Source organism: Gossypium raimondii, chromosome 4, assembly GCF_025698545.1.
Source record: "Gossypium raimondii isolate GPD5lz chromosome 4, ASM2569854v1, whole genome shotgun sequence".
Classification (NCBI taxonomy): Eukaryota; Viridiplantae; Streptophyta; class Magnoliopsida; order Malvales; family Malvaceae; genus Gossypium; species Gossypium raimondii.
Window position 1 is genome coordinate 33,129,233 of NC_068568.1, and position 72,089 is coordinate 33,201,321.

Here is a 72,089-nt window from a genome sequence, read left to right on the forward strand (position 1 = left end):
CTCAAAAATTCAGTAACTCATGCTCCAATTAACAATCCATTCATTCCAAATTAATTATGCCAAAAGCTTAACACACATTTTTCCAAAAGCTAATTGCAATAATCCTCTTGTAAAATAAAATTACTTTTTGTAAATCCAACCAAATAAGATACGATTAAGTCATTAAAAACACTATTCAAAACTTCAATTTAACATATAATCGGGAAAATTTACCAATAGCCTTTAAAATCACTCACCTCCACACTTTGTTTTTCAAACAAAAATGTGTTCAAGTAGGTAAGTTTGAGTCTCAAATCCAATTAGTATCATCCTCATCTTGGTGTGAAGCTTTAACAGAGACAAAATGTGCATTACAAACTAACATTTACATCAAAAAATTCAGAATTTCATAAACTATACGGATCTAAATCGTTTCTCTAATCTACCTTACCAAAATTGTACAATTAAGCCGAAACATAAAATTCATCAACTAAACGGCCTTCTCAGCACCACAAACCACTTCTAAACTTCATTCTTAGTCCATTAGCATAAAACCTAAGTGTTAATTTCATCTATTAAATTGTTTTAAAATTTTCCAGAAAATCAACTTATCTTCTTGATTAAAAACAAATTTATCAAAATTGATCAACTAAACGAGTTTGATCTCTTGTTTTATGATTAAAAGCCTCTTAATAAACATATTTTGAGCTTAGACATCCATTAAAACCTGGATTCCAACTCAAAATCATGGATTCACCATTGTTGAGTTTCATGTTCAAGAAAGAAGAAATCAAAACTTGAAAATCCATTAAAACAGTCCGTGACACTAGCCCATCCTTCATTAGGGCATAGCTGATAGCTCGATTGATTACACGTTGGCGTATTGTGACCTCTTGGTGATGACTCTACTACTTGAGTCCACTATGTGCTTTACTGGGCATCCTTTCCTAACGATATCTCACATCAAATTTCATTATAAACTACACACCCACGCATACTTCAAAAGTCTTAAAGGGTGGATAACATAGAGTACAGAGCTCGTCATTTGTCAGGCCTTATACTTAACCTACCTCACCTAACCCTCCGACCTTTTTCTTAATTTTTTGACTCGTCCCTAAATTTTATCGGGACTCATCAATCATTTGGTAGTCTTATACAAATCTTACAAATTTCAAGAAACTAATCAAGTGTTTTCCTTTTGTTCTCAACTATCTTAGTTCACATTCAATTAATCCCTAACCATCTTTTCCTCATATCGTAACCGGCTCAAGGTCAACATTACTAGGTGCACTTATTGTTGACATAAGCTTCTTACTTCAAGGTTCGTTCTCTTATAATGGAATCTGCCCAAACTATGCACGCCAACCAAAAGCTCCTAAGGGCGAACCTTTCTTTAACAACTTACTTATTATTCACTTCGTGCTAACCTAATGTTCAACAAATCCAAGGGTGTCACAAGCGCACCCAAATGGTTCTGACCTTTAGGCTAGCTTTAACACCATTCACTTTTAACTCATCTTATCCAACCCATTCTCTAAATAGTATTTGGATACTAAGATTCCTCCAAGCGGGATGTTACAGGGTAATTTTCTTCTTCCTTTTTAATGGATTTCGTATATCAATGTGTACCTTGACATGCATATCTCCTTTTCCACCATGCATTAATAATTTGGTGTCATACTCCTGAAATTGCCCAATAAAATTCCTAAAATGCAATCCATTCATGGATTTGCACCAAAAAATCCACAAAGAATAAATGGACACATAATGGATCCTCATTCTTTTCTAACCAAAAAATCAAAAGATGATTTTTAAAAGTCCATGGAGACCCAACCATGACCTAATCCAAATCAACCTCATAGAAACATTTGAAAAGATGGCACTTCTCCCCAAGATCTGAAATGGCCACTCCCCTAAGTGGATGTTATAGATTTGTCATGGTATTTTGCATTGCCTGAAACTGGTCAACAGTAGCTGTTAGAAAAGATCCAACTGGACTAAGTCTGTTATTAGCCTCGATCTCCTCCTCCTCCTCCCCACTAATCTCCCATGCCTCGTCCTCATCATCATCAATCTGCAACCCAGCCAATTTAGTTTGCATCTATCACTAACAGTCCCACTCTAAAGAATCCAAAGCAAAATCTAAAAAAAAAAAAACAATACTAAATAGTATTGACAAAAGACACTAAAGAGAAAACAAAACAATGAACAACAAAAGAATCGTGCTACATGAGCAAATCTAAAGAAAAAGGAAAACATGCCACAAGAGCAGACAGAAAGCGTGCCACAAGAGTAGACTAAAAAAAACTTGTATTTGTTGGTTGTGCTTTTTTTAAAAAACAAAAAAAAATAATAAAGCAATCACTGTTAATCATAATTTAACTAATTAAAATTATTATAGATATAGAATGTTAAATAAAGGAAAACTTCCTATAAATCTCTACATCTTATCATAAATATCTGCATCTTGGCCTCAAATGAATAAATCTAAACTTTGATACAAAGAACTATTATTTTTAGTAAAACTATATTGATAACGTATTATAAAATAAATAATAAAAGAGTAAAGAACAAGAGAAAATAGAAGAACATAGAGAAGTGCATGTTTTATTCATCAATAGAGATATTTACAATGATTTTCCAAAGTCTATATTTATAAGCAAATATAAAAGAATAAAATTTTATTTCTAACGGACATTAGGGTCCTAAAGTACAAAAAGTCTTATCATAGACATTCACTTTATTATAATAAAATTTTTATAACATCTTTAAATTTATTATATATAGAAATAAAATTTCACACAATCTAATATAATATTTATGTTTAAAAATAATTTTAAAATATTCTTTTTAATCCAGTTTAATATCAATTATCATATTCTCAAAATTTAAAATCATATATTATTATGTTTTAATTTTGTAACCATTTTATTCATCAGACAGTACAAAATTTATAAAAAAAATAATTAAATGACTTACAATCAAGAAAACTAGTGATATATATATATATATAGTGAAATGTTAATAATGCATATGGCAATCATTTCATACATTCATGATGCCCTGAAATTTTATGTACTGAGCTAGCTGCATGCTATGATGAGCGACCTTCCAGTATACCTTCTTCTATAGATTCATCTCTATTATTCTGGTTAGAATTGTGATTTTCTTCAACGTTGTTGATTTGTGGAGGATGAGCAATATCACCAGAATTGCTAAAGATGTATCTTTGGATGAGCCTTCGTAAGATATGGATTTTTGAGCTAAGCAAGGCTAAAAGTACAATGATGGAAATAATGATAAAGAGGCCAGCAAAACTCCTTGAAGTAAGACTGGGGCTAGCTGAAGAGACTGCCCCAGTCTCGTCTTGATCTATGGATACCATGCCAAAGTACTTTTTCTCCAATGAATTCATGTATTTTCGTTGAGTGAAATTCAGGATTGCCCTTGAGAAATTAGCAACCATTGGCGAACCTATTGGTAATGCCTGAAATTATTATATAATATTAAGATACGACTTTAAAATAAAAGATTCCATCATTATAGTATGCTGCATGCATATATTTTAGATTGGAAAGTTGCATATATGCTTTAGATCTGGATATACTTTCAAGGAGGATAGAAGCTTGATTATCAAATATTAACTTGATAGCTTTGATAACAATTATATAATCATAACTAGATAGATGTTTAGAAAGAGAAAAGGTAACTTACAAATCCTAACCCATCTGTTCTATAGGTGGGCCCAACCATGAGATAGCCTGTAGTATATTGAGCAAGAAATAGTTTAATGTAGGGAATTTCATCAAAGATGGCTGAAACTCCCTCATTTTCAGATCCCTTTGACAATGCTTCTTGGTAGTCATCAACAGAACAATATGGCTTGAGCATAGACTCCTGAAACCCTAATTGATTTATTAGGAAGCCTTTTACAAATGAATGATTCTGGTAACCAACATAAGATTTTCTCAGTTCTTTAATACTCGGGATTGTTGGCTGTAATTGATTGACTGTCAAGATTGAAGATAAATTTGCTGTGTAACTCTGCATCAAAATTAAGGCCAAAAATATCCATACCACCAACACCAATCTTGAGCCGTTGGTTACTACCATATCTCCTGTTACCCCAAAAAATCAGGTTAATCAAGTCTATGAAATGATTGAATAAACATGGAAATATAGGGGGGGAAAAGAGCCAGAAAGAGAAGTAAGAAAGGTAGTATACTTTGAGGAATAGCCACAGATTGGCATGGAAACATCAAAATTGTGCTGAGTTGCTTTCTTGCTGATCCATTAAATTCTGTATTTTCACGACGCTCTAAAACTCGAACAACAATCCCTATGAAAATGCAGATGGCGATGATTACCAACCATAGATCCCAACTTAAAGGCTTCAAGAATATTCACATATCTTTTGGCCCATTGTGTTGGACTTTTATAAGCATGGCCACCCCGGTTTCCAAATACGGTAATGTAAAATCAACACAATTTGTCCTACTTCCCACAATCGAGATGTCTCCCACAGCAGCGTGGATTTCCTATAACTCCCAACAACAATAAGAATCATCATAAAGAGATTGCACTTTAAACAAATGAGATTTGGAAAAATAAAATTAAGGGGAATAGAACAAACCTGGTACTTAACTTGGCAACACAAATCATCATAAGTTCCATCAATGTTTACAAATTCATAACTAGTGGTGGAAGGTAAGGCCAAGTCCCACACTTTTCTGAAAACCTCTATAGAGAACCCTGGTAATTCATCATCATTGCTCTTATTCCCTGACTGTATGTTCACAAACTCAGTGAACCCTTTCTTACTTGGAACCCCTATTCTCCACTTTGCTCTCGTTGGTTCCTCTGCCTGAAGTATTCTCGGGGTGTTCCTAGAAGTTGAATTATTATTTTTAGATGTTCCTTGACCATTAGTCCAATAGCCAATCACTCTATTTCTTTTTCCAGTTATATTAAAAATTTCAAAGACCGAAGGTTGGAACTGCCTATTCACCAAGTCTAAAATCCCACTGATCCCTCTAAAACTAGGGTTCAAGATTCCTATTAACCAAGTTCTGTCATTCATCTCCTTCAAGAAGCCAGAATTCACATTGCCTATTCTTTCCACTGTCATACCAAATCCCCAAACTATATCATAAAGCCACAAACCTAAAAGATTTAGCTTAGTTGCAGCCTTGTTCTGCTTCATGCTGGATATCCTTTTATATCTTGTTCTGAAGTTCTTAAGAGCTGTCGTCTTGGGAATATAAGGCCTTAAGCCTATTACACCCTTCATTGAACCAATAGCTATAGGATCCATGGTATCTACAAAGTTGGATAAACCATCTGTCACGGGCCATGCAAATCCTTTGCCCATCATTCCTTCCTTGTTTGCAGCTACAAAAAGACGAGACGCAAGATTTGAAGACATGTGCACCACAAATACCTCACTTTGCGAGCTCATTAGCACTTCAAGCCTTTCTAAAATTTGAAAATCTTCTGGAAAGGTGGGGATTGCAATCTTGTGTGATAGTTGAATGTCCTTGTTCACTAATGCATCGGTTAGATAGGGGATGATGGCATTACTGAATTCCATGTCTTCATATATAAGTGTAACTTTGTTCCATTCAAACATTTCCAAAGTGGAAACTGTAGCTTCTGCTAGGCGAGAGAAGTCAGGCATGGTTGTTCTGATAAGCAAAGGACTATAAGAAGGAGAAAGGTTGTCTCCAAGTTGGATTGCAAATAAGGCTTCAGCTGATGTCTGTGGTAGATATCCAACTGCATTTTGAATATAATTGTAAGTTTAAATGGCATAAATTGGAGAGAAAGGATTTATAAAGGGTTCTTTTAGGGGGAAATCCACCTTAACCTTTGTATAAATTGAATTCCATTTTCATTTCCATCCTTTAACCAACACTAGTGAAGTAGACCTTTACTTGAGGGTAAAGTTGAGATTTAAAAAACAAAGTTTCTTAAGCTTGAGTTTTATCATGTGAATTTTCTTTTGGATTTCTTATGAGTTTAAATCCTACATGTGCCTAAGTCTGATTTTATTCCAATCTACCAGCCAATTGAGCTTTAATTACTTAGGTATTTGTTGTTTGTGATTGTATTATACTTGTGATTGACGAGTAATTATGCTTACAAACTCATTAGAAAAACTATGTATTGACCATATGATCTAATAATTATTCACCCAACCAATGTTCATTTTTCCCATAAAATTATATCTAAATATGGGAAAACACTTCTAAGAAACAGGAATTATTTTAAGTGAATATATATATATATATATATTCCATTAAATTCATGTCAGGTAATTAGGTTACTTTTAAAAAAATTCTCTCAATTTATCTAACACTACCCTATCTTTTTTTTCACTTCACCTAAAGAAAATGAAACTTTCCATCTTACAAAAGCTTTTGTGGTGATTCACATAGTGGAGGACATCCGTTAAACACCCTAAGGCTTTGTTTGTTTGAGTGGAAAGATAAAAAATTGACGGGTAAAAAATTAGAAATATAAAAAATATAATCTTTCTTCCCATAAGTATGCTTGGTAGGAGAGATGGAAAAATGAAAAGTAAATACATTTTCTTTCATTCCTTTGCTTGGTAGAGTTGAAAAATGAAAGGAAAAAACAAAACATTTAGAAAATGCATAATTTTAAACTAGCATACATATTTATCTCTGTAATACCTAAATTTTACCCGGCCCAAAATAATAAAAAGTCCATTATTTTACATGTCCGGAACAAAAAGAGAGCCCAGAATACATGGCCCAATTTAAAACAATGGAGGCCCAAATTTCAATGGCCCAAAACGGATGAAACCCTAGGGTTTCTGATCTTCAACACCGCCGCAACCGAGCCAAGCCGAATCCTCCGAATTTTCCTCGATTTTCACCTGCATAAAAATAGAAACAAACAATATATGGACAAAGAAATCAAAGATTTGAAAATCAAATCAAAAGGAAACAGATATTGTTTCTCTTTTTTTATTTTTTCATTCGGCTATAAAGGGAGATTAAATACATTGTAATGGGGGGATTTTTTTTTCGAAATCAATAAAAAGGCTCTATTTTTATCACAAACAGAGGCATAAGCGAATAAAGGTTGATACTTGCGTTTTTATTTTATTTTTTTCGATTATATCTATTTATTGTATTATTTATATAAATAATATAAATATAAAAGGAAGGAAAAACCTGTTTTAGAGCCCTAGCCACCGTGGATGGCCGAGGAAGTAAATCACCGAGGATTGACGACCGAAAGCCGAAAGGTTTCTCTGCTTTTAGGGGCTCTTTCGTTTTCGTTTCGCAAGATTTAAGCCCGGATTCGGGCATAAGGGTGTTGAAAAGGTTAAAAGGCAGATTTTCCCTTTTCCCGGCCACCGTCGACGATGGTGGTGCGTGGCAAAACCAATGGCCGGTGCGGTGGTCGGAAACCGTCCGATGATCGGCCTATCACCTGAGGACAGGAAGGTTGAGAGTGTTTTTAAAAAAGGTTTTTTCGTTTTTTTTTTAATGTTTTTGAAGTGAAAATTTTGACTTAAATTTGGCTTAAATAGGCCAATCAAAACGGCGCCGTTTTGGAGGGGAGGATCCGCGCGTCGACCCGACCCGGACCCAGGATCCGCGTGTTTTTATGCGGAGGGGCAAATTGCGCTTTTAGCCCCTCCGCCTTTTTATATGTTTTCAATTAAGTACTCTCATTTTTTTAATTTTGGCCTTTAATTTATTTCAAATTCCAATTAGATCCGTGTGAATGGCGCCGTTTTAGAGGAGAAGGGAAAATTGCCCTTCCAGCCCCTCTATGTAATTCGCGCATTCAATTAAGTCCTCCAGGCTTTATTTATTTGCGAATTTACCCCCTTTATTTTTACTAGCAATTCAATTTAGTCCTTTTTATATATTGCTCTTAAAATCAATATTTTGATAATGTTTTTTAACTTCCATAAATAATTATTATTATATATATAGTTTTATGTATATATTTTTACTAAAAAACATAATTTATATTCACATGTTTAATTTATTTAATTTTGATGTTATTTTAATTGTTTTAAACTAGGGTATTTTTTTATTTTATTTCAATCATTGGTCTATTGATTTAGGATTACATGTTTTACTATCTTGCCCATTTATTTGATATTTTGCATGTCATTATTGTATGTATTTGTTTGTATTATTTCCATGTTATCGTAATATTTATTATTGCATGATATATTTAAAGTAGCATATCATTGCATTTTTCTACTCGATTTTTAAAACCAAATTCTTTCAAAATGGATATTCTTTAAATCAAAATAAACTCATTATTGGGAATTCAACACGTTGTGTCCTAACGTATTGGATGTGACGCATTAATTTTTCGAAATGAAGATTTTTTAAAGTAAAGGAAATATTCCAAGTTTGAGATTCTAAAGGAATTGTGCCCTAACGTATTGGGTGTGATTTCTTAAATCTTGGATAAGTGGATGTTCTTTTAAATTAAAGGAAATATTCCGAGTTTGGGATTCTAAAGGGATCGTGCCCTAACGTATTGGGTGTGGTTTCTTAAATCTTGGATGAATGGATGCTATTTTAAAATTTTTATATTCTGACCTAATTCATTTTGGGGGAAATTAGAATGTTGTGTCCTAACGTATTGGGTGTGGCATTTTTGCTTCTCTGAATTGAAAAGGGTCTTAATATGCAACGTTTTAAGTTTTTAAAGATTAATTTTTTAAAATTTTCGACCTTAAGACATTAATTAATTAATTAGATACCAATTTTTGGGCGTAATGGGGGTGCTAATCCTTCCTCATATGTAACTGACTTCCGAACCCGTTTTTTAAAAAAATTCGTAGACCAAAGTCATTTTAGGTGACCCAATCACACCTTAATAAAAGATTGGTAGCGACTCCCAATTTTCATTTTTTTAAAGTCGACAACCTAAAAAAAAATTTTGTTTTTTTTCAAAATGACGGTTTCGACAGCTTGGCGACTCCACTGGGGATTTTTTAAAAAATAAGAGAGTCGAGCCACAAAGTTGATTATTTTTTGTCTTATTGTCGAGAAAATATTTTTTTTTAAAAAAACTCATGACATCCTTTTGCATGCATTATCTTTTTGTTTAAATATTGTTTGCATTATACATTTCATGAGTTGAACAATTTTACCCTTTTGAGTGGGAGTGAGAAGCTATGCCTTCGTGAGGTTTTACCTCCGTGTAGGGTAGTGGATTGCTTCCGGGATACATCCGTACCTATGTCTTCGTGAGATTTTCATCTCCGTGCAGCCATAGGGAAATGTATTCCCCTGAACTGAACTCGGTCCATATGAGCCTATAATGGGTGAGGATTGAGGAATCTGCTGGTTCAGGTACCTTTACTCTAGAAGTCAAACTTCATATAATGAACCTTAGGAATCCACCTTAGGTAGAATCATACTAAACCCTAGTAGATATCCAATTAGGGATCTTTATTATTTCTTGATTATATCTTGTGTTTCTATGTTATACTGACTTTTGATGTTTTATTTGCATGACATGACATTCCATTTCATCATAAAAGGCGTCAATTCAAATTCAGTTGCTAGATAGAAGGCTTAACATGGAAAGCGGGTTTCTTGATAAAGTGGAGGACAATGCGGCTGTTCGAACTTGGTCTGAAACAACGCAGCAAGAAAAGGGTGATAGTTTGGCTGATGGGCATGTATCGGAGTTATGGGACTTTACGCATATCAGTGCAACTCAAAACAATTTGCAAGAATTGAAGGAAATCTGGGGTAAATGGAGTGATGAGGTTAGACAGCTCTTTTATGATAATTATGGGGATTTGCCTTATTTGCTTGATGTGAAGGTAGATAAGCGTTTGTTTCAAGCCCTCGCTCAATTCTGGAATCCTGCTTACAGTTGCTTTACATTCGGGAAGGTCGATTTAGTGCCTACGATAGAGGAGTATATGGCTTTACTCCGTTGTTCAAAGTTTCAAGAGGACAAGGTCTATTCGAGAGCGGTAAATGTGCCAACTTTTTCCAAGAAGCTGATGAGTGTAACTGGAATGAGCGAGCAGTGGGTTGTCGTACGAATTAAGCAAAAGGGGGACAGTAAGTGTGTTCCTTGGAGAGGTTTGAAAGATGCAATCCTCACACACCCAGATGTCAGGAAAAGGTTAGATGTTTTTGCTTTAAGTATATATGGCTTGGTTGTCTTCCCTAAAGCCTTGGGGTATGTAGATGAAACAGTCACTGATTTATTCAACCGGCTCGATAAGAAAGTTACGCCGATTCCAGCAATTTTGGCAGAAACTTTCGGTCATTGAGTGCGTCTTGAAAAACAGTGAAGGTAGATTTATTGGATGTGCAGCTTCTACTCGCGTGGTTTTACAAATCACTTTTGGAAGGTGGATAAAGTGTCGATCGGGTTTTTCTAAAATTATTCACCATTAAAGGAGATAGTCGCTACGCCCGGGAGAGCGACATTTGAAAGAGAAGTGGATAACAATTCTTCAAAATCTTGAGAAGAGGACATTGAGTGGAAAGCTCCTTGGTTACTTCGGATGAGATCCTGTATAGGTGTGGTAGTTTTGATTGGGTTCATTTGCTAGGGGTTTGGGAGCTCTGGATACGCCCCATTATTGGTGCTAAGGCAATATAGGTCAAGGCAATTTATACCTGCAACCCAAGGGATAGCTGATTGTGAATATTCATACAAGGATGATGGTTATAGAAAGAAGGTTCAAGAGATGGCTAGTGCGTAGAAACAAACTCGCCGAATGAAGAGGCTAGCTGTGGGTCCAATGACAACTCCTGAGTATCATCAATGGTGGGCTAGAAGGATAAATGATAATACACCTAAGATAAATCAGGAAGAGGGCCAGTCAATAGAAGAGCATTTGCGAGTCATTCCTTCTGAGTTGGAAATGGTAAGACAAGATTTTGAGAGGAAGAATGCGGACTTGGAGAAAAGGATAGAGCAAATGGAGGCGGAAAAGATGAACTTGAGATTGGACATAGACGTTCAGAAGCTTGAGAATGAGAGGTTGAAGAAAGAGAAAAATAAGGCTGATGAGGAACTGGGCAGTCTAAAGACGGATTATAAAAAGTTACGGTTGTCAATAAGAACTGCTGGGCTGGGAAAGACGTCAGAACAGTGGCGAGTAGAAATCCAGGGAGAAAAGGACAAGGCTGATAAGTGGGAACAGAGATTTCAAGAGATGCAAAGGTGAAATGAGGCATTAGAAAAGAGTTTGTCAGAAAGCCAGAAGGAAAAAGGCGAGTTGAAGGATAGGGTGATTATATTGGAAAGATCTCTTCGTCAGTATCGAAGCCGAAATTCTATGATAGAGTTAAAAGCTAGCTTGAGCAAGATTAAAGAAATGGAGAAAAGAATTGAAGAGTTAGAGATGGAGCTGCAAAATTGTGAAATCCAGATCAAGCACTTGAAAGCGAACGAGAGTCATAATAATGAACAGCTTCACCATTTTCAGAATCAAGTTAGAAGCAGAGATCATCTTATTGAGAAATCTGTAGTCCAGATTCGAGAAGTAGCTGACCATATCTGAGACTTTAGCGATTACAAGTGACACTGAGTGTGAAGTATGAATCGGAGTCAAAACGGGGGCAAGAATTGGCTTTGTTACTTAGAAAGATTAGAGTTCTGGGACTAGGGAAAAGTCGTATTTGTAATTCATTTTATGTAAATGAATTTAATTTCTAGTAAAGTTTTCTTATATGGAATTGAATTCAAATTGACGCCTTTTCTACATTCATGTATTGCATTGTTTCATATGCATTAATAAATACATTAAAGGATTCTAATTAATCTAAATCACTCATCAGCTAATCTGGAAACCAATCAAGCTACCAAACACTGCTACGGTACTCGATCCAAAACTAGAGACATGGACCAAAGGCTAGAACAGTTCCAGAAAGAAATGCAAGAGCAAATGAATGAGCAATTAGAGAAGATTCAACAAAAGATGATGGAAAAAATAATGGAATCTCAAGGGAGTATGATGGCTAAGTTGACTCAGTTATTGGCTGGAGGAGTTGACAAAGGAAAGGGGTTGGTGCTCAACAATGAAGAAGGAGACAATGAGGGACCGGTTTATTCCTCAGGACTTACTTCTCAACAAGCGGGGATATATCCGCGCAAATCTTCCGTTACTATCAAGCCTCATGACGGTACTGAAATACCGATAAACTTCCAAGCTAGAGACAATCCTGCTAATCCTGTTATCCCAGACTTCGATGAGACAATCGAGAAAATGAATGATGAATTGCCAAAACAGCTCGAGGAAAAGTATAAATGGCTGGAGGAAAAACTTAGAGTGATAGAAGGTACTGAGAGTTACCATGGAATTGATGCTAGAGAATTGAGCTTGGTTCCAAGTCTGGTACTTCCTCACAAGTTCAAAACTCCAGAGTTCGAGAAGTATAATGGAACCAGTAGCCCCGAAGCACATATTACTATGTTCTGTAGGAGGATGACTGGATATGTTAATAATGACCAATTGCTGATACATTGCTTCCAGGATAGCCTCACAGGGGCTGCATCCAAATGGTACAATCAACTAAGTCGTACCCAGATTAATTCATGGAGAGATTTAGCACAGGCATTTTTAAAGCAGTACAACCATGTGACTGACATGGTACCTGATAGAATTACTCTGCAGAACATGGAGAAGAAGCCTGGTGAAAGTTTCAGGCAATACGCGCAGAGATGGAGGGAGGTTGCTGTCCAAGTTCAGCCATCTCTTCTAGAGAGAGAAATGATGATGCTTTTTGTTAATACATTGAAGGCCCCATTTATTACGCATCTGTTAGGGAGTGCTTCCAAAAGCTTTTCTGACATAATTATGAACGGAGAAATGATAGAAAATGCTATCAGAAGTGGGAAAATAGAAGCTGGGGAAGGTAGCAGAAGGTCAGCTTCGAAGAGGAAAGAGAACGAGGTTAACAACACAAGTTCATATTCAAAAATGATTACAGTCAATCAATCGGGGAAGACGGCTGTTAACCAGCAGGGATCATCAAAACAGAGATCTGACACAAGACAAAACACAGAGAAGCTTTAATTTACACCAATCCCAATGTCGTATAGGGAGCTATATCAGAATCTATTCAATGCACACGTGGTTGCCCCTCACCACTTAAAACCCCTGCAACCTCCATATCCCAAGTGGTACGATGCGAACGCACAGTGCGATTATCACGCGGGAATTGTGGGGCATTCTATAGAGCATTGTACGGTATTCAAGAAGTTGGTAGAAAGGCTTATAAGCATGGGCGTGGTAAAATTGGATGATTCACCCAATACAGAAAATCCATTACCTGATCACAACGGAGTGAACATGATAGGTGAGAGCATGGGTAGAAAGACCAAGGAAGACATATCAGAAGTGAAAATTCCTTTGAGGTGGATCTGGGAAAATATGGTGAAAAGGGGATTGATCACCCCGAGTTCAGAGAGAAGTGTCGAAGGGGTGGAAAATTATTGTGAGTTCCATCACAAGAAGGGACATAAAATCCAGGAATGTGCAGAATTTAGAACCTTGGTTCAAGACTTGATGGATAACAAGGAGATGGAATTTTATGAAGAAGTTAAGGAGTAGGGGAGCATTTGTACATCAGAGGCTTCGAAGGTTCCAAGAATAGTGCAACCTGTGGTCATTATCTCGCGACCCAAGAAGGATGAGGTGAGAGCACCAGTAATGCCAAAAATCATAATAAAGAAACCTACAACCTTTCCTTACCAAGATAGTAAGAAGGTCCCATGGAACTACGAGTGCAATACGACTGTCCCAGGAAGCGAGGCGGCAAAGAGCCGGTGTGTGAGTACCGATCCAGAGTCTATAATAGGGGAGCAAAAAGGGAAAGTAGTTGAGCCAGTGAAGGAGGAAGAAGTTGTGGAATTCCTTAAATTTTTAAAACATAGCGAGTATAATGTCGTTGAACAGTTGCATAAACAACCAGCCCGCATATCTGTACTGTCCTTACTCTTGAGTCCAAGGATATTTCTGTCAGTAAGCTAGATCGGTTGGTCAATAATATCAGTGCTGATAATTTCATATTTTTCAATGATGATGAAATACCTTCGGGGGGCATGGGATCTACCAAAGCTTTGCATATCACTGCATGATGTAAGGGGCATATTTTGCCAGGAGTATTGATTGACAATGGATCAGCTTTGAACGTTTTACCGTTATTCACACTGAACAGGCTACCTATAGACAGTTTGCACATGAAAACGTGTCAAAATGTAGTGAGGGCATTTGACGGTACAGAAAGGAAGGTCATGGGAAGAATTGAGGTACCCTTACTGATTGGTCCAACAGTTTATGAGGTAGATTTTATCATGATGGACATCAAACCTTCCTATAACTGCTTATTAGGAATACCATGGATACATTCGGCAGGGGCAGTTCCGTCATCATTACATCAGATGTGGAAGTTAGTGTCAGATGGTCGGCTAGTGACAATAAAAGCCGAAGAGGATATAATAGCAACTGTATCCAATGAGATGCCGTATGTGGAAACCAATGATGAGTCAGTTGAATGCTCATTTCGATCTTTGGAGTTTGTAAATGCGGCATTTGTTCCTGAAGGGAGCAAAATTGTGGCTTCAAAATTATCCAAATCCACAGAGATGGGTTTACAATTGTTGGTAGGAAAAGGAGCTTTACCCGAAAGAGGGCTGGAGAGATATCTTCAAGGGAAGACTGAGGTTCCAATGCTGAAAGAAAAGCAAGATCATTTTGGTTTAGGATACAAGCCGGATAGAGGACAAATAAGGAAGGAGATAGAAAAAAGGCAGGAAAGAAGAAGGGCGCGTTTGAAGGGGGAGGAAACTAAGTGGGAGCCAATGATAATTCCCCACATATCCAAAACTTTCATATTCAGAGGGATCATTCATCAGGAAAGAACGAAATCGATTGAGGAAAGCATTGAGGAGACATTGGGAAATATGTACATTAACGCCATTCATGAGCTTGGGAATGAAGAGAGAAGTTGGCTAGACATTCGTCCTTATGAGCCTGGGAGTGTTCTAGACAATTGGACTGCGGAAGAAATACCTAAAGTCTTTAGAGCTGTCTCAGAGTAATATTCAGAACAAACTTGTTGTTTTAGCCTAGAAATAACAATGATTCTTTTGTGAAATAGGCTTATGTTTAGAAATCATTATTTTAATAAAATACATCCTTGCAATTATTTCGAGTAAATATTCTTTCATTCTTTCATACGCCTAAAATATATTCTTTCATTACATAAATAAATTATACATAAATTTATACATTCTTTTGTAACCATAATAGGTCTCGTGTATCAATGACGTGAATGACACTGCTTCTGAGCTCGAGTGCCCTTTTGAACAAGCGTGTGTTTAGAGGGATCGCACGACTTTGAAGGTGATGAAGATGGTGGTTTATCTTTGGATTTGTTGAGGATGGTAGAACAAGAGGAAAAGCAAATCCTGCCTCACAAAGAGTCAGTAGAAGTTGTGAGCCTGGAAGAAGGGAAGGAGGTGAAAATTGGAACCGAAATTCTCGCAAAGACAAGACGAGACCTCATTGAATTAATCCATGAATTCAAGGATGTCTTCGCATGGTCATACCAGGATATGCCTGGATTGAGTGCTGACATTTTAGTGCATCGCTTACCCATAAAAGAAGATTGCAAACCAATACAACAGAAGCTTAGAAGAATGAGACCGGATATAGTGCTCAAAATAAAAGAGGAAGTTAAGAAACAGTTTGATGCTGGTTTTTTGCAGGAGGTCAAATATTCTAAGTGGGTAGCCAATATCGTCCCAGTCCCTAAAAAAGATGGAAAAGTACGAATGTGCGTAGATTACAGGGATTTGAACAAAGCAAGCCCATACGAGAGTTATCGCCACCACGTACCCAGAAAGAAGTTCGAGGTTTCTTGGGAAGACTGAATTACATTGCTCGGTTCATTTCACAATTGACCGAGAAATGTGATCCCATATTTCGCCTTTTGAGGAAACATAATCCTGATGTCTGGAATGAAGAATGTCAAAAAGCCTTTGAAAAGATAAAGCAATACCTATCCAATACCCCAGTTCTGTCACCACCCAGCCCTGATAAACTATTGATTTTGTATTTAACAGTGTTCAACAACTCCATGGGATGCGTGCTAGGTCAACATGATGCGACTGGAAAGAAGGAAAAGGCGATTTACTATCTCAGCAAGAAATTCACTGATTGTGAGATGAGATATTCACCTATCGAAAAATTGTGTTGCGCCCTAATTTGGACGACCAAGAGGTTGAGGCAATACTTACTTTATCATACGACTTGGCTAATCTCAAAATTAGACCCTTTAAAGTATATGATGGAGTCAACAGCATTGAATGAAAGAATGGCTAGATGGCAAATCCTACTCTCTGAGTTTGATATCGTATATGTAAGTCAGAAGGCCGTAAAGGGGAGTGCGATAGCAGATTTCTTGGCTAGCAGAGCTCTGGAAGATTACGAGCCTCTAGATTTTGATTTTCCGAATGAAGATTTGATGTATGTGGCAAATGTTGAAAAAGATCTCCAAGAAAATCATTATTGGAGATTGAACTTTGACGGAGCATCGAATGCGCTAGGCAATGGGATTGGGGCAGTCATGGTGTCTCCGAATGGAGACTATCATCCTTTCACCAGTAAACTAGACTTTGATTGCACTAATAACATGGCTGAGTATGAAGCTTGCATCATGGGTATACGGGCAGCAATAGAGCGGAAAATCAAGACATTAGAGGTATACGGAGACTCAGCATTGGTAATATACCAGCTAAGAGGGGAATGTGAGACAATGGACCCCAAGTTGATCTGTTATCGGAAATTGGTTTTGGAACTGATTGAGGAGTTTGACAATATTACCTTATGTTATCTCCCACGGGAAGAAAATCAGATGGCTGATGCTCTTGCTACTCTAGCTTCCATGATTAAAGTGAATCAGTTAGAGGACATGAAGCCCATTCAAATTAGTATTTATGAGATCCCAGCCCACTGTTACAGCATTGAGGAGGCGGAGAATAATAATCCTCCCTGGTACCGAGATATATTGCAATATGTGAAGAATCACAAATATCCGGATCAGGCAACAGAGAATGATAAGAGGACATTGAGGAGGCTAGCTATTGACTATGTCTTGGATGGGGAGATCCTATACAAAAGGGGAAAGTATCGAGTACTGTTGAGATGCGTGGACGTTGTAGAAGCTAAGGAAATTTTAGAAGAAGTCCATGAGGGTGTTTGTGGAACACACACTAATGGATTCACCATGGCTAGACAGATTATGAGATTCGGGTATTACTGGTCCACTATGGAAGGAGATTGCATCAATCATGCCAAGAAATGCCATAAATGCCAAATTTATGGAGATAAAATGCACGCGCCTCCTTCTCCTCTTCATGTTATGACTTCTCCATGGCCTTTCTCCATGTGGGGTATGGACGTCATTGGACCAATATCACCGAAGGCTTCTAATGGACATCGTTTCATTTTTGTGGTGATTGACTACTTTACTAAGTGGGTAGAGGCAGTCTCATATGCTAATGTCACGAAGTCAGCAGTCAGTAAGTTTCTGAAGAAGGAAATCATATGTCGATATGGAATGCCCGAAAGGATCATATCTGACAATGCGTTGAATCTGAATAACAGCACAATAGCGGAAGTCTGCAATTAGTTCAATATTCGACACCATAATTCATCACCGTATCGCTCGAAAATGAATGGTGCGGTGGAAGCGGCAAACAAAAATATCAAGAAAATCGTAGCGCAAATGGCTGAAACTTACAAAGATTGGCATGAGAAGTTACCTTTCGCTCTTTTTGCTTACCGAACATCTATCAGGACTTCCACTGGGGCAACACCTTTTTCTTTGGTTTATGGAATGGAGGCAGTGTTACCCATTGAGGTTGAAATTCCTTCTCTTCGGGTGTTGGTTGAGTTAAAATTGGATGAAGCCGAATGGATCCAATCTCGGTACGATCAACTGAACCTGATTGAAGAAAAAAAATTGAAAGCCATTCGTCATGACCAAATGTATCAGAAGCGAATGATGCGAGCTTACAATAAGAAGGTTCGTCCCAGAGAATTTCATGAAGGGGATTTGGTTCTGAAAAAGATTCTCCCTTTATAAAAGGATTTTAGAGGGAAATGGATGCCAAACTGGGAAGGACCTTATGTTGTGAAGAAGGCTTTTTCTGGAGGCGCTTTGATTTTGAGTGAAATGGATGGCAAAAATCTTTCGAATCCTGTAAATTCAGACTCGGTTAAGAAATATTTCACTTGAAGAAAGGGAGAAATCAAAGTGAAAACTCGCAAAGGCGCTCGATTTCAAAAAAAAAAGGAGAGGCTAGGGTGAAAACCGAAAAGGGCCTATGAGACCAAAGGGGTTTGAGTTGAAAACCCGAAAAAGGGCGGCTCAAACATTGTCAGATTGGGGCATATGGTGACCTTGCTAAAGTCAACAATAAAGGGATGCACGACGTCTTGGGGGCATTAACAAAGTACTGTAGATCCCCTAAACACATGTTAAATTCAGAATGGTTCTTGGCTTGTATGGAGAAATTCAAGCGGCGATATCCAAAGCACCTAGTCTTCATATTGTTGGTACCAAGTTTGTTGGTTCTTGTAAATAGTTCATTCTTTGTTGTTCTTGAATATTTTTCTTTTCAAGACATTTACTATCAATAAATTCCTGAATTAATTCATCTCTTACTCAGTATTTTTTATTTTTGCGCAAGCATGTTGCATTAGAATAATGATTGATGGACTAATTAACTTTTACAAAAGAGGTTTGGCCTATTACTCTGGGAATTTCTAAATAATTTAGTAACCTAAAACAGGTCTATTGTTTGGAACACCCCAAGGACAAAAGATAAAGAGTCTAAGGAGGAAAAAGTTTAAAATAAGACTCCTTCGGTTGTCTAAATAGCGAATGAGACAGCAAGAAGTTTTGATGGGGTAGGAAGAAATCCCCTATGGATAGAACGCTCCTCATTTGGGCATAAGCATTTGATAGGACACCCTGAGAGTGGTGTAATTGAATTTCATAATCTGTATCCTTGAATTGTGATAGGAGAGGATTGAAGAAAAGTCATATACCGTTGGGTTACCGTGGGAGAACGATGGTATGAATTTTGGCGCCCTAATGGATTAAACTATGAGGTTTACAGTGAGGGCAACCTGGCTAAATGTTTCTTCAGAAAAGCCAGTCAAGTAAGAAAGCGTTGTAGCATGTCAGTCACAAAGCCTTAATAAACTTTGAATAATGACAACCTAAGCGGGATCATTCTCGGAAAAATAAAATTTTGCATTCATCATTCATATATACCTAGTTAGGAGCATTTGACTCATTCTGATCATGACATCCTAATCACTAGGCATATTTAGGTTCATAAAATGAATTATACAGGTCATGTTCCCCAGAGAACAAACTGGTGAAACACCAGATCTTATCTCCCTGAGCAGTAGTGGAGCGGATCGAAGACGGTGAATCTTATCTTTCCAAGATAGTGGGAAGCAGATTTAAGCCACCAAACCTTGTCTCCCTGAGCAGCAGTGGAGAAGGTTGAAGATTGTAGATCTTATCTCCCTAAGCAGTAGTGGAGCAGATCGAAGACGGCGAATCTTATCTTTCCAAGATAGTGGGAAGCAGATTTAAGCCACCAAACCTTGTCTCCTGAAAGAAGTGGAGAAGGTTGAAGATTGTAGATCTTATCTCCCTAAGCGATAGTGGAGCGGATCGAAGACGGCGAATCTTATCTTTCCAAGATAGTGGGAAGCGATTTAAGCCACCAAACCTTGTCTCCTGAGCGTGATCGAGAAGGTTGAAAATTGTAGATCTTATCTCCCTAAGCAGTAGTGGAGCAGATCGAAGACGGCGAATCTTATCTTTCCAAGATAGTGGGAAGCAGATTTAAGCCACCAAAACCTTGTCTCCCTGAGCAGCGGTGGAGATGGTTGAAGATTGTAGATCTTATCTCCCTAAGCAGTAGTGGAGCAGATCGAAGACGGCGAATCTTATCTTTCCAAGATAGTGGGAAGCAGATTTAAGCCACCAAACCTTGTCTCTCTGAGCAGCAGTGGAGAAGGTTGAAGATTGTAGATCTTATCTCCCTAAGCAGTAGTAGAGCAAATCGAAGACATCAAATCTTATCTTTCCAAGATAGTGGGAAGCAGATTTAGCCACCAAGCCTTGTTTCCCTAAGCAGTAGTGGAGCAGGTCGTATCCAATCTTATCTCCCTGAAGTTGCAGTGGAGTAGATTGAAGCACTATTTCCTATACTTCTGAAGATGCAGTAGGAAGGAATAAGGCTACCCGAAGAAGAAGAGTACCAAAGACCAGCATGACCGGGCAAAATTAGGCATCTGTAAAGTCTTTGCTTTGTCACTGTTACACAATAACGAGCAAAGAGGGGCAGCTGTAATACCTAAATTTTACCCGGCCCAAAATAATAAAAAGTTCATTATTTTACATGTCCGGAACAAAAAGAGAGCCCAGAATACATGGCCCAATTTAAAACAATGGAGGCCCAAATTTCAATGGCCCAAAACGGGATGAAACCCTAGGGTTTTTTATCTTTAACAGCGCCGCAACCGAGCCAAGCCGGATCCTCCGGATTTTCCTCGATTTTCACCTGCATAAAAATAGAAACAAACAATATATGGACAAAGAAATCAAAGATTTGAAAATCAAATCAAAAGGAAACAGATATTGTTTCTCTTTTTTTATTTTTTCATTCGGCTATAAAGGGAGATTAAATACATTGTAATGGGGGGATTTTTTTTTCGAAATCAATAAAAAGGCTCTATTTTTATCACAAACAGAGGCATAAGCGAATAAAGGTTGATACTTGCGTTTTTATTTTATTTTTTTCGATTATATCTATTTATTGTATTATTTATATAAATAATATAAATATAAAAGGAAGGAAAACACCTGTTTTAGAGCCCTAGCCACCGTGGATGGCCGAGGAAGTCGTCACCGAGGATTGACGACCGAAAGCCGAAAGGTTTCTCTGCTTTTAGGGGCTCTTTCGTTTTCGTTTCGTAAGATTTAAGCCCGGATTCGGGCATAAGGGTGTTGAAAAGGTTAAAAGGGAGATTTTCCCTTTTCCCGGCCACCGTCGACGGTGGTGCCGGCGCCGAAAATCGGCGGCCGGTGCGGTGGTCGGAAACCGTCCGATGATCGGCCTATCGCTTGAGGACAGGAAGGTTGAGAGTGTTTTTAAAAAAGGTTTTTTTGTTTTTTTTAAATGTTTTTGAAGTGAAAATTTTGACTTAATTTTGGCTTAAATAGGCCAATCAAAACGGCGCCGTTTTGGAGGGGGAGGATCCGCGCGTCAACCCGACCTGGACCCAGGATCCGCGTGTTTTTATGCGGAGTGGCAAATTGCACTTTTAGCCCCTCCACCTTTTTATATGTTTTCAATTAAGTACTCTCATTTTTTTAATTTTGGCCTTTAATTTATTTCAAATTCCAATTAGATCCGTGTGAACGGCGCCGTTTTAGAGGAGAAGGGAAAATTGCCCTTCCAGCCCCTCTATGTAATTCGCGCATTCAATTAAGTCCTCCAGGCTTTATTTATTTGCGAATTTACCCCCTTTATTTTTACTAGCAATTCAATTTAGTCCTTTTTTATATATTGCTCTTAAAATCAATATTTTGATAATGTTTTTTAACTTCCATAAATAATTATTATATATATATATATAGTTTTATGTATATATTTCAACTAAAAACATAATTTATATTCACATGTTTAATTTATTTAATTTTGATGTTATTTTAATTGTTTTAAACTAGGGTATTTTTTTATTTTATTTCAATCATTGGTCTATTGATTTAGGATTACATGTTTTACTATCTTGCCCATTTATTTGATATTTTGCATGCCATTATTGTATTTATTTGTTTGTATTATTTCCATGTTATCGTAATATTTATTATTGCATGATATATTTAAAGTAGCATATCATTGCATTTTTTCTACTCGATTTTTAAAACCAAATTCTTTCAAAATGGATATTCTTTAAATCAAAATAAACTCATTATTGGGAATTCAACACGTTGTGTCCTAACGTATTGGATGTGACGCATTGATTTTTCGAAATGAAGATTTTTTAAAGTAAAAGAAATATTCCGAGTTTGAGATTCTAAAGGAATTGTGCCCTAACGTATTGGGTGTGATTTCTTAAATCTTGGATAAGTGGATGTTCTTTTAAATTAAAGGAAATATTCCGAGTTTGGGATTCTAAAGGGATCGTGCCCTAACGTATTTGGTGTGGTTTCTTAAATCTTGGATGAGTGGATGCTCTTTTAAAATTTTTATATTCTGACCTAATTCATTTTGGGGGAAATTAGAATGTTGTGCCCTAACATATTAGGTGTGGCATTTTTGCTTCTCTGAATTGAAAAGGATCTTAATTTGCAACGTTTTAAGTTTTTAAAGATTAAATTTTTAAAATTTTCGACCTTAAGACATTAATTAATTAATTAGGTACCAATTTTTGGGCGTAATGGGGGTGCTAATCCTTCCTCATACGTAACTGACTTCCGAACCCGTTTTTAAAAAAATTCGTAGATCAAAGTCATTTTAGGTGACCCAATCACACCTTAATAAAAGATTGGTGGCGACTCCCAATTTTCATTTTTTTAAAGTCGACAACCTAAATTTTTTTTTTGTTTTTTTCAAAATGACTGTTTCGACAATCTCATTTTCTCTCCTCTCATCATTCTAACGTGGAAGAATTGATTTTTATACATTAAGATGAAAAATGGACATCCCTCCTATTTTATTTCTTGTCATTTTTCTTTTAAACCAAGTGCACTCAAAATTTATTTTCTTTCTACTTTTCCAATCCCTCCTAGGCTCCTCCCATCCCTCCACTTTTCCTTCCAACCAAGTACACCCTAAGGCGTTACTTGGTGTGCTTGGTAGAGTGGAAAGAAAATTGGAAAGATGAAAAATTGAAGGGGTAGAAAATTAGAAGAATGGAAAACATAAATTTTATTTCCATAAGTGTGCTTGGTAGGATAGATGGAAAAATAGAAAGAAAATTACATTTTCTTTCCATCCATTGCTTTATAAAGTTGAAAAATAAAATGAAAGAAAATAAAACATTTGAAAACTGTATAATTTTTAACAAACATACACATCTCTCTCATTTTCCCTCCTCTCAACATTCCAATTTGGAAGAATTGATTTTTATACATTATGATTGAAAATGAGCATCCCTTCTATTTTCTTTTCTCTCATTTTTCTTTCTAACCAAGCACACTCTAAATTTATTTTCTTTCCACCTTTTTTTTCCCTCTATTTTAACCCCAACCAAGCACATCCTAAGTGAAAGCCTGTAATTGAATAAAATTTCATCCGATTTCTTTGAAAGTTACGACAGTTTAGTCTACTTGCGCTATGACAAATATACGAGAATTATTAAGTCAAGTGTGTCGTCGGATCTTTTCAGAACCATTATAAGGGAATTCTGTCAAGATAGAAAAAAATGATATTGAATGTGAGATAGGACTTAGAGTGGTAAGGAGGAGGATAGGCCATTTAGGATCAGGTTTTTGTACATAGCTAATGTGACTGTGACAGAGACTTTTGTGGGCCTTTGGTAGTGCCTAGTTGGTTAATTAGAGTTTGTCATCAAAGGGATATAATAGTGGATGACTAGGGTGCAAGTATTGGTGGTTGATCAAGATGATGTATATGTGGTTTGTAGTAGTTATTTTTTATTTATATCTTTCCTCTATTAAGCTATTGTTAAAGACAATGACATTTTTATACCAATTTGTAGTAATCTGAATTGTAGTTTTATTTTATATTAGTGTTACATTTTGTCTACTGTCAGTGGAATTTTTAATGGATAAAAATATACTTAAATTTTTCTTTATGAATTCTTCTTTGATTTTTTAAAAATATATATATGAATATCAAATAATTCTTATTTAATATAACCACAAGTCAGAGGAAAACGTAGTTTATTTTAAGCTCGATATATTATTTCGTACTTGAGTTTGATAATTTTTTAATGTAGTATTTATGTTTTTTTGTCCAATTTGATACTTGTATTTGATGAATATATATATATATATATATATATATATATATATTGGTGCCCAAAGGAATCAATGTTAGCTTTTTAGTGTTTAATTCGAGTTCGGAGTTGATTTGATGAAAATTAATTGCTATTTAGGTTTGAACTTTTCATGATTTTGTTAAAATAAATTTAATTTTATTTGTGAATTTGTTTAATTTTATGTTTAACATGTTAAATACAATTTGATGGATATGATTTAATTTGTGTTCTATGATTAATTTGATGAAATTTCATAATTAGCTAAAAATATTAGTAATTAACTTTCATCAAATTAACTCTAAAACTTAAATTAAACATTAAAATATTAATGTTATTATCTTCAAATACCAAAATATATAACTTTTATCGAATACAAATATCACATTCAATAAAAATAACACATACAACACGTTATCAAAATATTAAATTCAGATACTAAATTATGTATTAGAACTTTATTTTAATAAATGTAATTATGTGCGTGTTCTTTTATCATTGTAAATTGGGTAAACAATTTGAGAGAGATGAATGAGACGGGACTCGATTCTCATCAATGACTTTATCGGCTATTTCCGTGTTTACTAATGTATGGGTATACACAATATTTTTATCTGGATTGATTATGATGGAGACTTCGTTTTTTTCTTTGTCAACCGCAAACATTTATGTGATACTGGATTTTTTTTTTTCAATTGTGGCCGATAATGGTTTGAGATGAGGCACTTATACGTGGATTTTCTTTAAATTTATTACAATTTTAAGAATTAAGAATTATGTTGATTTAACGTTGAATATATATATATTTCAATATTATCTAATTATAAATTATAATATTTTATTCTAATTATAATTTTACTTACAACTTTGAAGAAAAAATAGGAATTATGGTTGTTAACAAAATTTTTAATTTAAGTTGAATGGGTATAAGAAATATATAAAGTCATTTGCTTTTATTTTTAAATCAATTCTTATATAATTTTTAAATTTGAAATTTAATCTTTGACATAATTCAATATCTTAACTTTGTAATATTATTAATTAGTCTAATCCTTTCTTTTGATTAAATTATTGACATGATTATTTTTAAAATTGTTAGCGCATTAAAATTTTCCGTTAAATTTAGGTACATTATATTTTTTTGTTACATAGTACCAAATTTTTTAATTTAATATGATGCTACATAAAAATTTGACAGGAAAATTTTATTAATGTTAACCAATAGACTTAAATTTTAAATATAAAAAAATTAAATAGACTAAAATCTTAAAAGTAAAAGTACATAAAATAAATTATTACAAAAACTTAGAACATATATCAAGCTTCAAATTTCACTCTAAAATTAGTCTAAAAAAATTAGTCTAATACTAACTGTAAGTCAAGATACATACTAGTAAAGAAAAAGAAAATTTTAATTGCTCTACCAGATTAGAATTCGTAAGTTGAAATAAACTAAATTATTCAAGTCAAACTTTATTTTTTGGTTAAGCCTATTTAAAAAAATTGACATGGGTTTTTTATTTTTGGATGTGTATTTTCAATTCTGATATTGATTTGTATTCATTAGTTTCGGAAAATAATTTGACATGATAATCTTTTAAATATGTGGTGATCATATAACATATATTTTTAAATTTTTTAATTTGACAAATATTATTCAATTTTCTCAATTTTGTCATTCTTTAAATATGCATGATTTATTTAATTATATAAAAATATCAAAATTTATGTGACACGTTATTATATATTTTTAAAAGTATACAACAGAATAAATTAAATAAAAAGAAATTGCATCATATTCAGAAACATATATTTCAAAAGTTAAGGACTAGATGGATTAATTTGCAAAAAGTATACCGTACATGGACCTTTCTAGAATTTAACTTTCTTTTCCTAAATTAACTGTACCACTTCACGAAAATTCTCACCAAAATCAAAATTTATATACTTCATTACTCTTAAATTTACAACTTTTAAATTATTACAAGAATAACAATATTTATCAGTAAAAAAAAAGTAAATTATTATTGTTGTTATTTAAAATGTGAGATGGGTTAAAAGAATGGAGTCTGCTTAGTAAATATTTGTTTATTTTATTTATTCATAATTATTATTTAAATTTTTTAGTAGTGATGAGTTTAGGTTTCAAACTCAATCCACTTGCTAAGCATTTAGTAATTTATATAAATTTGTTGGTTTCGGCATTTATGATGTTTATATGAAATGAATTTGAAGAGTGAGTTAAACTTCTTGCAATCACTTCAGTTGAGAAGATGGAGAAAATAACTAAAAGTGGGATTAAGCCTCATTCTAGTTTATCATAAAATTAAGGTGAAGTATAAAATGATTACTAATGTATTATTTTGATGATGGATTTTTTAATTTTTTATTTAGTTATTAAACTATTCGAATCAAAATATTTGTCATTGAACGCGTTTAAAATTTGATGGAAGTATTTACATGGGTTTTTTATTGTCTAAAACAAATTTAGCCCTTTAATATTTACAATATATCAATTTGATTCTAAAATAAAATTTCAATAAATTTAGTCCTTTGTTTTTAGTTCAAATTTTAAAAAGAAACCCAATAAATTTAATACTTGATGTTTACAAAATATATCATTTTTGATGTTTTAAGAATTATATAATTTATTCATTTCTTGTCCAATCAGATCAAACCATGTTAATTCTTCGAGTCATCGCCACTCAGATGACCTTTGCCAATGATCTCATCTCAAATTTCTCCACTACCTTGTCAAAGGGAATGACAATACCTTCTTTTTTTAGTATAATTTAATTTAAAATTTTTAATAAAACTTGTAATTATTTTTGTAATTTCCTTCGTTGATCAATCTAAAAAATTAAATTCAATAAATTAAAAGGACTTCCAACTACCATGATTGAATTTGATTTAATTATTTGCATATTTTAAAAAAATATGAAAATAATTTAAATTTAAAAGAAATTAGTATTAATTTACTATTTTTATCAAAAACATCAATTCAATTTTTGATAATTGCATTATACTTTATAGTTTATATTCACCTCTAAAAAGCAAAAATGGAAATTAATATAAGGATTTATGTATATAAATAATATTTGTGGGCTCAAGTTTCATTTTAAAAGAAGCAGTTTCAGTTGGGGCAAAAATGATTTGTTTCTAGTTTCTCCTATTTGACTGCAAAAATATTGCTTGTTCGCAAGGTGCTAACTTTCATTCCTTTTATTTTCCCGTTTTATTGTACATACCACTTTTTTTTTCATTGTTTAGCTTATTATATGATGCATAAGTTTACTTATTTTCTGAAAAAAATATATATTTTAGGGAGATAAAATGTTAGATTTTGTAAATGTTAAAGGTTAAATTTATTAAATTTTTTAATATTTAGAGTCAAATTAATAGAATGTGTAAACTTTAGAAAGCTAAAATTGTTATTAGACCAATAAAAAAAACTCACATTAACACTTTAACGTGAATTGGGTACTTTACCCTAAAAAACTAAAATATCTTTATCCGTGATGGAAAATTATATGACAGAAGGTCCCAAACTTACCTGCTGGCGCTGCAGCAAAGGCACCAAGCGATTCCCATCTTTGCAGAGATAATCTGGTTTCATAATTTGGATGTTTGGCATAAAAATCTGAAAGAGCCATCGACAAGCATATATTCGCTGTTGACACCATTTTTTTGATGAAACGGGGTCAAGTAGGTTTTGAAAATGAAAACGAATGTGGGAGTCGCCACCAATCTTTTTTGATGAGGTGTGATCGGGTCACCTTGTAAAATGGTTGTTTTTAATAAACAATTTGATTTTATTAAAACAACAAGTTTGGTCCACGAAATTTAGAAAACGGGTTCGGGAGTCGGTTACACACGAGGAAGGATTATCACCCTCGATGCGCCCAAAATTGGTGCCTAGTTGATTAATTAGTGTCTTAGTGTCGAAAATTGAAAATTTGAAGAGTTTTTTTAAAAAAAAAGTACGATTGAAATATAAGATTCTCTTATTCCGAAGGAATATCACATCCAGCACGTTAGGACACGATACTCTAAACCATCGAAACCAAGATCACCTTATAGTTTAATGAAACCATGCTTTGAAGTTTTAAGAGGATATTTGGCTATTTAGTCGAACGAGAAATCGAAACCCAGCACGTTAGGGCACAATTTCCCGAATCTTCCAAATGCAAAATATTGCCTTATTTTGAAAGTTAAAAGGATATTTGGCTATTCGGTCGAACGAGAAATCGAAACCCAGCACGTTAGGGCACAATTTCCCGAATCTTCCAAACGCGAAATATTGCCTTATTTTGAGATTTTGCATTTCGAATGAATATTCATGGAATATCTTAAAATAGAATGCGCATTTTGATTACATTTAAAAAGAGTCGTTTAAAAACTTCGAAAGGATCATATGTGGCTAATAACAATATCACAATATACAATTGAAATAATAATGAAATAACATGCATAAAAGAATACACGTAGCATTGATGCTAGCAAATTCCAACATTAACATACACAAGTAAAAATAATGATACCAATGACAACATCACAATAATCATAATAAACACAATAACCATAATAATGAATTTAAATTTTGAAAGCATTTAAAATGGAAAATAAATAATAATGAAATATGATAGTAATAATAATGTCAAGAATACAATGTACAAACCAATGTATATATATAAAAAATGAATAATAAATAAAATAAATAATGGTGTAAATTTGATTTTTTTAAAAAAAAATAATAAATAAATAAGCACAAAAAAATATTAATGGAATTGTTTTGCTCTTTTTTAAAAAAAAATAAAAAAATAAAAATAAAAAAAATAAAAAAATAAAAAGAATTAACAGGCTTAGGACCGAATTGAAATCGGGCTAAAAGTTTGGGACCAAATTCGTAAATGAGTAAAAAGGGGTGATTCGGGGCTAAAATATAAAGCGCTTAAAGGCTAAAGGACTAATCGGGAGATATTCCCCAATCTTAAAACGCACCGTTCTGCTCGGACCAAAGTGGAACAAATGCGAAAGAAGTGGGGTCAAATTGAAAATGCTAAAGAAGGCAAAAAGACCGAATTGAAGCCAAGAATCAAAGTGAAGGGACCTAAAACGTAAATAGCCCATTCGGCCATCAAAACACGCGGATCCTCCGCTAAATGGGTCGGGTATTCGGGTCAGACGTGGAACGACGTCATTTTGGCCATTGTTGCCTGAACCCAAAACGGCGTCGTTTTAAACCCAATATAAATAGCGAAAATCAGAGAAAAAAAAACTTCACTTTCAATTTCAGCAAAAACAGAGAGGGAGTCTCTCAGACTCTCTCAACATCTCATCCGGCTTTTGGGCTTCCGGCTAAAAACCGCCGTGGCTTCCTCCGCAAGCGGTGGTTGGAACCACCGAAGCACCGGGTTTTCAACCCGTTTTAGAGTTTGCTCGAAGGCCCAGCTTTCGTATCCCCCAAAAGACCGAAGGAGAAGGGCTTTCCCCGTTTTCTCACGACACGATTCCGACGGCCACAAAGGGCTCCGACGATGGGTCTAGCGGGTTTTCGGGTATTCCCTTTTCTTTTCTTCTTATTCTAGATTCTTTGTTAAAAACGAGCTTGTAAAAAAGATGAACGAACCAATAAATGAAATAGAAATAAAAAGAAAATAGAAAACAAAGAACCAAAAAGGAAAAACGATTGGATTTTCAACCTCTTAAAATCTTGTTCGGTTTTTGATTCTGATGCGCGTAAAAAAAATACAAGTCGTAGATAAGGGCTCTTATAGCCAAGTTACAAACTCCCTAATGATTATTTTCGTCGTTTACGATTTGTTTCGTTGTTTGCTGTTTCGACTTTTTTTTTGTTTTTTCTTTTTGTCGCTTTTTCTGGCGTGTTGTGGGTGTTTTGGCAGGTGCTGATGTGACGGAGGCTGATGATAGGCGAGTCGAGCGGTGGTGGCGTTGAAGGCGCTGGAACTGGGCAGAGGCATGCAGCGCAGGTGGCACGCGAGGGGTCTCGGGCAGACGGCGCTAGGAGCGGCACGCCCTAGGGTTTTTGCTGAAACCCTTTCAGTTTGTGGGCTAGGTTTTAATTAATTTTGGGCCGTTCGGGCCATTGTAAATTTGGGTTTTTTATTTTCTTATTTGTTTTGTTTCCCTGGTGGGCCAGGCAAATTTTGGGCCTTACAGCTGCCCCTCTTTGCTCATCGTCGTGCAACGGGAATGAAGCAAAGACTTTTAAGAAAGGCCAAAATTGCCCGGTCTCGTCGAGTCTTGACTTCTTGGCTTTGCTCCAATCCACTGCGCTTTGTTGCTTCGATCCACTCTGCTGCAACTCCATGGGGATGAGATTGGTATCTTCAGCCTACTCCACTGCAAGTTCAAAGGGGGTAAGGTTGGTTTCGTCTGCTCCACTATTGCTTAGGGAGATAAGACTTGATGCGATTTGCTCCACTACTGCTTAGGGAGATAAGATCTATGGTTCTATCTGCTCCACTACTGCTTAGGGAGATAAGACTTTATGTGATCTGCTCCACTACTGCTTAGGGAGATAAGGTCTGGTTTCTTTTGTCTGCTCCGCTACTGCTTAGGGAGATAAGACTTGATGTGATCTGCTCCACTACTGCTTAGGGAGATAAGATCTGGTTTCTTTTGTCTGCTCCACTACTGCTTAGGGGGATAAGACTTGATGTGATCTGCCCCACTACTGCTTAGGGAGATAAGATCTGGTTTCTTTTGTCTACTCCGCTACTGTTTAGGGAGATAAGACTTGATGTGATCTGCTCCACTACTGCTTAGGGAGATAAGATCTGGTTTCTTTTTTCTGCTCTGCTACTGCTTAGGGAGATAAGACTTGATGTGATCTGCTCCACTACTGCTTAGGGAGATAAGATCTGGTTTCTTTTGTTCGCTTCGCTCTTGCTTAGGAGATAAGACTTGATGTGATCTGCTCCACTCTTGCTTAGGGAGATAAGATCTGGTTTCTTTTTTCGCTCCGCTCTCGCTTGGGAGATAAGACTTGATGTGATCTGCTCCACTACTGCTTAGGGAGATAAGATCTGGTTTCTTTTGTCTGCTCCACTACTGCTTAGGGGGATAAGACTTGGTTTCTTTCGCTGATCTGTTCTCTGGGGAACATGATCTGTATAATAAACCTAATTATGCCTAAAGATTAGGATAACATGATCAAAATGAATCAAATACTCCTAACTATGCATGTTTATGATGGATATTTGCATGAATGCAGAATGTCATGAATGATCCGTTCATGTTTGAGTTGTTATCGCCTGATTTTCATCAAGGCTCTACTGCTGATGCCTTCTCATTCAGCCGGCGTCCTTACCCGAAAAACCAGAGAAATAGTCACTCTTTAGACCATTCTTTCTTAAATGCCTTTGACTCTCAAGTTTGGTTAGTTCTAAATAACAGTCCTGTTTCAGGTCCTTGTATTATTTAGAAGTTTTCAGAGTAATATGCGAAACTCCCTCTGCTTGAATATTATTAGTCCATTAATCGTTATTTCAATGAAAAATGCTTGAAAGAGATTATCATAATAGACAATGTGAAAACGTGTTGAGAACTCAGCTTGAAATGACTTAGCCAAGATAGCAAAATTTGCTGAGATAAAATGAAAAAGATTATCTCAATAGATAAGATGAAATTTTATTGAAAGTAAAGCTCGAAGTGAATAAGTTGATCAAAATAGCAAGTTTTTCAAAGGTACAAAATGAATAAGATGAAAACAGGTGCCCCAGATATCGTAGCATGAGCTTCTCTGTGCAAACTTTTGGAGGACCCTTTGAACTTGATATGTGCTTAGAAAATTCAGGATGCTTTGTTGATGCCCCAAGCTGTAGTATCTTTCCTCTTATTAACTTGGAGAGGACCAGACTACCGCATGCCTCATCTTTGATCAAAAAAAACAATTGAACTGCCCATTCTTGGGTTTTCAATTCAATACCCCTTTGGTCTCAAGGCGCCCTTTGCGGGTTTTCGCCTTGGCCTCTCCCTTTTTTTTTTTTAGGCAAAGTACCTCTTCACTGAATCCGAATTCACAGGATTGGCCAAGCTTTTGCCATCCATCTCTGTTAAAATTAACGCTCCTCCAGAGAAAGCCTTTTTTACCACATAAGGTCCTTCCCAGTTTGGCATCCACTTTCCTCTGAAGTCCTTTTGTATGGGAATGATCTTCTTCAGTACCAAATCCCCTTCATGAAAGTTCCTAGGATGAACTTTCTTATTGTAAGCTCGTATCATTCGTTTCTGGTACATTTGACCATGACGGATAGCTCTTAACCTATTTTCTTCAATCAAGTTCAGCTGATCGTATCGGGATTGGACCCATTCTGCTTCGTCTAACTCTAGTTCTGATAAAACTCGGAGAGAGGGAATTTCGACCTCAATTGGTAGCACTGCCTCCATTCCATAAACCAAAGAGAAAGGTGTTGCCCTGGTAGAAGTCCTGACGGACGTTCGATAAGCATAGAGGGCGAATGGTAACTTCTCGTGCCAATCTCTATAGGTCTCAGTCATTTTCCCCACAATCTTTTTGATATTTTTATTGGCTGCCTCCACCGCGCCGTTCATCTTCGGACGATATGGCGATGAGTTGTGGTGCTTGATCTTGAATTGACTGCAAACCTCTGTTATCGTGCTATTGTTCGAGTTTAATGCATTATCAGATATGATCCTTTCGGGCATTCCATACCGACATATGATTTCCTTTTTTAAAAACTTGCTAACGGCCGCCTTTGTGACGTTGGCGTAAGAAGTAGCCTCTACCCACTTAGTAAAGTAGTCAATCACTACAAAAATGAAACGATGTCCGTTTGAAGCCTTTGGCGATATCGGCCCAATGACGTCCATGCCCCACATGGAGAAAGGCCATGGGGAAGTCATAACGTGAAGAGGTGAGGGAGGCACATGAATTTTGTCTCCGTAAATCTGGCATTTATGGCACTTCTTAGCATATTTGATGCAGTCTCCTTCCATGGTAGACCAATAATATCCGAATCTCATGATTTGTCTGGCCATTGTGAAACCGTTAGCGTGTGTTCCACAGATACCATCATGGACTTCCTCCAAGATCTGCTTGGCCTCCACAGCGTCTACACATCTTAACAGCACCTGATCCTTTCTTCTTTGGTACAGGATCTCTCCATCTAAGACGTAGTCATTAGCCAGCCTTCTCAACGTTCTCTTGTCATTCTCAGTTGCTTGGCTCGGGTATTCGTGATTTTTCACATATCGCAATATGTCCTGATACCAATGGTTGTCGTCTTTTTCCTCTTCCTCGTCAACGTTACAACAGTGGGCTGGAGCATCATAAATGCTCATTTGGATAGGCTTTACATCCTCTTGTTTATTTACTTTCATCATGGAAGCCAATGTAGCCAAAGCATCGGCCATTTGATTCTCATCTCGCGGGAGATAACAGAAAGTGATACCATCAAATTTCTCAATCAATTCGAGAACCAGCTTTCTGTAACTGATCAATTTGGGATCCCTTGTCTCCCATTCGCCTTTGAGCTGATAGATTACTAGTGCGGAATCTCCATACACCTCTAGTACTTTGATTTTACGTTCAATAGCTGCACGGATGCCCATAATGCACACTTCGTACTCTGCCATGTTATTTGTGCAATCAAAGTCTAATTTGCTGGTGAATGGATGATAATCTCCATTCGGAGATACCAAGACTGCCCCAATTCCATTGCCTACGGCGTTTGAAGCTCCGTCGAAGTTTAATTTCCAAACATCGCCTCTTTGGCTATCATCTTTAGCGGTTGCTACATACATTAGATCCTCATTTGGAAAATCAAAGCTCAAAGGCTCATAATCTTCTAAAGCTCTGCTAGCCAAAAAATCTGCTATTGCGCCCCCTTTTATAGCCTTTTGACTCACATAAACTATGTCAAATTCAGACAGTAAAATTTGCCACCGGGCCATCCTTCCGTTTAGAGCAGTCGATTCCATCATGTATTTCAGAGGGTCCAACTTTGAGATTAACCAAGTCGTATGGTATAACATGTATTGTCTCAATCTCCGCGTAGTCCAGACCAAGGCGCAGCATAATTTTTCAATTGTCGAGTATCTCGTTTCACATTCAGTGAACTTCTTGCTGAGATAGTAGATTGCTCTTTCTTTTCGTCCTGACTCATCATGTTGGCCGAGCACACACTCCATGGAATTTTCAAATACTGTCAAGTATAGTATCAGTGGCTTGTCCGGGCATGGTGGCATTAATACTGGGGCGTTAGACAAGTAATGTTTAACTTTTTCAAAAGTTTTCTGGCACTCCTCGTCCCATACACCTGGATTGTGTTTCGTAAGAAGACGGAAGATGGGGTCACTTTCTCAGTTAACTGTGAAATGAATCGAGCGATGTAATTTAGTCTTCCCAGAAAACCTCGAACTTCTTTTTGAGTACTCGGCGGAGGTAATTCTTGTATGGCTTTAACTTTGTCTGGGTCAATTTCAATTCCCCTCTCGCTGACTAAGAATCCCAGCAGCTTTCCTGATCTAGCCCCGAAAGTACATTTGGCTGGGTTAAGTTTTAGCTGGAATTTTCTTAACCTTAGGAACAATTTTCTCAACACTTGTACATGCTCCTTTTCAGTTCTAGACTTCGCAATCATGTCGTCAACATAGACTTCGATCTCCTTGTGCATCATGTCATGGAATAGGGTTACCATGGCTCTTTGATAGGTTGCCGCGGCATTTTTTAATCCGAATGGCATTACCTTGTAACAAAACGTTCCCCACATAGTTATGAATGTAGTCTTTTCCATGTCTTCAGGATGCATTTTTATCTGGTTGTATCCTGAGAAGCCGTCCATGAAGGAGAAAAGTGAGTATCCAGCCGTGTTGTCCACCAAGGTATCGATATGAGGCAGTGGGAAATTATCTTTTGGGCTGGCTTTGTTCAAGTCTTTGTAGTCTACACACATTCGCACTTTCCTATCTTTCTTAGGAACAGGGACTATATTGGCTACCCATTCTGAATACTTGACCACTTGTAAGAAACCAGCATCAAACTGCTTCTTAACTTCTTCCTTTATTTTTAGCAAGACATCAGGCCTCATCCTTCGAAGCTTTTGTTGAACTGGCTTACACTCTTCCTTTATAGGCAGTCGGTGTACCACGATATCAGTACTCAACCCGGGCATATCTTGATAGGACCATGCGAATACATCTTTAAACTCTTGAAGCAACCCAATGAGGTCTCGCCTTGTTCTCTTGGTAATGCCAGTGCCAATCTTTACATTCCTTCCCTCTTCTAAGCTCACGACTTCTACTGATTCCTTATAGGGTAGGATTTGTTTTTCTTCTTCCTCCACCATTCTTAACAAATCTGGAGATAAAAAGTTGTCTCGGTCATCTTCAAAACCCTGAGGATCATCCATACTCACGTCTTGTTCAAATAGGGACTCTGAGTCAGTAACAGTGTCGCTCATCTCGTTGATATCTGAAGACCTGCTATTGGGACAAAAGGAGGCCCAAATAAAAGAATCTAAGAATACTTGTATGCACAGCATGATTATAAATGGAATGAAAAAGAATGAAAGAATATTTGCTCAAGGTGAGACTGAATGATAAGTTTTCATTGAAATTAGACTTTGACATGTGCCTTTTACAAAAGATTATTGTTACCCCCAGGCTTAAGGCAACAAGTGTTCTGAACATTACTCTGAATTAGTTCTAAATGTTACAGGGATCTCTTCTGATCCGATTATTGACGCTACCAGGTTTGTAAGGGCGAATACCCGATAAATTCCTTTCCACCCTTTCTTCCGCGGATATGGCATTGATGTCCAACCTTCCAAACCTTCCTTCTGTAACCTCATCCTTCTCTTCAAGGTAGACAAATCCCCTTGAAACAAAAGTCCTAGATATATGGGGAAAGGTTATCGGTCCCCACTTGGCTTCTATCCTGCTCAAACGTGCTCTTCTCTTTTCTTGATTTTTCTCCATCTCCTTCCTCCTTTCCCTCGTATTAGGCTTATATCCCAAACCATAACAGTCCTGTTTGTTAACCAAGCTCGGTACTTCGACCCGTCCTTGGAGGTATTTTCCAAGTCCTCTTCCAGGCAACGCTCCCTTTCCCATCGTTAGCTGTAAACTCATTGACGTAGCTTTGGATATCTTAGGCCCTGGAATTTTACTCCCCTCGATGACAAATGTTGCATTTACAAATTCCAATGACCGGAATGAACATTCTATCGCTTCGCTATCGACCTCTATATATGGCGCGTCACTACTAACTGATGCGATGATGTCTTCTTCTGCACCTATAGTTACTAATCGGCCCTCTGTTACCAATTTCAACTTTTGGTGGAGTGACGATGGTACAGCCCCTGCAGAATGGATCCAAGGTCTCCCCAATAGGCAATTGTAAGATGGTTTAATATCCATTACCAAAAAATCCACCTCGTATGTACTCGGACCAATCAATAGAGGTATCTCGATTCTTCCCATCACTTTTCTCTCAGTGCCATCAAATGCACTCACTATATTTTGGCATGACTTCATGTGAGAGCTATCCACAGGCAGCCTGTTTAAAGTGGACAAGGGTAAGACATTCAATGCTGATCCATTGTCAATGAGTACCCCGGGTAGTGTACACCCCTTGCAACGGGCAGTAATGTGCAAGGCCTTGGTAGATCCCATACCACCTGGCAGGATCTCATCATCGTTGAAGAAGATGAAGTTGTCGGCGTTTATATTATTAACCAGGCGATCCATCTTGCTCACAGAGATATCGTTAGCAACATAAGTCTCATTTAGCACTTTTATCAACGCATTATGATGTGTCTCCGAACTTAGAAGTAGCTCGAGCACTGAGATACGTGCCGGTTGCTTATGCAGTTGCTCCACCACGCTGTACTCACTGTGCTTCAAGAATTTTAAAAATTTTCTAGCCTTATTTTTAGTCACGGGTTCGTTAACTTGTGATCCAATTCTGGCTGTCTTTGTTTTGTCTTGCTCAACTGCCACAGCTTTTCCTTTTGTAGGATCCCCTTTTGTATTTGTCGGGTCGTAGCGTTTTCCACTGCGCGTATAGAAACCTACATCATTACCCTCTTCTGAAGCATTTATCGGGTTTTCCTTCCCCGGGATCATCACATTGCAATTATAATTCCAAGGAACCTTTTTGCTATCCTGGTAAGGAAAGGCTACAGGCTTTTGGATTACGACCTTTGGCGCCAGTTGTATTCCTGATCCTGTGTTTCTTGGCCTTGAAATAATCACCACCGGGCGGTTTTGAGCTTTTCCCGCGGGTCCTTCCTCCGAGGCATAGACTTCTCCTTCTTCTAGTCCTTTGATCTCTTCATAAAATTCTAGCTCTTTATTGTCCATCAGATTTTATACTACGGCCCTGAATTCAGTTCAATTTTGAATGTCATGGCCCTCTTTAGCATGGAACTCGCAATATCTCTCTATTCCTTCGGGCCTTTGCTTTGATTCTTGCTTGATTAGGCCTCGATTCATCATTTGCCTCCAAACCCATTTCAGTGGGGTATTTACCTTCGCAATGTCATCTTTGATTCTCTTTCCCCCATTCTCAATTATTGCATTCACCCCTCTATCAGAAAGATTGGGCAACGGATTCCCTGCTACGTTTGGTCCTGATGGGTCATCAAGCTTTACGATCCCCATCTTAATGAATCTTTCCACCGCCTTCTTAAACGCAGTGCAGTTCTCAATCGAGTGCCCCAGTATCCCCGCATAGTATTCACACTGGGCATTCATGTCATACCATTTGGGGTATGGAGGTTGCATGGGCTCTAGATAATGTGGAGACACTATGTGCGCATCGAATAGCTTCTGATACAATTCCCCGTAGGTTATTGGAATGGGCGTGAATTGAAATCTCTCTGTGTTAGTCCTTGTGTTGGGCCTTGTGTTGGGCTCCTGCCTTAAGGGGACCTGGTAACTGGTAGTTATCATTTTGGGGGGCCTACGATAATCGGTTTTGAATGGCTCTTGCTATATGTGCTTACATTATTCACTTCGCCATCCTTTTTCCTTGGGGCTGATCTTTTGAAGTTTTCCCCTGCGTCTATTTTACCGCTCCTTATTGCGTTTTCAATCATTTCACCGGACATTACCATATCCGAGAAGCTCTTGGTAGCACTCCCCAACATGTGGCTGATGAATGGGGCCTTCAACGTGTTAATAAAAAGCATAGTGACCTCTTTTTCCAAAAGGGGTGGCTGGACTTGCGTTGCCACTTCCCTCCATCGTTGGGCATATTGCCTAAAACTCTTGTTTTGTTTCTTTTCCATGTTCTGTAACGTAATTCGATCAGGTGTTATGTCTGTCACATGGCCATATTGCTTCATGAAAGCTTCGCCAAATCTCTCCATGAACTGACTTTAGCACGACTCAGCTGGTTGTACCACCTGGTTGCGGACCCGATCAAACTGTCCTGGAAGCAATGGATTAACAGTTGATCATTGTTGACATATCCTGTCATTCTTCGACAGAACATAGTTATATGAGCTCCAGGACAACTAGTCCCGTTGTATTTTTCAAATTCCGGCATCTTGAATTTCGGAGGGAGTACCAGATCAGGAACCAAACATAAATAATTGGCGTCAACTCTACATTGGTAGTCGATGTTCTCCATGGCTCTGAATTTTTCCTCTAGCCATCTACACCGCTCTTCTAGTTGTTTTGGCAGGTCCGTTTTTGATTTCTCCATCTCTGCTATGTCATCGAGATCGGGGACCACAGGGTTGGTAGGGTTGTCCCCGGGGTTAGAACCCGAACCCACTTGAAAATGCACTGGTACTGAGGTGCCAGCTCGATATTGAGGTCCAGGTGCTCCTTGTGGGCCCATGCTTGTTGCGCTTGGGTGTTTGTCGGGGTAAAACCTGGAGGATAAACAGGATCCTCCTGATCACTTCCTGAATTAATCATAGGGCTCTTTCCTTTATCGGCCAACAATTGTGCCAGCTGGCTCATAATCCTTTGGGATTCCAATGCGTCTCGCTGAATTTTATCCAATTGTTCCTGCATCTTATCTTGCATTTCCTTTTGCATTTGTTCTAGCCTTTCTAACCTCTGATCCATTGCTTTTGTTTGACGTCGAGTGCCGTAGTGATATTTGGTTGGTGGATTTTTGTTGGTTTCCAGGGTAGCTGTGACAATTTTGATTAATTAGGTTTCATTTTAAGACTTTAATGCATATAATGAGATGTAATGTAGATGCATGAATGCAAAAAGAGGCATTGATTCTAATCCAATTTCATTAGAAAAACTCGACTAGAAAGCAAATTCCTTTACATGAAATGGATTACATATATGGCCTCGCCTTTATACCCAAAGCCTTAACCTTCCTAATGAGCCAAGCTAAATCTTGTCCTCGGCTCGATTCTGATTCATACTTTAAGCTCAGTACATCAGCCTGAACTGCTAGGGTTTGTAAATGATCAGCTACTTCTCGTACTTGGGTCACGGCTTCGCCCATAATGTAGTCCCTTTCCCTAATTTGATTTTGAGAGTAATGGAATTTCTCTTGCCACTGCTCGCTACTCCTTTCAAGAAGCTCCATTCGCAGTTCAGAGTTTTGTAAAGCATCTTCAAGCTCTCCTATCCTTCCATTCAATTCATCAATCTTTTTCAAACTTGCTTTTAGTTCGATCACAGAATTGCGACTGCGGTACAAATGAAGTGACTTTTCCAGTTCTTCCACCCGAGCTTTTAATCCCGCTTTCTCATTTTGACATTCTGATAAGCTTTTCTCCAAAACGCTTTCTCGAGCTCGGGCATCTTGGAATTCTTTCTCCCACTTGTCGGCCTTGGTTCTTTCTTCTTTAATCTCCTGGCGCCACTGCTCCGATGTTTTACCTAAACCGGCAGTCCTCATTGATAACCGTAGTTTCTTATAATCCGTTTTCAGACTGTCCAAATCCTCCTCGGCCTTGTTCTTCCCTTTCCTTAACTTCTCGGCTTCCAATTTATGGATATCGACGTCCAGCCCCAAACGCATCTTCTCCTCTTCTAGCTGCTCTATTTTCTTTCCCTATTCTGAACTCCTTTTCTCAAAGTCCTGCTTGATGATCTCTAATTCTGACGGAACCACTTGCAGATGCTCTTCTAGCGATTGCACGCAGCCCTCTTTCGGACCAGGGATATTGTCATTAACCCTTTTACTCCACCATCCGCAGTATTCAGGAGTTGTCATGGCCCCTACGGTAAAATTTTTCATCCGGTGAACTTGCTTCCATGCGTTAGATATTTCTCGAATTTTTCTCTTATAGTTATCATCCTTATAAGAGAATTCACATTGCGCCAGCCCATACGTCGCTGGTATGAATTGTCTCAATCCGTATTGCCTTAATACCAGCAAAGGGGTATATCCGATAGCTCCCCAAATTCCAAGTAGAGGGATCCAGTCGAAGTCCCCGCATCGATACAAGATCTCGTTAAGAATCATCCATGGGGCCCTCCATTCAACGTCTTCTTCTTGAAGATTTTGAAGGATCATCATCCATTTCTCCTCTGTGATGTCGTCTCTTCTTGGCGTAGTTGCTAATTCCTTTAACGGGGAGTAGTTTTCTGAGAAAACCCGATAAGAGACCTTTTCCACCTTCCAAAAATGACTATGGAACCACACCAATAGCAAATGCGCGCACCCGATGAACCTTCCCTCACCCGCTCTTCGACATGCATTTAGGGACCTGAAGGTTTCCGCCAAAATCGCTGGGACCGGTTGTCAAGCCTATCAAACAAATCTGAAACCGCCTCATCCACATGGCCTAATGCTTTAGGGAAGACAACAAGACCATAAATGCACAATGCAAAAATATCAACCTTCTTCTTTACATCCGGATGTGCCAAAATCAAATCTCGCAAGTTCCTCCAAGGTATGCATTTACTGTCCCCCTTTTGCTTAATCCGGGCTATGACCCATTGCTCGCTCATTCCTGTGATGCACATTAATTTCTTCAAGAAAGTCGGGACATTAGCCGATCTCGAATAGACTTTGTCAACTTGGAATTTCGGACACCGTAGCAAGGTCGTATATTCCTCTATCGTAGGTACCAAATCTACTTTCCCAAACGTGAAACAACTATAGGCCAGATTCCAGTACTGCGTAAGGGCTCGAAATAAGCACTTGTCTATCTTCACATCAAGTAAATAAGATAGATCACCGTAGTTGCTGTAAAAGAGTTGCTTAATCTCATTATCCCACTGATTCCATATCTCCTTTAATTCTTGCACACCATCCTAAGCCACACTAATGCAAGTGAAATCCCATAATTCTGATACGTATCCTTCCGCGAGGCTATCACCTTTTTCTTGCTGAACCTTTTCGGACCAAACTCGAACGGCCGCATTGTCTTCCACTTTACCAAGAAACTCCCTTTCCATGTTGAACTTTTCTATTTAGATATCGAATGTTAACCAACACCTCTTTAGAAATGAAATGTCATGCAATCCAAGCAAAATAGGATAAGTTAGTATCGCATATCAAACTAAATTTTAAAGCATGAAAGAAAAGAATAATGAGACAAATAAATTGCTTATTCAAGTAACTACTAGGGTTTGGTATGGATCTAACAAGGGTAAGCTCCTAAGGCTCATTATATGAGGTTCGGTTCTAGAGTAAAGGTACCTAAACTGATAGATTCCTCGATCCTCACCCATTATAGGCTCATACGGACCGAGTTCAGTTCAGGGGGACACATTTCCTTATGGCTACACGGAGATGAAAATCTCACGAAGACATAAGTACGGATGTATCCCGGAAGCGATCCACTATCCTACACGGAGGCGAAAACCTCACGAAGGACTAGTTTCTCACTCCCACTTAAAGGTGTGACCCACGGTCATGTAATGCAATGCAGCAGTATATCAAGCTTAAACTACCATAACAAAATCACAATGAGAAAAATCGAAATAAAGATGAATGAAGTGCAATGAAAGGATCGTAAATTTAAATCAAATCTTCAATTTTCGATGAAAAGACAAAAATTAATCAACTCGTGGCTTGACTCTCGTGTTACTTCCCCAGCGGAATCGCCAAGCTGTTGACACCATTTTTTTTATGAAACGGGGTCAACTTGGTTTTGAAAATGAAAACGAATGTGGGAGTCGCCACCAATCTTTTTTGATGAGGTGTGATCGGGTCACCTTGTAAAATGGTTGTTTTTAATAAACAATTTGATTTTATTAAAACAACAAGTTTGGTCCACGAAATTCAGAAAACAGGTTCGGGAGTCGGTTACACACGAGGAAGGATTAGCACCCTCGATGCGCCCAAAATTGGTGCCTAGTTGATTAATTAGTGTCTTAGTGTCGAAAATTGAAAATTTGAAGAGTTTTTTTAAAAAAAAAGTACGATTGAAATATAAGATTCTCTTATTCCGAAGGAATATCACATCCAGCACGTTAGAACACGATACTCTAAACCATCGAAACCAAGATCACCTTATAGTTTAATGAAACCATGCTTTGAAGTTTTAAGAGGATATTTGGCTATTTAGTCGAACGAGAAATCGAAACCCAGCACGTTAGGGCACAATTTCCCGAATCTTCCAAATGCAAAATATTGCCTTATTTTGAAAGTTAAAAGGATATTTGGCTATTCGGTCGAACGAGAAATTGAAACCCAGCACGTTAGGGCACAATTTCCCGAATCTTCCAAACGCGAAATATTGCCTTATTTTGAGATTTTGCATTTCGAATGAATATTCATGGAATATCTTAAAATAGAATGCGCATTTTGATTACATTTAAAAAGAGTCATTTAAAAACTTCGAAAGGATCATATGTGGCTAATAACAATATCGCAATATACAATCGAAATAATAATGAAATAACATGCATAAAAGAATACACGTAGCATTGATGCTAGCAAATTCCAACATTAACATACACAAGTAAAAATAATGATACCAATGACAACATCACAATAATCATAATAAACACAATAACCATAATAATGAATTTAAATTTTGAAAGCATTTAAAATGGAAAATAAATAATAATGAAATATGATAGTAATAATAATGTCAAGAATACAATGTACAAACCAATGTATATATATAAAAAATGAATAATAAATAAAATAAATAATGGTGTAAATTTGATTTTTTTAAAAATAATAAATAAATAAGCACAAAAAAATATTAATGGAACTGTTTTGCTCTTTTTTTTAAAAAAATAAAAAATAAAAATAAAAAAAATAAAAAGAATTAACAGGCTTAGGACCGAATTGAAATCGAGCTAAAAGTTTGGGACCAAATTCGTAAATGAGTAAAAAGGGGTGATTCGGGGCTAAAATATAAAGTGCTTAAAGGCTAAAGGACTAATCGGGAGATATTCCCCAATCTTAAAACGCACCGTTCTGCTCGGACCAAAGTGGAACAAATGCGAAAGAAGTGGGGTCAAATTGAAAATGCTAAAGAAGGCAAAAAGACCGAATTGAAGCCAAGAATCAAAGTGAAGGGACCTAAAACGTAAATAGCCCATTCGGCCATCAAAACACGCGGATCCTCCGCTAAATGGGTCGGGTATTCGGGTCAGACGTGGAACGACGTCGTTTTGGCCATTGTTGCCTGAACCCAAAACGGCGTCGTTTTAAACCCAATATAAATAGCGAAAATCAGAGAAAAAAAACTTCACTTTCAATTTCAGCAAAAACAGAGAGGGAGTCTCTCAGACTCTCTCAACATCTCATCCGGCTCTTGGGCTTCCGGCCAAAAACCGCCGTGGCTTCCTCCGCAAGCGGTGGTTGGAACCACCGAAGCACCGGGTTTTCAACCCGTTTTAGAGTTCGCTCGAAGGCCCAGCTTTCGTATCCCCCAAAAGACCGAAGGAGAAGGGCTTTCCCCGTTTTCTAGCGACACGATTCCGACGGCCATAAAGGGCTCCGGCGATGGGTCTAGCGGTTTTCGGTATTCCTTTTCTTTTCTTCTTATTCTAGATTCTTTGTTAAAACGAGCTTGTAAAAAGATGAACGAACCAATAAATGAAATAGAAATAAAAGAAAATGAAAACAAAGAACCAAAAAGGAAAACGATTGGATTTTCAACCTCTTAAAATCTTGTTCGGTTTTGATTCGATCTGCGTAAAAAAATACAAGTCGTAGATAAGGGCTCTTATAGCCAAGTTACAAACTCCCTAATGATTATTTTCGTCATTTTGCGATTTGTTTCGTTGTTTGCTGTTTCGACTTTTTTTTTCTTTTTTCTTTTTGTCGCTTTTTCTGGCATGTTGTGGGTGTTTTGGCAGGTGCTGATGTGACGGAGGCTGATGATAGGCGAGTCGAGCGGTGGTGGCGTTGAAGGCGCTGGAACTGGACAGAGGCGTGCAGCGCAGGTGGCACGCGAGGGGTCTCGGGCAGACGGCGCTAGGAGCGGCACGCTCTAGGGTTTTTGCTGAAACCCTTTCAGTTTGTGGGCTAGGTTTTAATTAATTTTGGGCCGTTCGGGCCATTGTAAATTTGGGTTTTTTATTTTCTTATTTGTTTTGTTTCCCTGGTGGGCCGGGCAAATTTTGGGCCTTACATTCGCCATAGTACCCATGTTTGAGTTCACATCAACAACTACACCGATATTATACACTAACCTGGTTGAATCCCTGGTTCCGTATAGTCCACTACTGCTAGCAGTTTCTAATTTTTTGGTGAAGCCAATCAAAACATATGAAAAGAGAAGGAAGGGAAAAAAGGAAAAGCAGTGCTTGGAATATTTTGGCATCGAGACAGACTACACAGTACTTTCGGAGGGGCTGGTTAAGAGTTTCTTACTGATTGTTAGTTTGATTGAAGTTATATAGACAATGTTTAGGACTGCATGTTTGACTCGCAATTAGAGTTGGTTTTGGTGTACGAAACGAAGAAGAAGAAACGAGTTGTGAAAAGTCTTCGTTTGAATGTACCAGGCTGTTTCTACCTACAATTCAATTAGAATAATTTTATGATTATAGTGTCATAAACAATTAACTATCATGAATCGCATTTTCCACTAATTAAAATTTAGGTTCTTACTCTAGCAATTGTATTATGTAAGTTGTTCATTGGCTTAGATGCTTTTATTGTTAGCCAAATAAAGAAGTTTGTATTTATGGAGGAATATAAAAATATTTTAATTGTACTTTAAGCTAGAGCTGGTAAGATAAGAGTACTTGTGTCAATTCGAACTTGTAAAAATTTGAATACGAGAAAACTTAAACTAGTAACTATATAAACCCGATAAAATTCGAGCTTGAAAGAATTCGAATATGAGAAAAATCCAAACCTGAGCATATCTAAGCTTGAAATAATCCAAGTGCGAGACAAACCCAGGCCTAGGGTCGAGATAGATCAATCTAAAACCTAAAAAAAGTTTGAGTTTATAACGAAACAAATAATAATTAATATAATTATATGATAATATTTAAAATAAAAACATAATATATATGAAAATTGATAAATATTTAATTTATGAAAATATATTTTAAATATTGTATAATCATATTAAAAATTATAATTAACAATAAGTCTTTATGTTAAAATATAAAGTAAAATAAATTTTAAAATATTGGTTATGAATATCAAATAAATTTCAAGTTCATAATCTACCGCCAGGGTTTTTTTCCGGATACAATAGCAAAGTAATTGGGGAATTTTATCGGGAGTTTCATAGAGTATGACACGAATCAGGTGAATCGAGGGTTTAAAAATTTTCTGAGGATTAGAGTTGATCTGGATGCCAGAAAATCGTTGAAAAGGATAAAAAAAAGATAATGATTTCTTATTCAAAATTTGTCTATGTTAATTTTAGGTATGAAATGCTCACTTTGTTTTGCTTTTTGGGTGGTTGCTTAGGTCATAATGACAAATTTTGTCCAGTTAGATTGACCAATGGTGGGGATGATTTGGAGTTGGGATGGAATCTGAATCTTAGAGCGCAATCAAGGAAGGCCATAACCATAAGCAATGTCTGGCTTCGAGAAGAAAAGGATGATGAGAATAAAGAAACAAATTGCTTAATGCATGGTTTAAGGAGGAATTTAGGGAAGGAAATTAGAAGGAACTTGTGGACAAATATTAATCCAATCTTGGGTTTTAATTTGGAAGGTTCTTCAAATCAGGATGCACTGAATATAGAGGGTCATTCCAATAAAATAGGTTAGAAGGAAATGGAGCAAGAGTTGGAAGATAACCCAATTGAGAGTAGGGAGAATAAGAAGAGGCCCCGATCGAATTTTTTGGATCCTAATGTTTCTGACTGTTAGGATTCGTTAGGATCTATGGAAGAGCAATTAAATGCTCACTCTTATATTTTATCGACGGTTGCTAGGAGGCATACTGACCGAGAGCCTTGAAAATATTAATTTAGAATGTCTGAGGATTGGGGAGTAAGCGGACTATAAAAAGGCTTCAGCAAACGTTGAAGACCTATAATCCCCATATTGCCTTCTTTATGGAGACTAAGATGGATGGTGTATGTATGGATAAGGTTAGACAGAGATGTGGTTTTGTAAATGGGATTGACGTTCCAACTGAATGTACGAGGGGTGGACTCAGTTTGGCCTGGAATGGTAATGATCTAGTTTAGTTAAGAAGTTTTCCAAATAATCACATTGATGTGAAAATTCAAGTGGAGGAAGGGGATAATCAATGGAGGCTAATAGGTTTTTACGGATTTTCAAAGTTACGTCATGGGGAGAAAGGTTGGAATTTATTGCGTCGATTAGGAAAAGATCAAGGAATGCCTTAGATTATCTGTGGAGATAGTTGGGAAATGTGCCCATATTGTAGTAAACATGTAATTATTTCCTATTTATTTGAATGATGAATAAAAAAATAAAGTTAATTTCACATTTCACTATTATGTCTTTTTGTATTTTTTTGTCTTTCATATTTTGCATGTATAGCGAAATTGTGACAAGAAAATATTAGCTCGTTAATTGTCTAAGTTCAAACTAAAGATAAGTGGCATTGTAAAAACGTTTACATTGCGAGAAAAATAACTTACTTTAATAAATAATCTAAATGAGTCTATAATCTCGTAAAAGAATTAAAATGAGAATTTGATTCAAATACTGAGAAGGATTATTGTCGTTTACAATTCCAATTGGGGAGATGGCTAGTCTTGGCTATCGGAGCAGTTGACTCTACGGGTAGAGACATAGATGTATTCATTGGTAGAATGATACATTGGACTGGACCCAAGATGAATTAATTCACTTGTGACGTTCATGGTGTGATTTACCTAAATCATGAGTTAGTCACTGACCATGCATATGCAACTTATGTGCTTTGATATAAGTGAAGGCTTATGCTCTAAAGATGATTGATCCCATAACTAGTATGTTGGGTGCATAACTTGTATATGGCATGGCTATACTAGCAACAATTGATTTTATAGCTCAATTAAAGAATTAATGATATCCTCTCATTGGCATTGTGTGGATTGATAAATAAGAAACGTGGCCACGGGTTGCTAGTTCTCGAACGAGCAATTTATCATAGTCATTTGTTGACAGTGGTCATATTAATCATTAAGAAGACACAACGGTGACAATGTGATAAAATAGGATTGTATTGAGTGAACGGATTTAACTCAAAGGAATTAAGGATATCATATGAGGATAACACACACATGACGAGGTCATTAGACAAAACAGTTGGATGAATTGTTTCCATAAAGAGTATATAATAAGAAGCTTTCAATCATGGTGCTTCTTGTGGACTGAATCCATGATTAAGTAGTTGCGAATTATCAAAACGATGCTTCTGGGCATAATTGTAATTAATAGAGCCTAATTGTATATTTATAATTGGTCCCTCTGCTAGCTCAACAAAAGCTCGATCGAACTACATTTGAATCAGAAGAAAATTATACGACTTTGGAAATAATTTAATTGAGTCGACTTATTCAATGTGGAGTTAAATTAGGTGGTCATGAGAATTGCTCAAGTAGAGAATTTGATTAAAAAATTTTCTTGAAAATTTAATTTGGAAAATCGAAGTGATTTTTGAAAAAATTCATTTTGATCAAGTAAAATAAAATTAATTGAAATTAATATGATATTTTTGGAAAACAATTGCCTCAATAAGTAATTGAACTTGAAAATTGGATCTGAGATCGTAAATTGGGCCCGAGAGCCCAAAATCGAGACTAAGACCCAAAAATTGGTTAAACCAAGCCCAATATGTGAAACCAGACCGATAGTCCAATCGATGGCTAGACCAAACCGGTTGGGTTATCACTAACCCAGACCAAACTGACAGTAGCCGAATTGGCTATTATTAATAAGTGAAAATGCTATGGCAAAACGAGAGTAAAAATGCAATGGCAATTACAAGAATGATGACGTGACTATTAATAAGTAAATGAACAGATAAGCAACTAAGGGAAAAGATACTACGGCAAAAGATAAGGGTTATCCGATGTTGAGTAGGAAAGTAGGGATTACTAAGAATCTACTTTTCTTGTCAACAGTGCCTCAACAAAATCATACTTAACCTACTGCTTAGAAGAGTTCTAAAATGGTCTGCTTCTTTCGAGAGCAAAACCCTCAAATTACCTTGCCTGTGTTTATAAGCTTTTAATATGGTACCCTGCACTGTTTCCTTCTGTATGAACGATACTATATGTCTAGAGTCTACTACAAGTATCTATCAAGTACTTGCTCATATCATTCAACCACAGTCTAACTAATCTAGCCTTTTCATTTAGATTAATTTAAGGGTATGCTGCACAGTCGACTATGTCTAGGGATTGCTCACATACATTTTCAAGAATAAAACAATTGAATGAAATAGTAAAATAATTTAGATTTATACTACAACCATTAAAGACAGTTAAAGTTTCATAAAAGGAATCCCAACCTTATGAGATTTAGCTCATAGGTTGGCAATTAAAATTCAAAACCAAAATATCATCCAACACTATTTTTATCATTCAATTCATAGAAGAACAAAGTAAGAAACACGGAAGACTTTGGGAAGATAACTTTCACCTGTCCAGTTCATACTCCAGCAGCACAATGTCCTGTGATGGCTAAGAGGGACTGCTTCGTCTTCCTCTTTTCGTCTCTACTCAGTCGCTACCTTCTTATTTCGCCTAAGGATCTTTACCATTGTTCGTCGTTTAGGGTTTTCTCCTTTGGCTTTTTATAGCTTTTTTCTAGGGTAAATCCATGAACCCATGTTTATCTTCTCCTCTTTTTAAATTATTTTTTCAACAACCCAAGATTATCTTCTCCTTTTTTAATTTTTTTTTCTAGGATAAAAACTAACAACCCAAGATTATCTTCTCCTCTTTTTAAAATTTTCTTTTCTAGGATAAAAACCAACATCCCAGGATTATATTCTCCTCTTTTTTTTAAGCAGATTTTTCTGATACAAGTAGAGTTGGGCTAAAACTATTTTGCATTGACTGTTGACTCAGTCTTCTTAGAATTGTCATGGCATTCGTATTGGCAAATTATCCAACCTTTTTCCATGAGAAACCTTCATTCCTTTATTTCTTTCTCCGCTTCTTCACCTGCCAAACCACCAAACCACCAAACACAACCTTTCCACATGCAATTAAAAGTAACAAATAATAATATTTAAGCATTATGCAATTTCTAAAAATGCTAAAATAATATCCTAAAATGTAACTAAGTTTACTTAAGTATAAACAATTGACTCAGTCTAAAGGCATGAATTATAACTCTTTTCAAGAGTTATCACACCTTTAAACATGAGTTCTTGCTTGTCCTGAAGCAAGATATGCATGAATGTATGAACATAAGAATTGCCATAGCAACATAATCACATTTGCATTGTGAGACCCTTAAAAGAGCATTTTGTACTTCAGTTCTTAGCAATCTTCTATGTCTAAAAATTTGATCAAGTTTCATAAGCTTATTTAGCAAAGGCAGTGCAGAAAATATTGCCCTAACAGAAAGAAAAATTCTAAGTATTCATGCAATTTTCACTATAGCAAGCACCTTTTAATTTACTTAGTTCATCTTTTAACTAACTTAGTTTTCCTTCTTTTTATTCTGACCTTATACATACTCAAATACATACATATCCATTTATTATGCCTATTTATTTATGTATTTTTACTAGGGGATTCAGCTCATGATTCTTTGACTCGACAATTACAATGGAGCATACACTAAATTGCTCAATACTCAATCATGTCACGATTTGAATACTCACTCATGAAGCAAAAGCTTTTGGCTAAAAAGATGGATGGAGGAAACAACTACCTCCTTAGCTACTCAGGTCGTTATTACAGTGGAGTGCCCCTAATTTTCTTTATTACACACTCTTACTCAAACTCACCTTTCTAGCACCAGCACGATGGAGCAAACAAAGTGGTGTTGACTTACTCGACAATTCTACGCATTGGAGTATTTGATTACTTTTTTTGAAAAATAATTTACGAATTTTCTTAAACATTGCCACTTTATTCATTATTGAATATTGCCATGCTACCGAATATAACTTCAAGAGTCTATAAATTCATCAAAAGAAACCTACTATGGATCAATTGTAACCAGAATTAGGATATCCTAATTTTAGGGGTCAATTTACAAGCAAGCTATCCTAAGATAAAATCACCTAATCCACTGTCACAACTTTTTAAGTTTATCAAAGAATTAAGCTCCTCATCGAACATCACAGACAAAAACACACTCATCACAGTCTAGACAATTCTTGGCAGTCATGTGTGCCACGGAAAAATGAATGAAAAATAATAAAAAAATACTAAAACAACATCCTCAACTAAATATCTAATGTAGTCTAGATGCACAATACACCCCCAAACCTAAGGAATGCATTGTCCTCAATGCATGTACATATATGTAACAGGAAACAAAAAAGATAGATATGCATAGAAAATGTCATGGAAAAAGAAATAAAATGCATGAGATAGGGAACGAGAACTTCCCTGGCTTGGACTAGAATGTAGGTACTTCATTCGGCATTGCGAGTGGATTTACGGGCACCGTGTTTTTTAGTCTCCGTGAATCTAGAAAAAACTGTTCATTTATTCAAAAAGTAAAAGTAGAAATGAAAACAACATGAAAAAATTAAATATAACCAATAATAACAACGAAACTAAAGTAAAATAATTAAAGAAAATATAAGAAAAAAAATAAAAATGCAACCTCAAGCATTGTGAAGGTCAATGGATTGCTTGTCTCGTTCCACATGAGCACCCTAGTAGTGCTTTAAGCGTTGTTCATTAACTTTAAATGTGACCCCCATTTTCATGTCTCTGACATCAATAGATCCATGAGGATATATGTGAGCCACCAAACAATTTTCATCAAAATTGAAAGGTCTATTTTGCTCCGGAAAAACTGCACAAAGGTCTCCGCTCAAATGAATCTTCATCATTATCAAAATTGCTGTGGCAAAATCTCATGAACTCTTCATCCATTGTTGTTTCTATCAAGTCAATGGCACGGTATTCTTCATTCTCATCAGTATATTTCAACACATTAAATACATTGAACGTGACATGTTGATCCTTCATCCTCATGGTCAGTTCACCATTTTGTACATCGATTAAAATCCTACCTGTAGCAAGAAAAGGTCTTCCAAGGATAATCGGTACATCTTTGTTAGCTTTACATTCTAAATGTGTGTAAGACTGATCAACTAGCTGTAACGTGACTATTGTGGGTTTTGCCTTCCTAATTCCTAGCTTCCTGAAAATAGAAAGAGGCATTATATTTATACTTGCTCCTAAATCACATAACGCCTTACCAACAAAATGATTTCCAATTAAACATGGAATAGTGAAACTCCCTGGGTCCTTCAACTTTGGAGGTAAGTTTTCATCAACATTGCTGTGCATCCTTCATTGAAAGCAATAGTTTCAAATTCTTCCAATCTACGCTTCTTTGATAAATATCTTTCATAAACTTCACATAATTGGGCATCTACTCCAAAGCTTGTACTAATGGTATGTTAATATGGAGTTGCTTCAGGACCTCCAAAAATCTTTTGAACTGAACATCCTATTTAGAGTTATAGAATCTCTAAGGAAAAGGTAGAGGTGGTCTTCCTTTAGGTTGTTGATATTGTTTTGCTATGACATTCTTGTTGGCAACATAATTTGATTCAGCTGCAACATTCTGTTGTTTACCTTTTTTAGGTACAGTGTGCTTTTCAGATGGCTCTAGGATCTTTACATGGTTGTTATTCAAGTTATCTTCTCTTGTCATGGTATCTTGAAACTGAGTATCACTTCTGAAAGTGATCACTTTGCAATGTTCTTTCCCTTGTGTTCTCCAATTTTCGGTATCACTTGGCAATGCTCCTTATGGCCTCGAATTTAAAGCATTCGCTAATTGTCCCACTTGATTCTCAAGAGCTCGTAAAGTTGTTGCTTAACTCTGGATTACAGGATCATTCTTGGCCATATATTTATTTAAAAATATTTCAATAGAAGTAGAAGATGATGCTTGACCGTGTTGAACATTTTTCCTTGGCATAGGTTGAACGTAACCAGGTAGTACATTTTTGGCATTCTGTCTTGTAGTATTGTTAAAATTCCCCGCACCTTGATTACTTCAATTAAAATTCAGATGCTGCTTCTACCCTGAATTGTAGGTGTTGGAATATGGGTTATTATTCCAGTTAAAATTACCCATGTAGTACATTGACACTGGGTTTGATGGCCATTCGTCAAACACATGATTTTCACCACAATAAGCACATGACAACTCAACTAATTTTAGCTCATAGACTGTAGTGGAATTTTTCATTGTTTTAATTATGTTAGCTAAAGAAGATACCTAGGCTGTCAATGAAGTAATTGCATCAAGTTTTATGGAACTAGTAGCTCTCTTACCTGCCCTAACTCTCGTTGTTGGATATTGATATCATTATTGGCTATCTTTTTCAAAATCTTATATGCTTCGTTGTAAGATTTATCCAAAAATGTACCATTGGCAGATGTATCAACTACCATTCCCGTATACACATTCAGCCTATTATAGAATATCTCCATCTGAGTTCAAAGTTGGAATCCATGCATCGAACATTTTCGAATTAAATATTTGAATCATTCTCAAGCTTCATATAGTGATTCATCCTCCAATTGCTGAAAAGATGTGATGTCATTTCTAAGCTTGGCATTCATATTTAAGGGATTATACCATAGCAAAAACCTTTGGCAAAGATCATTCCATGATGCCACTGTTCACGACGGCAGAGAATTCAGTCATGATATCACATGACCTCTTAAATAATATGGAAATAGTTTAAGTCTCAAGGTGTCTTCTTCAGGAACACCCTGCTGTCTAAACGAGTCACAGACTTCTAGAAAAAGTCTCAAATGCAATCTTGGATCTTCAGTGGGCAGTTCACCAAACTATCCTATTGTTTGCAAAATCTAAAACATTACCGGTTTCAATTCAAACTATTAAGCATGTATTTGTGGTCTAACTATCCCTGGATTCAGGTCATCCAAAATTGGCACAGCATGCTCACAGATTGGTCTATCTTGGTCATCTATCACCCCACGAACATGAGGATTAGTGCCCTGACCATTTAGATTATTATTGAGACCAAAACCATTTAGGTTATCATTGCGACTAGGATCGTTCCCGTTTCTAGCGAAGTTCTTTCGATCTCTAGGTCAAAAGGATACTCTTTGTTAGCATGAATACCTCTTCTCATGCACTGATGGAAAACTTGTAGAAATTAAAATAAAGTAAGTTAAATAAAACTAATGGAATTAAAAAAAACTAACAAAACCAAATTTCACCAAATTGTCGATCCTCGACAACGGCGCCAAAAACTTGTCGTGTGTGAATATGATATGCGAATTGTGCAAGTATACACGTTGGATCAAGTAATAAAGTTATGAGTGAGTATCGTTTCTACAAAGATCGGATTGAGGCACTAAAGTGGTCAAGTTTTTATAATAAAATGCGATTAATGTTATGGTAAAGCTATGATAAGTATGTAGTGGCAATTAAAAGTAATAATGATGTATGCAATATGTGGAATTAATGAATACTTGGAAATGCTATGGCAAAAAAAGAGTAAAAATGCAATGGCAATTACGAGAATGATGATGTGACTATTAATAAGTAAATAAACAGATAAACAACTAAGTATGCTATGGCAAAGATACTACGACAAAAGATAACGGTTACGCGTTGTTGAGTGGGAAGGTAGGGATTACTAATAATCTACTTTTCCTGTATACAGTGCCTCAGCAAAATCATACTTAACCTACTGCTTAGAAGAGTTCTAAAATGGTCTGCTTCTTTCGAGAGCAAAACCCCCAAATTACCTTGCATGTGTTTATAAGCTTTTAATATGGTACCCTGCACTGTTTCCTTCTGTATGAACGCTGCTCTATGTCTAGAGTCTACTACAAGTATCTGTCGAGTACTTGCTCAAATCGTTCAACCACAGTCTAACTAATCTTACATTTTTAAAATTTAGATTAATTTAAGGGTTTGTTGCACAGTTGACTATATCTAGGGATTGCTCACATACATTTTAAAGAATAAAAAATTGAATGAAATAGTAAAATAATTCAGATTTATACTGTAGCCATTAAAGAGAGTTAAAATTTCATCAAAGTAATCCTAACCTTATGAGATTTAGCTCATACGTTGGCAATTAAAGTTCAATACCAAAAAATCATTCAACACCATTTTCATCATTCAATTCATGGAGAACAATGTAAGAAATACAAAAGTCTTCGGGAAGACAACTTTCGTGTGTCTAGTTCACACCCCAACAGCACAGTGTCCTGCGATGGCTAAGAGAGACTGCTTTCGTCTCTACGCAGCCACTAGTTTCTTATTTCAACGAAAGATCTTCACTCTTGTTCGTCATTTTGGGTTTCCTCTGACTTTTTATAGGTTTTTTCCTAGGTAAATCCAACAACCCATGTTTATATTCTCCTTTTTAAATTCTTTTTTCAACAATCCAAGATTATCTTCTCCTTTTCTAAATTCTTTTTTTCTAGGATAAAAATCAACAACCTGAGAATATCTTCTCCTTTTTTTAAATTATTTTTTCTAAGATAAAAACTAACATCCCAAGATTATCTTCTCCTTTTTTTAGGCAGATTTTTCTAGTACAAGTGGAAGAGAAAATGTTGTATGAAACTGTGATTCCACATCATCCCTATCCCTTTCCAATAAGAGAATGACAGATGAGATTTTTCCTTCTGATTTTTAGCATTTTTAGTTGGATTTGAACTTTTTTAGAACGAAAAATCCAAAGTGTCATTCTCTTATTGGAAATGGATAGGGATGACATAGAAAGATAGTTTCATACAATCTTTTCTCCAAGTAGAGTTGGGCTAAAACTATTATGCGCTGAGTGTTGACTCGGTCTTTCTGGAATTGTCATGGCATTCGTGTTAGCAAATTGCCCAACCTTTTGCCACGACAAACCTTCATTCATTTATTTCTTTCTCTGCATCCTGCACTTGCTAACCTACCAAACACAACCCTTTCACATGCAATTAAAAGTAACAAATAATAATATTTAAGCATCGTCCAAGCTTTTTATGCAATATTCTAAAAATGCTAAAATAATAACTAAAATGCAACTAAGTTCACTTAAGTACATACAATTGACCCAGTCTAAAGGCATGAATTATAGCTCTTTTCAAGAGTTATCACTCATTTTCGGAATAGTTCTGCCAAACAGATGTATGTTTCTTTCACAACTAAGTTATCAGAAAATGATGTATTCCCTTTAATATAGAATTGATGCATTCTGCTAGGTTTGAGGCCATGTGGCCATCGTAAATCCCATCATAGGATTGTGTCCACTGATCGAAGGGATGTTAGAGAGGTATTGTGCCCTCTCCTCATTAGTTGACCATAAGATTTCTAACATCTCATGGAAACTACCATTCATGATCTCGTGCCCTATCAATAGAAGTGGATAGTGACGATTACATACCAAAGAATATATAAAAAAAAGGAATATTACAAGCCAAAAAATATTGGTGAAAATAACATACCCATGTAGGTCACGTGTGCTAACTCGACGGTAGAAGAATATTTCCGGTAGTAGTTGGATGCAATGTGCTTTAGACAGTACCGATGGTGTGTACAGTCCTAGAGGCTTCCCTATCGTTCAATTACAAATACTATTCTAGTTCCCCGATCCAAGATTACAAATATATCAAGTTAGGGGAAGACGTGCCTCCTCAACCTAGACGGAAAGAAATCCTAGTCATATGCTGACTCCCTAGGTGTTATGGCAAACGCAATTGAAAGGATTCTCCGATTACCATCCTATGTCACAGCTAACAATAGCTGATGGTTATATCTACCATACATAAAGGTACCGTATATTTGTATCAATGGCTTGTAGTAATGGAATGCTTAAGAACATTTCTTGAAGTTCCAAAATAGATGGTGGAACACTCGACATCCACGGAGCAAGCAATCGTTGTGGTACACGGGCCATTTTAAGATTAGTTACATAATTTGGGACGTACCTCTCCAGCACCTAGCACTACTGTCATACCTCACTGTATGATGCATCCTAGCCACTGTGCATCTTCTCTAATGCTTTTTGGTTTACTATCCACACCTTGCAGTATGAAAGCGTTTAGTTGAATTGGCTACGAATATTTGCAATTAAAATCGACATAGCAGTCCTCAAATCCATTTTCACTATCGATAGTATTATGCTCACGATCATCTCTGAATCCAAATTTGGATGATCCCATGAAACACTTACAACCCCATAAGTACGTTAAATTAAGTGGAACTGTACCTAAAACCCTAATTAATAAAACCCAAAACAACCAAAAAACCCTAATAGAAACATGGGAAAATACATTCATCGGTAGTATTATGGCCATGATACTGTACCAGTGGTAACACATGTATGCGAACTAGTAAACTTCTTTATCGTCCATAACCCTTCTTCTTCTTTACAGAAGTCATGATTTTCCATGTGCGTATATTATCTCGCATTGTACACTTGGCCTCAAAATTTTCAAATTTTAATTTAACCACGTGGAAGTTAACCTCATTCTTGATACTGTATCGCTTTACTACAGGAAGAAAACCATATTTAGTGGAATACTCCTTGCCCACTTCCAAATTACCCAAATTCAACAAATAACTTGCATGGACCTGCCTCTTATGTGGTAGTTTTGAAAACTCTAATCCATCTTCTACCGATAGGTCGACATTATGCATGTGGGTTAGAGGCGAGTACGCCGTGAATCGTGGATCTTATTATTCTTCATCTTTACCCCCTTCACCGTCTTTCGGTTTAGTTGGAACAGGATCTGGTTCAGAAAATAATGCAACTTCTGAATCGAATGTACCAAGCTATCAGACTAGATCCACATCAAATTTATTGCCATCTTCAATCTTAGACCCACCAATATCTGTCGTGTTGGATGCCCCCTCACCAATGGACGTCATAAGGAGTATATTATCCTTTCTTGTGCACGTGTCGGAACGTCTAGAATCACATGTCGATTGTCAACCGCTGGAAGTTGTTGTCATTCTCTAGTAAGTATTCCTAGCATTGAACATTGACCCATTGAGGTTCATGTCCCACCCATTATCTAAGTGACGTGTAATGGTTGTGTATTCTATTCTACCACCAAAACCCGATTATTAGGTGTTCTGCCTCCCATGATTGAAATCTAAGGCTGATATGAATGAGTCTCTTCCCATTGATGATTCAACAATATCATTATGAGAACTTTCTAACAAAGTGGTTAGGCTATAGACATTTTCAATCGTTCTTGCCTCTTAAATAGGAAGAGATGTTAACGATCAAATGCCTTCATTTGGCTTAAAAACTCCACATATAACTCAAGAAATGGTGATCCACTATCGATGTGCATTTGCACCATCACCTCCAAGCCTCAAGCACCTTTGATATGAAAAGCGTCATATCTCACGGGATCGACCGAAGCACAAAACTGATACTTAATAGACGATACTCTCATCTGGCTAGATCTGGTAATTTTTCGCTAAATTTTTTTCTGAAGTTCTGGCAACTCTATGCTTTGGTTAAACATCAGCTGTGTTGTGTTCTCTGATAAAAAAACTATGTCATTCTCGGTGTCATGAACCTCACCATCGTAATAAATAATAACATTAATCCGTCCACTCATTTTTAACCAAGTTATATGTCAAGAGAAGTTTGAAAAAGAACATTATGTAAAAAAAACATCATGCTTCAAATAAATATTAACATGAAAAATCAATTCTTTTACTTACTTTTTATACAAATAGTATCGTTGCTCCAACTTATGTCTTCCATAAGAACTTTTATTCTTCTGAATTTCTTCACATTTTATTTCCTCAGTTTATGCCACCAGAGGCTGAAATGTGTTACATTCATAACCCAAGGGATAACATCTTATACATTTATGAAAATATGGCTCGAAGTAGGGATTGAAACTTGTAGAGAAAAAACACTCCAAGCAAGACGCACTGTCAGCAACAGTACTGAAAAGGGCGCCTAACTATAAGCGTTTTCAGTACTTTTGTTGATAATGCGTCCTACTTGGAGCGTCTTTTCTCTACAAATTTTAACCTTCACTATTCGGGGCATTTTTCAGAAACATTTCAGATATCCCGAGATTTTCAGGATATTTTTTCAGAACCCATCTTGTCAGAAATATTTTTTTAATACTCCGAGTTTTGATTTTTAATCAAAAATAATATACGATTGGTGTCAATACAAATATTTTAAATATTGAATTCAATTATTACAATTATTAGGTTAAAATTTTTATCAATTTAAAACCCTAAACAACCTAAAAACCTAGTAATAAAACCCTAGACCACTAGAAAACCCTAATAAAAACACGAGGAAAAACGCTTCCAACTAGAAAAGCTTTTCCCCTCTAACCAGTAAAAGCTTCCAACTGGAAGCGTTTTTCTTACTTTTCCCTGAAAACAGTTCCAGCTAGAAGCATTTTATCAAAATCAGCCCATTCCTATAATTTTTCAAAAGAAAAATTGGCCTACTTTCGTAATTTAAAAAAATGACTTTTTTTAGTAATTTAGTCAAGAAAAAGTGTGTGTGAGAATATTAATATCTACTTCATGTTCTTCCATTTTTATTTTAAAGAGAATCTCTTAATGGGAAAGTATATTTTCACTACTACTAATTGTATGGTTAATAGAAATGTAATATATTTTATGCTTTTATGTACAATTTTATTCAAAATCATAAATCTTGAACCTCTATCTTTGTAATGGGTATTTGATGTTGGTAATGGTTCAATTTTATTACTACGTTTAAGAAATCATTCTTTTAACCTATAGTCATCAACTTAATTGAATGGAATTGGAAACTATTTCAATACTTTGTTCTTTTATATTGGTTTCACTATGGAATTACTTTTGATCACATAATATTTTTAATTTTTACATTTTCGGTATTAGTAGGTTAGGAATAAAATATTAATAAAATAAATATTTTTACGTATTTTCTACTATTTCAATGACCCGTAAGGCTGGCTCGGGCCTCGTGAGCGACTAATGAGCTAATTAAGTGTGCAGGATACCATTTTAGGTCCAAGAATACAAGGAATAATGATCAGGCCATGAGACAACGAGCCCAAGCCAACGAAGCTACCAAGGCCCAGGAAAGCACTCGACGTCGTGACGAGAAATTCCTTCTCGTCATGATGACACGATGAAGAAATGGGAAGAATGGCACGGTGTTGACGTCGTGAGGAAAAGCATCCCCACGTCTCGAAGACGCGAAAATGACCAACCAAAATTACAGTGATTCTTCTTACGACACATTTGGGAAATTTTCATAATTGGAACCTATTGTTTAGCAGAATATTTTATTCTTTGGTATCTAAGTGTATCTTGGGATTGATTGGTCACCAAGTAGGTCATTTCCTATATAAGCAACCTTAGGGTCGCTGGAATTGTAAACAGAATTGGACAGACAGTTTTACTATTCAATTTTTAGTTTTCTTTTCTTTTCATGTTTGTGTAGTTGGAACTTTTCTATTCCGATGTGAAGACAATCGCAAGCAGAGATTGCTTAGGATATGCACCTTAATATAATATTAATGAGCATTCTCTTATCTCTTCTCTTCTATTCTTTTATTTGTATTTCGTTAATTCGGTCGATTAATTGTTGTATGAATATTAGAATAGATTATTGTGTTTATTTCATATCTCGCATGATTCGATTATTAAACTAATTTATTTGTTAAGTAATTATTTATTTGAAATTAGTTATTTATTCAAAGGTACTTAGTATATTAGGGAGTGTAGATCATCCAAATGGGGACTCCTTTCTCTATTCTATGAGGCTGTTGGTTGATAGAACTCTGAGGTTCTGTGGTTAGGAGGTAGATCTTGTGCGAGCTAATGAATTCAAAGATGCGTATCCACACCTATCTCCATTGTCCGGCTAGTCTCAAGGGATCGGCTTAGGACTCAATCCATTTTTGAAGCCTTTTGAGAGCTGCTAGAAAGGAAGAATCCCACCCTACTGGTAGAGGACTTGCTTCAAAAAGAGGGCAAAAGGGATCCATCCTTAGATAGACGGGTGGAACTCACCGAGATCAATCATCAAGCCAGCTACCCATGGTCAAAGAGGAAGTTAACGGGAAGAAAACCATATCGCTGCTGACCCATGGGCTAATTCTTTCAAAAGAAAGACCAAGGGAGTGCAATGAAAGGGCAGTCGAGTCAGATTATCCCTAAACCCAATGTGAGTTTTTCTTTTGCCTTGCACCCCCTCCGTGAATGGGAACCCTCAAGCCCACTTTCCCACCCCCGCCCCGTAGAGGGAAATTTACCTGTGAATGCGGTGCGGGCCACTGCTCTCCCTTTCACTCGAAACAAGAGTTCCGTGCCAAGCATAAAGATTGAATCAATAGGACCGTATTCTAATCCTAGAAATGCCATAACTCATCTCTTCCGATCCTTGCTTTGAGTGGGGTATCTAAACAATATTCATTGCCTTTCCTTGCCCGTGTGGAATCATGCTATTTCCAAGTCGCTGAGGAAGAAGAAGTATCGATATGCCGAAAAGCAGATGCTCGTCCAATCAGTCCAAGCATAGACAGATCCTAGTGCTAGTGTGAGATCGCCCTTTTGATGGTGAATGTCGGAAATGCTGTTTTTAGATGAATGCTCTGCGCACATCCAATTCTTCCTTCTAAGAGTGCATTCGATTCGAGTCAACTATACGAAAGTGAAGTTCCTTGCGAGAGGTAAGGTAAGTTCTTAGGAATCGATTGAATCACAGGAAAGATCAGGAATAGCCCTTATAGTCCAAATCTCCGCTTAGGAAAGAAGTCCAAGTTGACTTTTTGCGAAAGGGAAAATGGCTTTCTGTTAGAGAGTGATCGAGAGAAATTTTCAGTTGGGAGCCAGTCTTTTGCAGCTAGGAGACATTGTTGTTATGTTTTCCAGTTATGAGCCATTGTTGTGTGGTCCCTTTCGAGCGGTTCCTTCTTTTTTTTTTCGATGATTTAAAGGCGACAGCTCTTTTCACCAAGGAACTGGGGCTTAGAGCTATAACACATACGCAAGAAGGAAGAATGCCTTAATGGACGGGTACGCTAAGGAAGGGGAGTCGACGCCACTAATAGAATATCGAGACATGTGAGACTAGAAGGGTATCCTGTCGTGTATAACTTATGCCAGTAGAGAGCCCGGAAGGGTATCCTGTCGTGTATAACTTATGCCAGTAGAGACCCCGAAAGGGTATCCGTATGCCTAGGAAGATACCGTAAGGGTGACTTAGGCAGTAATCCTTAGTGAAGATAAACCGGAAGGGTAGTCATAACTAAGGGTGATAAATAACTCAATCTAGGATAATTAATTATTTAATTAAGTAATTGGGGATTTAATCAATCATAGGCTAGAGGCTCACGTTATCGACACTAGGAATAGGAAAGTCCATTAGCTTAATTTAGGTTAGTTAATTTAATTAAAATATTAATTTTGATTTACACTACTAATTTGTGACTCAACTAGATTAGTAATTATTTTCTGTAATTAATTTATTATTAATTTCTCCAATATATAATCCCTTGGGTACGATCCTCGGAATACTTACCAGTATTTCATTGTAAACTTATCTATATTACAATTTGACTCGTACGCTTGTGGACACCGCTTATTTAATTCGATATATTTTTGGTGTGATATTTAACTATAATCAGTAACACGTTTATAGACGGCCACATCCCTCATGTTCTTATTTTGTAGTTTATAATAGTCTGCCTTAATGTGACATAACTTCTTGCAGTAGTTACATACCTTGTCTCGATTCCTTGACTTTGATTCAAACTTGCTTCTTACAAAAAATGTCGAGGGTTACTCATATGACCTACCATCTAAGCCAAACTCATTTTCGACCCTGTCTTTGCTCAAAAAGTTTCCCTTTATATCCTCGAGGGCGAGTTTATCTCTACCATAAATAAAGGTTTCCCTAAAAGACATATATGAAGGGAAAAAAACACAATAATAGTATAGCTTGATCTTCATCATCTATATAAACCTCGACGTTTTTCAAATCATTAAAGAGAGAGAAAAAATGACTTTTGTGAGACCTAATGGATGAACATTCAACCATACAGAATGTGTATAGGCGTTGTTTTAACACCAACCGGTTAGCCAAAGACTTTGTCATATATAAGGTTTTTAACTTTCTCCATAATGTTGTTGTTGTTTTCTCTGAAAGTACCCTTTGCAACACATCACTCATGAGGCACAACTGAATTACAGACAAGGCCTTTGTTGGAAAAATTAAAACAATTTTCTTGCATAACAAAAAATTAAAATTTTGAAAATCGACCCAGTTTGTGATATTTATAGCAATAAACCTTAAACCAAAATCATACCTCTATTTTCAGATAAGTCGATCCTTGATGTTTTCTAACTTTCAACCAAACAATCTTCTATACTATTCTCGTATCATGAACTGCTTCGGGTATGGGCTCGAACCAATTAAATCAAAACATAAAACTAGAAAAAAAATCTCACTTTTATTTGGGGTGAAAACATAAATTCTCTCTTTAATAGAAACCGGTAGAATTGTTATTTTGGAAAAATATATTTAATAGTTGAGAATAAATTCTCTTTATTTTTCGGCAAAGTAACAATCTATCAAAGTTGTGTTAATAGCTCTATGGTGTCATCTATTTATAGGAAGAGAAGGTAGAATCATTGTTGAATTGTAGAATTTTATTTCAAATAGAAAAATAACTTCCTAGTCCAATTAGGAGAGGGAGAGGGGCTAATAGGGTGTGTTTCCCCTCATATGTATTATGATGAGGATTCAAGACTCTTATTGTATTGAGCCCAATTATATGTGCTTTTTGGACTTTTAACCTAACACTTAATAATTTAATCCAACCCAATACATTTTTTTCTATTTTCCAAAATAAATATTAATTTTCCAATTAAATAATTTTCTCATCTTAGTTTTACCATTGGTAAAATTATGACGATTTTATCCTAGTAAAATTTCCAAGAAAATATATTCAATATTTCACAAATCAACTTGTTTAGTGTGATCAACTGGTTTATTTTCATTTTGAACTTTAAATTGCTCAAAAATATAAACTCATTCTTCGATTATTTCTAAGTAATCCATATATATTTGCAAATGGATCATTTATCATTTTCATTTCCATTTCTATTTTGAGAAACCCACATTCATTTCCAAATTATTCCGTTTTCTATTTCGAGAAAACCATAATCATTTCTAAATGTTCTCCATTTATATGTTTCTATTATTTCGTTCATTTTAATTCAAACACGTAATTCATTTCTAGTTTCAATAAGCTAGTAAAGGGACCAATTGGACATATGTAATTAGGGATCAAATGATTTATAATAAAGTTTCTTCATTTTGCCTATTAATTAGAAACTTATTTAGTCCCAAGTCATTCCACTATAGTGACATGATTGAACTCTCCAAAATGGCATACCGTTACGAAAACAACTACTCAATGTTCATCCAATGACCTTGTCATAAGTGTATTACCCTCATAGGATATCATTGATCTCTTTGGGATAATATTCGTTATCCCAATATGATCCTATTTTATCTAATAATAATCATTATATTTTTCTTCATGAAAAGTCAATCACTATCAAATTATGATCAAGTCATTCATCATAAAGATGAATGACTCGTGGTCACGTTTACTTTTCATTAGCCATGTAATACCAATGAGAGGATATCATTTATCCACGTCTCGGGCTATGAATTCCACTGTTGTAAATGACGCTACATACTACAGAAGTCTTACACCCAACGCATTAGCTTTCAGTTCCTTATTTTTCCGAACTTAAGCTTTTATTTACATCAAAGTGTACAAGTCACATTCATAGTCCGTCATCCACTTAGGATTTAGGTATGTCACACTGTGAATGTCACAAGTGAATAAATCCATAAACAGATTTAGGATATATTTTTCTTGGGTCTTGTTCGATGTACTGTTAGTCTAGTCAGTCATGTCTATGTTTCTATCTTCCAAGAGTCATCCTCTTTGATGCCCAAGACAAAATATCTCCCTAATTGGACTTGATAGATGACATATTAGTCTTTTAATCAATTTGTTCACTACCAATTAGACTAAGGACATGTTTAGGTTCGCCTACTAATATAAGCTCTGGTAGGTTGCATCATATAGATGCTCTCTTCAAGATAGTCATTCAGAAATGTTGTATTGACATTCATTTGTAAGATCTTGTAATCAAGAGTCGCCACAATAGATAACAATAAGCGGATTGACTTAAATATGGAAACTGGAGAGAAGATTTCTTCGTAATCAATATCTTCTTTTTGAGTATAACATTTTACAACAAGTCTTGTCACACCCTGATTAGGTGAGCCGGATTGGGTTGAGAGATTACGCTAGTGGAGGTCGCCAAAGTTGCAAAACATAGAATGGTAAAGGTGATAAATTTGTGGTGGAGAGTTACGAAAAACTTCACCAATTATACGAAGTACCAGTCCTAGTGTTAGAAAGGTTATAATAAAGCGATCACCTTATTGGGCGGACTTTTCATGCTAATAAAATCCTCACCCATGTTTTAATATTGTTACTTAAGTATGATAGCTTGTAGGATATGTTTATGTCACCTTGCATCTTTGTGGAGCCAACGTGTCTGTAATAAGGGAACTTGTAAAGTCTCATAGGATGTGATTAATTAGTAGAAGCATGTGAGAACTAGTAATGATTAGAGATAAGTCTGATTGAGATTCAGGCGTGAGTTAGCTATAAATAGGATAGTGTGGTAATTGAGAGAAGATTTATGATTCATCTTCTCCACTAGAATTTGTTATCATCGAAGAAACTAGGACAATTCTTCGCTGCTAGCAAAGGTAGTAACTATAAAAGTTAAGAGAACTTCGGTGCCAATTATCTACTGGTAAATTCTTAAAACCTTCCTTTGAGTTTTACTAGATAGATAAAGACTAACTTAAGAAATGATTGGTAGGATTTCCTTAACTACTGATAGGAAGGTTTAAAGGAACTTAATTGATTTTTTTGGAAACAGTTCGAGTGCTTATTTTTACCAATTAGCCTTGAAATTATCAAGTATTTGCAGTATTTAATGTATTATCGAGTAAAGTTATACAAAAACAAAAAAAAAGGCTTATTATATTATTTGGTACTCGAATTTGACATCTTTTTCTAATGCGGTACTTGTTTTATTTTATTCCAATGTGGTACCTATATTTGGTAAAAGTTATACATTTTGGAATCCAAAGGTAACAATGTTGATTTTTAGCATTAAGTTCGGTTTTAAGGTTGATTTGGTGAAATATTATTAGATTTGAATTCTCATTTTTTGTTAATAGAATAAAATCGGTGATAATTGTGAATTTATTTAATTTTGTGTGTAACTTGTTAAATATAATCACATGACTGTATTTTTGGTAACTTTTAGGTTTGACTTGATGAATGTTAAATGCTAATATTAATAATTAATTATGAATTCCAAAACAAATAACACTTATGAAACCCGAATTAAACACCTTAAAAATTGACATTGCTAATTTTAAGTATTAAAATATATAATTTTGTTAAATACATATACAATATTAGATTAAAAAACAAAAATACTTCATTAAAAATGTCAACGTATAATCTATATATAATTGTAATGACTTATGCATGGTTCTATAGACGCATCCATACATAGCCATTAGTGTAAGGACATGAAAGCAGCTTCGTGGTGATTTCGAGGAAAATATGAATTGTAATTAATAAAATAGTAATGATATCTTCCCATACTTGGGAACGAAGAAATGATTCAGAATATAAATAAATTTAGAAGGATAAATGCAATGGTGGATTCAAAAATATTTTGAGGGTAAGAATAAAGTTGTATATTTTATGATAGTAAAAGTAAAATTTTATTATTTTAATAGTATATATTTTATAATTTTAAAAGGATTAAATTATTTTTTCTCATTTTTATAGGGAGTTAAAATGTAATTTTACTATATATTAATTTAAAATTTTTAAAATTATAAAAAGACTAAAAATAAATTTTTTTCATTGGGATGAGAGTCCTACAAACCTTCTTGACTCTACCCCTGGATAAACGCACTCAATAGTTAAAACCTATAAAACTTGGTCATCGCGACGACATTTACAGAATGAAAGACTTTCTTTCATTGCAGATATATAATATTCATATTTATAGAGCAAGTTAAAAATTCTAAATTGAGTGACTCATATCATAATAAATAAAGAATTGAACTACCTTGTGTTGTGTCCCATTCAATTTAATGTAGATCTTAGATGATTTGTCAAGTAAGATCGAAATTGTAGATTCAATGTGCATAGTTTTTTTTTTTTTTCATAATTTATACATTATTGGTAAAAGCAACTCACTGCTATAAATAGGCGATTTTTGTAACTTAAACCTACAACATAAGCTCAGGGATTAACACGAACCAAATACAGTGGTTCGATTAATTTAGTTACTAAGTATTTTGTAGGTCACTTCTTTATATTGTACATTAGAATATTCTAAGTAATAGGAGGAATTTTTAAAAGAAACTTCAAAATGTATAAAGAACATTGCAAAATGAACTTTTGAATATGTAAGTGAACGTAAGAAAATTGAGTTTATAAAAATATTGAGAAAATGACTAAGAAATTCAAATAAATTCTATCTAACCCCTTAATACAGAACCAATAAAATAATTCAATATAAAATTCAAACATGAAAAAAGGAATAATAATAAAAAAAACTTTTGAAGTCTTCGCAACGAGAGGTACAAAATATCATAGCGTAGCTGCTAAGCGAAATATCTAGCCTTCGTGAAAGAGAAGTTCTGTTCACCGAAAGCAAAGCACGTATTAAAGAGTCGAGATTTATTGCTCCAATGGAGTGGCAAATAAGTTGAGTTGACTCACAACAAATTGTGTTGCAGCATCTGGCCGAGGACTAACTCAACAAAATATAAAATTAAATAAATAAAAACAAGAGCATGTTTGAAAATCTTGATAATTAAGATTCATTAGGAACATAAAGATTTGATCGTTTTCTTATCCCTTTGGATTGGGGAGGGAAATGTTCGACTAGTCATTGCACTGCACCATTGACCATCGAAGAAATATTTTTTAAAAATATATGTCTAACTAGGGTTGGGTCAACTTTGTGTTTATGCATGATGTTATACCAATTCAATCGAAGAAATATATATATTTTTTAAAAACCCTCAAATTTGATTCCTAGTAAATACATCAAGTGATGGATGTAGTTATCATTTAATATAAATATAAGTATTCAAATAAATTCATTTTAAATTATTCATAGATTTACTTGGAAACGAAACTTTTTTTTTTTGATATCTCAACCCAATATATATTGTTACATACTTTATTTATTTCTTTTCCGTATCTTTACTTATTTTTCTATCTTTTTTTTTTAGAAAAATAATATTTTATCTAATATAATAGATATGCATAATCTAGCACGAATTTAAAGCTCATCAAAATATAACAAAATCGAACTAAAATTCAACTCGTTTTGTTAGCTAGCGTACCTCAAAGTTGAACGGTTAACAAGAAACAAATTGAACTTAATAAGGGCTAAATGAGAAGAAAGAAAGTGGGCAATCCAAGGCTCTAAATTCAAAGGTTCAACCGATGGTAGGATTGCTTGCCAAGAATGGAATATCTTCGTTTAAATCTACAGTTAAGAGCAGTGTAAGATTAAAGTTAATTGTTTCAACTGACAAAAACATTTAAACATAACACGTGTAATTAGTTTTGTAAGAAAATCATTAATGGTTCCAATTACTACTTTATTGGGCAATTAGTTTTGATTGTTTCCAGAAAACAAATAAACCTACCAAACTTCCCTCTTCATTAGCCATGGTCTTTAGGGGAGGTTTATGGAATATGTATGATATAAGAATGAGAAAGGCAAGGGTAAGCAAAGCAAATTGATTTGATTTGGTGCATTAGGGGGTTTAAGTAAAAGATGGCGAGAAGAAATGGAGAAAGGAAAGAACACAGTGCGATGGTGGCAGTGGGAATAGACAAGGACAAGGGAAGTCAATACGCATTGAAATGGACCGTTGATCATCTTTTGTCCAAGGGTCAATCTATCAATCTTGTCCATGTGAAAACTAAACCTTCTTCCATACCCACTCCTTGTATGTTTTTTCTTTCTTTTTATATATTAATCAACTAAATACCAATCTTTTCTCTCTCTCTTGCACATTTCATTCAATTATTATATATGCATGCATGCAGCTGGGCTCCTCACAAACATATCTAAAGTTAACGATGATGTTGCAAAAGCATATATGCAACAAGTGGACAACCAAGCCAAGGAGGTCTTTCTACCTTTCCGATGCTTCTGCTCGCGGAAGGACGTACGTTTTCTTTCCCTTCTCTTCTCTTTGATGATAAACTTTTTTTTATATAATTTAATATTGCAACAGATCACAAGTAATGAAATCATACTGGAGGATACCGACATAGCTAAAGCCTTAATTGATTATGTTTCCTCCTCTTCAATCGAGATTTTAGTACTCGGCGCCCCAACTAAAGGCGGCTTTATTAGGTAAGTAATCGATTCCTCTTTCTCCACCCAGCACGCACACATGCATGCAACAATAATTCTGCTTGTAAGATTAAATGCATGCATACATGATCGATGCATCTAAATATTTCAATTCATAATATGGCTCATTGATCTAGCGGGTCATAACATTGCTTTTGCCTATATCTTGTCGTGACAGAAGATTCAGGAGCACGGAGCTTACAACAACAGTCTCAAAAGGGGCTCCCAATTACTGCACAGTATATGTGATAGGCAAAGGGAAGATCTCATCAGTGCGATCTGCTTCTGCTCCCCCTCCAGCTAGACATCACCCTCCTGCACCTCAACCACAGCAGCCCCCACCCTCTATCATTCCCGAAATAACTGAATCCCCTTCGGGTCAAGCACTTTTCCCTAGATATCGAGGTTCTTGCATGCCTCCTCCTCCTCCTATTCTTGACTTGTATCCCTCTTCACTCACGCTATTCATTTTGCTTCTGTAGGAGCTCCTAGTAGGTCCCAACATCCACCACGCAACATGTATGAAGACTTGGAAATGAAGTAAGTTATAATAATATTATTAATATATATATATACAAGTAACTTCGAAACTCAAAATTTTCAATCGCCTGCAACAGGTCACCGTTCACGAGACCGAGAAATAAATACGAGCCTTCAGTTCCTGAATCTGACATATCATTCGTAAGTAGTGGGAGGCCAAGTACTGATAACATGTCATCTCTGCACGACAATATGGATTTCGGAACTCAACGGCTTTCGATCAGCTCTGAATATGACAGCATAAGCCTTGGATCTTCATACTCAGGAAACAGGTCCATTGATTTCAGTTCACAGTATGAGAGCTCCTCAACATCACATGAAAGTGGTAGGACATCATGGTCATCTCAGAATATGGTAAGGCAATACTTTTCTGCCATGAAAATGAGCATAATTAACTACTATACAAAACAGCTAAGAGAATAGAATATACATGTTTAAGAATGGAACTTAACCATTCAGATGCCACAGGATGATGTGGAAGCTGAGATGAGAAGACTCAAACAGGAGCTCAAGCAGACAATGGAGATGTATAGTGCAGCCTGCAAGGAAGCACTCTCAGCAAAACAGAGGGTACTTTAATATCTAAAAGCTGAAATTATTTCTGCGCATAATCTAAAAAGTTTAGAATGTGGTATACGATAATTTTATTAAAATTCTGATTACAGGCAAAAGAACTTCAAAGCTGGAAATTACAAGAAGAACAAAAAATAGAAGAGGCACGACTGGCTGAGGAAGCTGCACTTTCACTTGCAGAAAAGGAGAAAGCAAAGTGTCAGGTGGCCATTGAGGCAGCCCAAGCAGCTCAAATGATTGCTGAACTTGAAGCACAAAAGAGAAAGATTGTAGAAAAGAATGCCAATAAAGAAGCTGATGATAGGAAATTGGCTATAAATAATTTTGGGCATGATCTCAGGTATAGGAAATATACAATTCAAGAGATTGAAACAGCAACAGATCTCTTCTCGCCATCTCGCAAAATAGGAGAAGGAGGTTATGGGCCTGTGTACCACTGCAACCTGGACCACACACCTGTTGCCATAAAAGTACTACGTCCAGATGCAGCCCAAGGACAATTACAGTTTCAGCAAGAGGTGAGCATGCAATTCTAAGCACAAATCAAGTTACACAAATGCATTAAATCGTAAATAGCAATCATCTGTGCACATCTCCAAGTAAACATATGCATACTTCCTTATGCCAATATACACATCTAACAAAATCTTAAACTACGTATCGGCTACTCTATTCTAATATTCTATTTAGTAAGAATCTGCCAAATCATGTCAGTAGGGCCTTGCTGAAATGCTTACTAAAATTTACTCACCACATGTATTTGGCAACTCATACAGGTTGAAGTGTTATGCTGCATACGACATCCAAACATGGTACTTCTCCTTGGAGCCAGTCCAGAGTATTGCTGCCTAGTCTACGAATACATGGCTAATGGAAGCTTGGAAGACCGGCTATTTAGGCGCAATAACAGTCCAGTACTTCCATGGCAAGTAAGATTTAGAATTGCTGCAGAGATTGCAACAGGTCTTCTTTTCCTCCACCAAACCAAACCAGAGCCTATTGTACACCGTGACCTGAAACCGGGCAATATTTTGCTTGATCGCAATTATGTCAGCAAGATTAGTGATGTTGGATTGGCTAGGCTTGTTCCTCCATCAGTTGCTGACACTGTAACTCAGTATCGAATGACATCAACCGCCGGAACATTCTGTTACATAGATCCAGAATATCAGCAAACTGGAATGCTAGGGATAAAATCCGATATCTACTCACTTGGGATCATGCTTCTACAAATAATTACTGCTAAACCACCAATGGGTTTGACTCATCATGTTGAGAACGCTATTGAAAATGGAAATTTTGCTGGAATACTAGACCCAGCTGTACATGACTGGCCCATGGAAGAGACCTTGATCTTTGCAAAGTTAGCCCTTAAGTGTTCAGAGCTGAGACGTAAAGACAGACCAGATCTAGGACGGGTAGTGTTGCCTGAGCTTGACAAATTGAGAACTCTTGCTGATGAAAAAATGCCTTTCATCAAGATTGGTGGCAGTGCAGGGACTTCCCCAAATAACAGCCATGTTTCCACCTCCTCAATTCAGGTAAAGCTATAAATTGATGCAACTTGATATCAAACAAATCCTACAATCAGTTAAATATAACTTGTCTTCTTCCATTTGCTTCTCAGGATGGACATGATAACTCAAGGAGCTACTGAAAGACAACATCCACCATTGGAATACAGGGAACTGAAGTCTGCCATCAAAACAGAAGTTCAGAATTCTGTGCATCCAAGCTCCAATTGTTTCATTTTTCTTTCATTGGCTCATCCTTACGGACTTCATTATGAACGTAACTATAGAACTGCTATAGGCATCTTATAGGAAGTTGTGCTTGCATCAATAATCATGAAGCCACTGAAACATGGTGTTAATGCTTTAAATATCAAGAGACGTCTGATACTCATGTA

General features: G+C 36.2%; 4 protein-coding genes and 1 non-coding gene across 5 annotated transcripts in view; 2 read left to right on the forward strand and 3 right to left on the reverse strand.

Annotated features, from left to right (window-relative positions):
• Positions 1-2,880: 2,880 nt before the first annotated feature.
• LOC105780910 (glutamate receptor 2.7-like) lies at positions 2,881-27,726 on the reverse strand. Its single transcript, XM_012605447.2, has 5 exons — positions 27,615-27,726; positions 4,613-5,754; positions 4,205-4,517; positions 3,694-4,097; positions 2,881-3,466 (listed from the first exon to the last, which is right to left on the reverse strand). The coding sequence occupies exons 1-3, from the start codon at positions 27,712-27,714 to the stop codon at positions 4,383-4,385; spliced, it is 1,377 nt and encodes a 458-aa protein (XP_012460901.2). The 5' UTR covers positions 27,715-27,726; the 3' UTR covers positions 2,881-3,466; positions 3,694-4,097; positions 4,205-4,382.
• Positions 3,074-4,092, reverse strand: LOC128031913 (glutamate receptor 2.9-like). Its single transcript, XM_052629233.1, has 2 exons — positions 3,694-4,092; positions 3,074-3,466 (listed from the first exon to the last, which is right to left on the reverse strand). The coding sequence occupies exons 1-2, from the start codon at positions 4,090-4,092 to the stop codon at positions 3,074-3,076; spliced, it is 792 nt and encodes a 263-aa protein (XP_052485193.1).
• A 4,345-nt stretch (positions 27,727-32,071) lies between the features above and the next one.
• LOC105778990 (uncharacterized) lies at positions 32,072-39,130 on the reverse strand. The gene is given in 7 exon segments (XM_052629234.1): positions 32,072-34,410; positions 34,413-35,564; positions 35,764-37,396; positions 37,580-37,879; positions 38,056-38,411; positions 38,414-38,848; positions 38,932-39,130. Coding segments are annotated over 7 exon segments (6,414 nt in total).
• A 13,908-nt stretch (positions 39,131-53,038) lies between these two features.
• LOC128040789 (small nucleolar RNA R71) lies at positions 53,039-53,145 on the forward strand. The gene has a single exon (XR_008195595.1). It is a non-coding gene; the product is annotated as a small nucleolar RNA R71 (small nucleolar RNA).
• A 15,334-nt stretch (positions 53,146-68,479) lies between these two features.
• Positions 68,480-72,089, forward strand: part of LOC105781045 (U-box domain-containing protein 35) — a 3,652-nt gene continuing 42 nt past the window's right edge. The window contains exons 1-10 of the mRNA XM_052629235.1: positions 68,480-68,654; positions 68,755-68,876; positions 68,946-69,067; positions 69,249-69,472; positions 69,550-69,607; positions 69,685-69,961; positions 70,076-70,177; positions 70,273-70,698; positions 70,957-71,721; positions 71,808-72,089. The exon at positions 71,808-72,089 is cut by the window's right edge and continues 42 nt beyond it. Coding sequence (XP_052485195.1) covers positions 68,480-68,654; positions 68,755-68,876; positions 68,946-69,067; positions 69,249-69,472; positions 69,550-69,607; positions 69,685-69,961; positions 70,076-70,177; positions 70,273-70,698; positions 70,957-71,721; positions 71,808-71,837 — 2,301 coding nt within the window. The 3' untranslated portion in view covers positions 71,838-72,089. The remainder of the gene's footprint in view (positions 68,655-68,754; positions 68,877-68,945; positions 69,068-69,248; positions 69,473-69,549; positions 69,608-69,684; positions 69,962-70,075; positions 70,178-70,272; positions 70,699-70,956; positions 71,722-71,807) is intronic.

Excerpts from the sequence above, each read along its gene's own strand:
- LOC105780910 (XM_012605447.2), bottom strand. The coding sequence starts at position 27,714 with ATGGCTCTTTCAGATTTTTATGCCAAACATCCAAATTATGAAACCAGA. Across the intron at positions 5,755-27,614 it reads CTTTGCTGCAGCGCCAGCAG|TTGGATATCTACCACAGACA; the intron begins GTAAGTTTGGGA and ends TTCAAAATGCAG. Across the intron at positions 4,518-4,612 it reads GTTGCCAAGTTAAGTACCAG|GAAATCCACGCTGCTGTGGG; the intron begins GTTTGTTCTATT and ends TGGGAGTTATAG.
- LOC128031913 (XM_052629233.1), bottom strand. The coding sequence starts at position 4,092 with ATGGTAGTAACCAACGGCTCAAGATTGGTGTTGGTGGTATGGATATTT. Across the intron at positions 3,467-3,693 it reads GAACAGATGGGTTAGGATTT|GCATTACCAATAGGTTCGCC; the intron begins GTAAGTTACCTT and ends TAATAATTTCAG.